At 44.7% G+C, this 51,307-nt stretch overlaps 1 protein-coding gene across 1 annotated transcript; it reads left to right on the top strand.

Annotated features, from left to right (window-relative positions):
- Positions 1–3,746: 3,746 nt before the first annotated feature.
- LOC115189757 (alpha-actinin-1) lies at positions 3,747–51,175 on the top strand (the record flags this gene model as incomplete). Its single annotated transcript, XM_029748280.1, has 10 exons — positions 3,747–3,882; positions 6,042–6,161; positions 29,047–29,133; positions 33,873–33,960; positions 34,960–35,038; positions 36,029–36,110; positions 39,111–39,196; positions 49,718–49,810; positions 50,654–50,779; positions 50,983–51,175. Coding segments are annotated over exons 1-10 (979 nt in total), but the record flags the coding sequence as incomplete, so codon positions are not given.
- Between the last annotated feature and the right edge of the window lie 132 nt (positions 51,176–51,307).

Here is a 51,307-nt window from a genome sequence, read left to right as displayed (position 1 = left end):
AGATGGGGAGGGAGAGAGAGATGGGGAGGGAGAGAGAGATGGGGAGGGAGAGAGAGAAGGATGGCGAGAGGGAGAAGGGAGAAGAAGGGAGGGAGAGAGAGAGAGAAGGAGGGCGAGAGGGACGAGAGGGAGAAGGAGAAGGAGAGAGAGTGGGAGGGAGGGAGGCAGGGGGAGGGAGAGAGAGAAGGAGGGCGAAGGAAGGAGAAGGAGAGAGAGTGGGAGACAGGGGGAGGGAGAGCCCAGATGTTTCCTATCATCAGGTGGTTATGTTAGTAACATGCCAGCCATGGCTGACAATCCTCTGGATCTGCTGCTGCCACTAGAACACACAGACACTCTGTCCTACTGTGTTCTATTTAAGGGATAACGCCCTCTAAGCCGGTGTTAGGCGGATACGACTGTTGTTAGGAGGATACGACTGTTGTTAGGAGGATACGACTGTTGTTGTTAGGAGGATACGACTGTTGTTGTTAGGAGGATACGACTGTTGTTGTTAGGAGGATACGACTGTTGTTAGGAGGATACGACTGTTGTTAGGAGGATACGACTGTTGTTAGGAGGATACGACTGTTGTTAGGAGGATACGACTGTTGTTAGGAGGATACGACTGTTGTTAGGAGGATACGACTGTTGTTGTTAGGAGGATACGACTGTTGTTGTTAGGAGGATACGACTGTTGTTGTTAGGAGGATACGACTGTTGTTGTTAGGAGGATACGACTGTTGTTGTTAGGAGGATACGACTGTTGTTGTTAGGAGGATACGACTGTTGTTGTTAGGCGGATACGACTGTTGTTGTTAGGCGGATACGACTGTTGTTGTTAGGCGGATACGACTGTTAGGCGGATACGACTGTTGTTAGGAGGATACGACTGTTGTTAGGAGGATACGACTGTTGTTAGGCGGATACGACTGTTGTTAGGCGGATACAACTGTTAGGTGGATACGACTGTTGTTGTTGTTAGGAGGATACGAGTGTTGTTGTTAGGAGGATACGAGTGTTGTTGTTAGGAGGATACGAGTGTTGTTAGGAGGATACGACTGTTGTTGTTAGGAGGATACGACTGTTGTTGTTAGGAGGATACGAGTGTTGTTAGGAGGATACGAGTGTTGTTGTTGTTAGGAGGATACGACTGTTGTTAGGAGGATACGAGTGTTGTTAGGCCCGAGACAAAGTCAATATGTCCTCCAAACAACGGATTCGAGGACATTTTCAGATTTATACAACGGGTTACCAACATATTAAAATAATGATTGACATATTTTCATAAAAAATATTATTTTGATTAATTTATTCATACTATTTCATCCTTCCACAAGATATCGTCCAAATCTAGGATTGCTAGAGACGTGACCCTTGTTTTTTTGTTCTGTTCGTTCTAAATGTTCCATTGGCTGGCAACGTTCACATCCCTTCCTCGCTAGCTAGCCAACTACAGCTAACTTACAGTCACGTCAAAAAGTGCAGCCAGAATAACAAAATGTAACAAAGTAGCTGCATTTGCATTAGTTTAAACTGTTTTCTAGTGACATTTATTTGGATACATCCATAACAATGAGCTAATGAGGTGTGATTTCACCTGGCATAGAAAATGTGCTCTCTCTCATCAGGACACTGTTGTTCAGAGGAGCTAGTCAACAACACAGCTAAACACAATCACTTCAAACTGAAGCTGGAGACACTGCAAACTAGCTGCACTTCATTTTACATTTTTTTTAAATTAATTTTGTTTTGTATATATCCATAAAAATGATGCCAGCTGATTCCTGATTTTGACTGGCTGAGAAACGCTGCCTGTCTTGTCTCGCCCAGACTCCCGCCACGTTCATTACAATGGGACAGCTGGAGATGAATTTCACTATGGAAACAATATTGAAAATGTCAGAGAGACAGACAGGAAGGTTTATACAAATCTCCGCTGTTGAAAACAAAATGTTAGTCTAAAAGACGTGAGATAATATCTAGATGCTTTTTATAGTGGATATCAAGTTTATAACTTCCCTGGCAGGGCTGATGAGACAGTGGACTGCACAATCAGAGGGAACAGAGTAAATATTTTTAACTTCATAGATTTAGCCGGTGGTAATTTGTGGAATAGACACCGGCTGGAATGCGGTTTTAACTAATCAGCGTTCAGGATTACACCCACTTGTTGTATAATCTGTTTGATTATCCTCTACTGTATTAAATTCTATTGTTCTCTATTGTGTTCTATTGTTCTCTACTGTGTTCTATTCTAGTGTTCTCTACTGTGTTCTATTCTAGTGTTCTCTACTGTGTTCTATTGTTCTCTACTGTGTTCTATTCTAGTGTTCTCTACTGTGTTCTATTCTAGTGTTCTCTACTGTGTTCTAGTGTTCTCTACTGTGTTCTATTCTAGTGTTCTCTACTGTGTTCTATTCTAGTGTTCTCTACTGTGTTCTATTGTTCTCTACTGTGTTCTATTCTAGTGTTCTCTACTGTATTATATTCTAGTGTTCTCTACTGTGTTCTAGTGTTCTCTACTGTGTTCTATTCTATTGTTCTCTACTGTATTATATTATATTGTTCTCTACTGTGTTCTATTGTTCTCTACTGTGTTCTATTCTATTGTTCTCTACTGTATTATATTCTATTGTTCTCTACTGTGTTATATTCTATTGTTCTCTACTGTGTTCTATTGTTCTCTACTGTGTTCTATTCTATTGTTCTTTACTGTATTATATTCTATTGTTCTCTACTGTGTTCTATTGTTCTCTACTATGTTCTATTCTATTGTTCTCTACTGTGTTCTAGTGTTCTCTACTGTGTTCTATTCTATTGTTCTCTACTGTGTTCTATTGTTCTCTACTGTGTTCTATTCTAGTGTTCTCTACTGTGTTCTATTCTAGTGTTCTCTACTGTGTTCTATTGTTCTCTACTGTGTTCTATTCTAGTGTTCTCTACTGTGTTCTATTCTAGTGTTCTCTACTGTGTTCTATTCTAGTGTTCTCTACTGTGTTCTATTCTAGTGTTCTCTACTGTGTTCTATTCTAGTGTTCTCTACTGTGTTCTATTCTAGTGTTCTCTACTGTGTTCTATTGTTCTCTACTGTGTTCTATTGTTCTCTACTGTGTTCTATTCTAGTGTTCTCTACTGTGTTCTATTCTAGTGTTTTCTACTGTGTTCTATTCTAGTGTTCTCTACTGTGTTCTATTGTTCTCTACTGTGTTCTATTCTATTGTTCTCTACTGTGTTCTATTCTAGTGTTCTCTACTGTGTTCTATTCTATTGTTCTCTACTGTGTTCTATTCTAGTGTTCTCTACTGTGTTCTGTTGTTCTCTACCGTGTTCTATCTGTTGTTCTCTACCGTGTTATATTATATTGTTCTCTACTGTGTTCTATTGTTCTCTACTGTGTTCTATTCTAGTGTTCTCTACTGTGTTCTATTGTTCTCTACTGTGTTCTATTCTAGTGTTTTCTACTGTGTTCTATTCTAGTGTTCTCTACTGTGTTCTATTGTTCTCTACTGTGTTCTATTCTATTGTTCTCTACTGTGTTCTATTCTAGTGTTCTCTACTGTGTTCTATTCTATTGTTCTCTACCGTGTTATATTATATTGTTATTTAATGTTATATTCTATTGTTCACTACTGTGTTCTATTGTTCTCTACCGTGTTCTATTCCATAGTCTCATCTTCACTATGCCTGCACCATAGTAACAAACACCATAGTAACTTCGCCATCCATGGTAACTACCATCCTGCTCCTTTCTTACTAACTGATGTGGTGTCCTCTCTCTTCACCAGACGTTCACGGCCTGGTGTAACTCCCACCTGAGGAAAGCAGGAACGCAGATCGAGAACATCGAGGAGGACTTCAGAGACGGACTGAAACTCATGCTGCTGTTGGAGGTCATATCAGGTGAGGAGGAAAGGCCTGGTGCCCACGTGTCTGTAATGGTGCCCACGTGTCTGTAATGGTGCCCACGTGTGTCTGTAATGGTGCCCACATGTGTCTGTAATGGTGCCCACATGTGTCTGTAATGGTGCCCACATGTACAGTGCCATGAAAAAGTATTTGCCCTTTTTCTAATTGTATCTACCTTTGGCATATTTTTTTTATCCTGAATGTTATCAGATCTTCAACCAAAACCTGATATTAGGTAAAGGGAACCTGATATTAGGTGAAAGGGAACCTGATATTAGGTAAAGGGAACCTGATATTAGGTGAAAGGGAACCTGATATTAGGTGAAAGGGAACCTGATATTAGGTAAAAGGGAACCTGATATTAGGTGAAAGGGAACCTGATATTAGGTAAAAGGGAACCTGATATTAGGTAAAAGGGAACCTGATATTAGGTAAAAGGGAACCTGATATGAGGCAAAGGGAACCTGATATGAGGCAAAGGGAACCTGATATGAGGCAAAGGGAACCTGATATTAGATCCAAGGAACCTGATATTGGGTAAAGGGAACCTGATATTAGGTAAAGGGAACCTGATATTAGATCCAAGGAACCTGATATTAGGTAATATTAGGTAAAGGGAACCTGATATTAGGTAAATGGGAACCTGATATTAGGTAAAGGGAACCTGATATGAGGTAAATGGGAACCTGATATTAGGTAAAAGGAACCTGATATTAGGTAAAGGGAACCTGATATTAGGTAAAGGGAACCTGATATTAGGTGAAAGGAACCTGATATTAGGTAAAGGGAACCTGATATTAGGTAAAGGGAACCTGATATTAGATCAGAGGAACCTGATATTAGATAAAGGGAACCTGATATTAGGTAAAGGGAACCTGATATTAGGTAAAGGGAACCTGATATTAGATAAAGGGAACCTGATATTAGGTAAAGGGAACCTGATATTAGGTAAAAGGGAACCTGATATTAGGTAAAAGGAACCTGATATTAGGTAAAGGGAACCTGAAAAAAGTGAAAAAAGTAATTTTCCCCCTTTACACTCTAACTGGTTGTACCATCTTTAGCTGCAATGACTACAACCAAACACTTCCTGTAGTTGTTGATTAGTCTCTCACAGTGCTGAGGAGACATTTTGGCCCACTCTTACATGCAGAACTGCTGTATCTCAGCAACGTTTTGTGGGTTTTCCACATGCCAAAACTCTGGTCTTTATCATCCTATAGCTCGTTCTCCATTTTCCTTTTAAATCTTTTAAATGGTGAGCCAACATGTTTTACCGCCAAAACTCATTTTCTCATGGCTTTCTCTTGTCCCTCTGCAGCATGTAGTGAGTAATATGTTTGGACATATAGAGTCATAATATATATCGAATCATGAGGTCCCTGGCTATTCAATACATATCATGAGGTCCCTGGCTATTCAATATATATCGTATCATGAGGTCCCTGGCTATTCAATACATATCATATCATGAGGTCCCTGGCTATTCAATACATATCATGAGGTCCCTGGCTATTCAATACATATGGTATCATGAGGTCCCTGGTTATTCAATACATATCATATCATGAGGTCCCTGGCTATTCAATACATATGGTATCATGAGGTCCCTGGTTATTCAATACATATCATGAGGTCCCTGGCTATTCAATACATATCGTATCATGAGGTCCCTGGCTATTCAATACATATGGTATCATGAGGTCCCTGGTTATTCAATACATATCATGAGGTCCCTGGCTATTCAATACATATCGTATCATGAGGTCCCTGGCTATTCAATACGTATCATGAGGTCCCTGGCTATTCAATACATATCATGAGGTCCCTGGCTATTCAATACATATCATATCATGAGGTCCCTGGCTATTCAATACATATCATATCATGAGGTCCCTGGCTATTCAATACATATCGTATCGTGAGGTCCCTGACTATTCAATACATATCATGAGGTCCCTGGCTATTCAATACATATCATGAGGTCCCTGGCTATTCAATACATATCATGAGGTCCCTGGCTATTCAATACATATCATGAGGTCCCTGGCTATTCAATACATATCGTATAATGAGGTCTCTGGCTATTCCCAGCCCTAGTATCTGTAGTTTCCTGTTCCTCTAACACCTGACTGTTTGTGTTTCCTGTCCAGGAGAGCGCTTGGCCAAACCAGAGAGAGGGAAGATGAGAGTCCACAAGATCTCCAACGTCAACAAAGCTCTCCACTACATAACCAGTAAAGGAGTCAAGCTGGTGTCCATTGGAGCTGAGGGTGGGTTCAACAATACCCTGGTCACTATTGACACTGACTGGACTGTAGTACACTAGGCTGTAGTACTATGTAGTACACTAGGCTGTAGTACTATGTAGTACACTAGGCTGTAGTACTATGTAGTACACTAGGCTGTAGTACACTAGGCTGTAGTACACTAGACTGTAGTACTATGTAGTACACTAGGCTGTAGTACTATGTAGTACACTAGACTGTAGTACACTAGGCTGTAGTACACTAGGCTGTAGTACTATGTAGCACACTAGGCTGTAGTACTATGTAGTACACTAGGCTGTAGTACTATGTAATACACTAGACTGTAGTACACTAGGCTGTAGTACACTAGGCTGTAGTACACTAGACTGTAGTACTATGTAGTACACTAGACTGTAGTACACTAGACTGTAGTACACTAGACTGTAGTACACTAGGCTGTAGTACTATGTAGCACACTAGGCTGTAGTACTATGTAGTACACTAGACTGTAGTACTATGTAATACACTAGACTGTAGTACTATGTAGTACACTAGGCTGTAGTACTATGTAGTACACTAGGCTGTAGTACTATGTAGTACACTAGGCTGTAGTACTATGTAATACACTAGACTGTAGTACACTAGGCTGTAGTACTATGTAGTACACTAGGCTGTAGTACTATGTAATACACTAGACTGTAGTACTATGTAATACACTAGGCTGTAGTACTATGTAGTACACTAGACTGTAGTACACTAGGCTGTAGTACACTAGGCTGTAGTACTATGTAGTACACTAGACTGTAGTACTATGTAGTACACTAGGCTGTAGTACTATGTAGTACACTAGGCTGTAGTACTATGTAGTACACTAGGCTGTAGTACTATGTAATACACTAGACTGTAGTACTATGTAATACACTAGGCTGTAGTACTATGTAGTACACTAGACTGTAGTACACTAGGCTGTAGTACACTAGGCTGTAGTACTATGTAGTACACTAGACTGTAGTACTATGTAGTACACTAGGCTGTAGTACTATGTAGTACACTAGGCTGTAGTACTATGTAATACACTAGACTGTAGTACTATGTAATACACTAGACTGTAGTACTATGTAGTACACTAGGCTGTAGTACTATGTAGTACACTAGACTGTAGTACACTAGGCTGTAGTACACTAGGCTGTAGTACTATGTAGTACACTAGACTGTAGTACACTAGGCTGTAGTACTATGTAGTACACTAGGCTGTAGTACACTAGGCTGTAGTACACTAGGCTGTAGTACTATGTAGTGCACTAGACTGTAGTACTATGTAGTACACTAGGCTGTAGTACTATGTAGTACACTAGGCTGTAGTACTATGTAGTACACTAGGCTGTAGTACTATGTAGTACACTAGGCTGTAGTACTATGTTGTACACTAGACTGTAGTACTATGTAGTACACTAGGCTGTAGTACTATGTAGTACACTAGGCTGTAGTACTATGTAGTACACTAGGCTGTAGTACTATGTAGTACACTAGGCTGTAGTACTATGTAGTACACTAGGCTGTAGTACTATGTAGTACACTAGGCTGTAGTACTATGTAGTACACTAGGCTGTAGTACTATGTAGTACACTAGACTGTAGTACTATGTAGTACACTAGACTGTAGTACTATGTAGTACACTAGACTGTAGTACTATGTAGTACACTAGGCTGTAGTACACTAGACTGTAGTACTATGTAGTACACTAGACTGTAGTACTATGTAGTACACTAGACTGTAGTACTATGTAGTACACTAGACTGTAGTACTATGTAGTACACTAGACTGTAGTACTATGTAGTACACTAGACTGTAGTACTATGTAGTACACTAGGCTGTAGTACACTAGGCTGTAGTACTATGTAGTACACTAGGCTGTAGTACTATGTAGTACACTAGGCTGTAGTACACTAGGCTGTAGTACACTAGGCTGTAGTACTATGTAGTACACTAGACTGTAGTACTATGTAGTACACTAAGCTGTAGTACACTAGGCTGTAGTACTATGTAGTACACTAGACTGTAGTACTATGTAGTACACTAGACTGTAGTACTATGTAGTACACTAGACTGTAGTACTATGTAGTACACTAGGCTGTAGTACTATGTAGTACACTAGACTGTAGTACTATGTAGTACACTAGGCTGTAGTACTATGTAGTACACTAGGCTGTAGTACACTAGGCTGTAGTACACTAGGCTGTAGTACACTAGGCTGTAGTACTATGTAGTACACTAGGCTGTAGTACACTAGGCTGTAGTACACTAGGCTGTAGTACTATGTAGTACACTAGGCTGTAGTACACTAGGCTGTAGTACACTAGACTGTAGTACTATGTAGTACACTAGACTGTAGTACTATGTAGTACACTAGACTGTAGTACTATGTAGTACACTAGACTGTAGTACTATGTAGTACACTAGACTGTAGTACTATGTAGTACACTAGACTGTAGTACTATTTAGTACACTAGACTGTAGTACTATTTAGTACACTAGACTGTAGTACTATTTAGTACACTAGACCGTAGTACTATGTAGTACACTAGACTGTAGTACTATGTAGTACACTAGGCTGTAGTACACTAGGCTGTAGTACACTAGGCTGTAGTACACTAGACTGTAGTACTATGTAGTACACTAGACTGTAGTACACTAGGCTGTAGTACACTAGACTGTAGTACTATGTAGTACACTAGACTGTAGTACTATGTAGTACACTAGGCTGTAGTACACTAGGCTGTAGTACTATGTAGTACACTAGACTGTAGTACTATGTAGTACACTAGACTGTAGTACACTAGACTGTAGTACACTAGACTGTAGTACACTAGGCTGTAGTACACTAGACTGTAGTACTATGTAGTACACTAGGCTGTAGTACACTAGACTGTAGTACTATGTAGTACACTAGGCTGTAGCACTATGTAGTACACTAGACTGTAGTACTATGTAGTACACTAGACTGTAGTACTATGTAGTACACTAGGCTGTAGTACACTAGGCTGTAGTACTATGTAGTACACTAGACTGTAGTACTATGTAGTACACTAGACTGTAGTACACTAGACTGTAGTACACTAGACTGTAGTACACTAGGCTGTAGTACACTAGGCTGTAGTACTATGTAGTACACTAGGCTGTAGTACACTAGACTGTAGTACTATGTAGTACACTAGGCTGTAGTACACTAGGCTGTAGTACTATCATTTTACATTTCCATTTATGTCGTTTAGCAGACGCTCTTATCCAGAGCGACTTACAAATTGGTGCATTCACCTTATGATATCCTATGAAGTACACTAGGCTGTAGTACACTAGGCTGTAGTACACTAGGCTGTAGTAATATGTAGTACACTAGGCTGTAGTACTATGTAGTACACTAGGCTGTAGTACACTAGGCTGTAGTACACTAGGCTGTAGTACTATGTAGTACACTAGGCGTAGTACACTAGACTGTAGTACTATGTAGTACACTAGACTGTAGTACTATGTAGTACACTAGACTGTAGTACTATGTAGTACACTAGACTGTAGTACTATGTAGTACACTAGGCTGTAGTACTATGTAGTACACTAGGCTGTAGTACACTAGACTGTAGTACTATGTAGTACACTAGGCTGTAGTACACTAGACTGTAGTACTATGTAGTACACTAGACTGTAGTACTATGTAGTACACTAGACTGTAGTACTATGTAGTACACTAGGCTGTAGTACACTAGGCTGTAGTACACTAGACTGTAGTACTATGTAGTACACTAGACTGTAGTACTATGTAGTACACTAGGCTGTAGTACTATGTAGTACACTAGGCTGTAGTACACTAGACTGTAGTACTATGTAGTACACTAGGCTGTAGTACACTAGGCTGTAGTACACTAGGCTGTAGTACTATGTAGTACACTAGACTGTAGTACACTAGGCTGTAGTACACTAGACTGTAGTACTATGTAGTACACTAGACTGTAGTACTATTTAGTACACTAGGCTGTAGTACTATGTAGTACACTAGGCTGTAGTACACTAGACTGTAGTACTATGTAGTACACTAGGCTGTAGTACACTAGACTGTAGTACTATGTAGTACACTAGACTGTAGTACACTAGGCTGTAGTACACTAGACTGTAGTACTATGTAGTACACTAGACTGTAGTACTATGTAGTACACTAGACTGTAGTACTATGTAGTACACTAGGCTGTAGTACTATGTAGTACACTAGGCTGTAGTACTATGTAGTACACTAGGCTGTAGTACTATGTAGTACACTAGGCTGTAGTACACTAGGCTGTAGTACACTAGGCTGTAGTACTATGTAGTACACTAGACTGTAGTACTATGTAGTACACTAGACTGTAGTACTATGTAGTACACTAGGCTGTAGTACTATGTAGTACACTAGGCTGTAGTACTATGTAGTACACTAGGCTGTAGTACTATGTAGTACACTAGGCTGTAGTACACTAGGCTGTAGTACTATGTAGTACACTAGGCTGTAGTACTATGTAGTACACTAGGCTGTAGTACACTAGGCTGTAGTACAATAGGCTGTAGTACTATCATTTTACATTTCCATTTATGTCATTTAGCAGACGCTCTTATCCAGAGCGACTTACAAATTGGTGCATTCACCTTATGATATCCTATGAAGTACACTAGGCTGTAGTACACTAGGCTGTAGTACACTAGGCTGTAGTACACTAGGCTGTAGTACACTAGGCTGTAGTACACTAGGCTGAAGTACACTAGGCTGAAGTACACTAGGCTGTAGTACACTAGGCTGTAGTACACTAGGCTGTAGTACACTAGGCTGTAGTTCAGCGGTGAGTCTGTACAAAAGGTGGACCCATTCCTTACGGGTCCTGGTCAACAGTAGTGCCATTCCTTACGGGTCCTGGTCAAAAGTAGTGTTATTTGGGACATATCCATGGCACCCTATTCCCTACATACTGCTGTACTCTTTTTTTCTCACTTCTCACATATATTTTGGGCTTTATTCGATAGGACAAAAGGAGAAAGGAACGATACACTGAGTGTACAAAACATTAGGAACATCCCCTTTTACCCTCAGAACAGCCTCAATTCGTCAGGGCATGAACTCTACAACACAGGAGGTTGGTGGCACCTTAATTGGGGAGGACGGGCTCGTGGTAATGGCTGGACCTGAGTGAGTGGAATGGTATGAAATACATCAAACTTGGTTTAATTCCATTAGCTCTGTTCCAGACATTATTATGAGCCGTTCTCCCCTGAGCAGGTGTCCAAAGTGTTCCACAGGGGCGCTGGTCCATGTTGACTTCAATGCTTCCCACAGTTGTGTCAAATTGGCTGGATGTCCTTTGGGTGGGTGGACCATTCTTGATACACACAGGAAACTGTTGAGTGTGGAAAACCCAGCAGCGTTGCAGTTCTTGACACAAACCGGTGCGCCTGGCATCCACTACCAAACCCCGTTCAAAGGCACTTAAATATTGTCTTGTCCATTCACCCTCTGAATGGCACACATACACAATCCATGTCTCAATTGTCTCAAGGCTTAAAAGTCCTTCTTTAACCCGTCTCCTTAAGTACTACTTAAGTAATTTTTGGGGGTTATCTGTACTTTACTATTTATATTTTTGACAACTTTTACTTCACTACATTGGGTACTTTTCCCACCATCTACACTGATTTGAAGTGGATTTAACAAGTGACATCAGGAAGGGGATCATAGCTTTCACCTGGATTCACCTGGTCAGTCATGGAACGGGAACGAGCTTTCACCTGGTCAGCCATGGAACGAGCTTTCACCTGGTCAGTCATGGAAAGAGCTTTCACCTGGTCAGTCATGCAACGAGCTTTCACCTGGTCAGTCATGGAACGAGCTTTCACCTGGTCAGTCATGGAACGAGCTTTCACCTGGTCAGTCATGGAACGAGCTTTCACCTGGTCAGCCATGGAACGAGCTTTCACCTGGTCAGCCATGGAACGAGCTTTCACCTGGTCAGCCATGGAACGAGCTTTCACCTGGTCAGTCATGGAACGAGCTTTCACCTGGTCAGCCATGGAAAGAGCTTTCACCTGGTCAGTCATGGAACGAGCTTTCACCTGGTCAGTCATGGAACGAGCTTTCACCTGGTCAGTCATGGAACGAGCTTTCACCTGGTCAGCCATGGAACGAGCTTTCACCTGGTCAGCCATGGAACGGGAACGAGCTTTCACCTGGTCAGTCATGCAACGGGAACGAGCTTTCACCTGGTCAGCCATGGAACGAGCTTTCACCTGGTCAGTCATGGAACGAGCTTTCACCTGGTCAGCCATGGAAAGAGCTTTCACCTGGTCAGCCATGGAACGAGCTTTCACCTGGTCAGCCATGGAACGGGAACGAGCTTTCACCTGGTCAGTCATGCAACGGGAACGAGCTTTCACCTGGTCAGCCATGGAACGAGCTTTCACCTGGTCAGTCATGGAACGAGCTTTCACCTGGTCAGCCATGGAAAGAGCTTTCACCTGGTCAGTCATGGAACGAGCTTTCACCTGGTCAGCCATGGAAAGAGCTTTCACCTGGTCAGTCATGGAACGAGCTTTCACCTGGTCAGTCATGGAACGAGCTTTCACCTGGTCAGTCATGGAACGGGAACGAGCTTTCACCTGGTCAGTCATGGAACGAGCTTTCACCTGGTCAGTCATGGAACGAGCAGGTGTTTATGCTGCAGTGGAATATGTGATCTGGAAGCATCGGTTTAGACCACTAGACCACCCTAGGCCACGACATAACAGGGCCCTGGTCTAAAGTAGTGAACGACATAACAGAATCCCATGGGCCCTGGTCTAAAGTAGTGCACTAGATAGGGAATAGGAATAGGGTGCCATTTGGGACCTAACCATATTCTTATTAGCTGAATAAACACCCAAAACAACCTCTGTTCTCTGACACTGTCTGCAACATAACTCTCTGGCATTTCCTGTAATTGGAAGCTGGTGTGTGCGTGTGTGTGTGTGTGTGTGCGTGTGCGTGCGCGTGCGTGTGTGTGTGTGTGTGCGCGCGTGTGCGTGCGTGCGTGCGCATATGCTTGTGTTTTGTCTGTGGTGGTCACACATGACCGCATCCCTCACAAGCATTGTTGGGCCTCCTCCTCCTCCTCCCCTCCTCCCTCCCCCTCAGAACAGAAGCTGAGTTAAAGAGGTATGTGTATTAACCACAGTTGTAGTTTAACTAACTTAACACAGCGGTAAATGTAAACGCTGGCAGTAGCGCTATAGGTTCGGGGGGGGGGGGGCAGAAATATTGTTGCTATTTTCACAACCGTAATTATGGGCGCAGTTCCTGGCAGTGGTAGTGTGAAAGGGGCGGGGTTTTTGATGAATTTCAGGGGCTTGGCCCGTCACTGAGAAATCAGAACGTGCTCCATGGCTAAACATGTGGTTTCTTCAAGTGGTGTATTTTATGGTCATCAATTCCAATTTGAATGTTAGTCCGTTATAGCCTAGTTCGTTAAATAGCCTGGACCCATATTTGCTAAATATTTTGAGTCCACGTTGTTCTATTTGCCTTGCTTTCAGTATAGAAATACATTGTTAAACATCGTCTATAGCATTCTCACTGATATAGGGGCTAGGTCTACTGTAAATTACAGTCTGGACATGGGCATGCCAAACATAGTCAATAAGCAAGATAAAATTCACTAGGCTATGGATAAGGCCTTTTAAAGACGGTGTATAATTAAGCAATAAGGCCTGAGGGGGTGTGGTATATGGCCAATATACCACGGCTAAGGGCTGTTATTATTATGCACTGGTTACCAATGTAATTAGTAGTAAAACTAAATGTTTTATATATCAGACCGTATATAGCGTGCCCATGCTATACGGTCTGATATACCACGGCTTTCAGCCAATCAACAGTCAGGGCTCGAATCACCCAGTTTATAAATTGTAATCAAATTCTACTAAAAAGGAAACAGCATGTTGTTTTAATGTGTCTAAATACAGTTCCAGGTACCATCATTGGTCCCTGAGGGTGTACAGTATAATACAGGCAAGGAAACACACTATGAAGGGTTTAACTCACACCCACACTGTTCCCAGGAGCTGGATAAAGGTCCATTATAAAGAGAGAGAGGAGGGATGTTAATGTTATACTGTTCCCAGGAGCTGGATAAAGGTCCATTATAAAGAGAGAGAGGAGGGATGTTAATGTTATACTGTTCCCAGGAGCTGGATAAAGGTCCATTATAAAGAGAGAGAGGAGGGATGTTAATGTTATACTGTTCCCAGGAGCTGGATAAAGGTCCATTATAAAGAGAGAGAGGAGGGATGTTATACTGTTCCCAGGAGCTGGATAAAGGTTCATTATAAAGAGAGAGAGGAGGGATGTTAATGTTATACTGTTCCCAGGAGCTGGATAAAGGTCCATTATAAAGAGAGAGAGGAGGGATGTTATACTGTTCCCAGGAGCTGGATAAAGGTCCATTATAAAGAGAGAGAGGAGTGATGTTAATGTTATACTGTTCCCAGGAGCTGGATAAAGGTCCATTATATAGAGAGAGAGGAGGGATGTTATACTGTTCCCAGGAGCTGGATAAAGGTCCATTATAAAGAGAGAGAGGAGGGATGTTATACTGTTCCCAGGAGCTGGATAAAGGTCCATTATAAAGAGAGAGAGGAGGGATGTTATACTGTTCCCAGGAGCTGGATAAAGGTCCATTATAAAGAGAGAGGAGGGATGTTAATGTTATACTGTTCCCAGGAGCTGGATAAAGGTCCATTATAAAGAGAGAGAGGAGGGATGTTAATGTTATACTGTTCCCAGGAGCTGGATAAAGGTCCATTATAAAGAGAGAGAGGAGGGATGTTATACTGTTCCCAGGAGCTGGATAAAGGTCCATTATAAAGAGAGAGAGGAGGGATGTTATACTGTTCCCAGGAGCTGGATAAAGGTTCATTATAAAGAGAGAGAGGAGGGATGTTATACTGTTCCCAGGAGCTGGATAAAGGTCCATTATAAAGAGAGAGAGGAGGGATGTTATACTGTTCCCAGGAGCTGGATAAAGGTCCATTATAAAGAGAGAGAGGAGGGATGTTATACTGTTCCCAGGAGCTGGATAAAGGTCCATTATAAAGAGAGAGAGGAGGGATGTTAATGTTATACTGTTCCCAGGAGCTGGATAAAGGTTCATTATAAAGAGAGAGAGGAGGGATGTTAATGTTATACTGTTCCCAGGAGCTGGATAAAGGTCCATTATAAAGAGAGAGGAGGGATGTTATACTGTTCCCAGGAGCTGGATAAAGGTCCATTATAAAGAGAGAGAGGAGGGATGTTAATGTTATACTGTTCCCAGGAGCTGGATAAAGGTCCATTATAAAGAGAGAGAGGAGGGATGTTATACTGTTCCCAGGAGCTGGATAAAGGTCCATTATAAAGAGAGAGAGGAGGGATGTTAATGTTATACTGTTCCCAGGAGCTGGATAAAGGTCCATTATAAAGAGAGAGAGGAGGGATGTTAATGTTATACTGTTCCCAGGAGCTGGATAAAGGTCCATTATAAAGAGAGAGAGGAGGGATGTTAATGTTATACTGTTCCCAGGAGCTGGATAAAGGTCCATTATAAAGAGAGAGAGGAGGGATGTTATACTGTTCCCAGGAGCTGGATAAAGGTCCATTATAAAGAGAGAGAGGAGGGATGTTAATGTTATACTGTTCCCAGGAGCTGGATAAAGGTCCATTATAAAGATAGAGAGGAGGGATGTTAATGTTATACTGTTCCCAGGAGCTGGATAAAGGTTCATTATATAGAGAGAGAGGAGGGATGTTAATGTTATACTGTTCCCAGGAGCTGGATAAAGGTCCATTATAAAGAGAGAGAGGAGGGATGTTAATGTTATACTGTTCCCAGGAGCTGGATAAAGGTCCATTATATAGAGAGAGAGGAGGGATGTTATACTGTTCCCAGGAGCTGGATAAAGGTCCATTATAAAGAGAGAGAGGAGGGATGTTAATGTTATACTGTTCCCAGGAGCTGGATAAAGGTCCATTATAAAGAGAGAGAGGAGGGATGTTAATGTTATACTGTTCCCAGGAGCTGGATAAAGGTCCATTATAAAGAGAGAGAGGAGGGATGTTATACTGTTCCCAGGAGCTGGATAAAGGTCCATTATAAAGAGAGAGAGGAGGGATGTTAATGTTATACTGTTCCCAGGAGCTGGATAAAGGTCCATTATAAAGAGAGAGAGGAGGGATGTTAATGTTATACTGTTCCCAGGAGCTGGATAAAGGTCCATTATAAAGAGAGAGAGGAGGGATGTTATACTGTTCCCAGGAGCTGGATAAAGGTCCATTATAAAGAGAGAGAGGAGGGATGTTATACTGTTCCCAGGAGCTGGATAAAGGTCCATTATAAAGAGAGAGAGGAGGGATGTTAATGTTATACTGTTCCCAGGAGCTGGATAAAGGTCCATTATAAAGATAGAGAGGAGGGATGTTAATGTTATACTGTTCCCAGGAGCTGGATAAAGGTTCATTATATAGAGAGAGAGGAGGGATGTTAATGTTATACTGTTCCCAGGAGCTGGATAAAGGTCCATTATAAAGAGAGAGAGGAGGGATGTTAATGTTATACTGTTCCCAGGAGCTGGATAAAGGTCTATTATATAGAGAGAGAGGAGGGATGTTATACTGTTCCCAGGAGCTGGATAAAGGTCCATTATAAAGAGAGAGAGGAGGGATGTTAATGTTATACTGTTCCCAGGAGCTGGATAAAGGTCCATTATAAAGAGAGAGAGGAGGGATGTTAATGTTATACTGTTCCCAGGAGCTGGATAAAGGTCCATTATAAAGAGAGAGAGGAGGGATGTTATACTGTTCCCAGGAGCTGGATAAAGGTCCATTATAAAGAGAGAGAGGAGGGATGTTAATGTTATACTGTTCCCAGGAGCTGGATAAAGGTCCATTATAAAGAGAGAGAGGAGGGATGTTAATGTTATACTGTTCCCAGGAGCTGGATAAAGGTCCATTATAAAGAGAGAGAGGAGGGATGTTATACTGTTCCCAGGAGCTGGATAAAGGTCCATTATAAAGAGAGAGAGGAGGGATGTTATACTGTTCCCAGGAGCTGGATAAAGGTCCATTATAAAGAGAGAGAGGAGGGATGTTAATGTTATACTGTTCCCAGGAGCTGGATAAAGGTCCATTATAAAGAGAGAGAGGAGGGATGTTAATGTTATACTGTTCCCAGGAGCTGGATAAAGGTCCATTATAAAGATAGAGAGGAGGGATGTTAATGTTATACTGTTCCCAGGAGCTGGATAAAGGTTCATTATATAGAGAGAGAGGAGGGATGTTAATGTTATACTGTTCCCAGGAGCTGGATAAAGGTCCATTATAAAGAGAGAGAGGAGGGATGTTAATGTTATACTGTTCCCAGGAGCTGGATAAAGGTCCATTATAAAGAGAGAGAGGAGGGATGTTATACTGTTCCCAGGAGCTGGATAAAGGTTCATTATAAAGAGAGAGAGGAGGGATGTTATACTGTTCCCAGGAGCTGGATAAAGGTCCATTATAAAGAGAGAGAGGAGGGATGTTAATGTTATACTGTTCCCAGGAGCTGGATAAAGGTCCATTATAAAGAGAGAGAGGAGGGATGTTAATGTTATACTGTTCCCAGGAGCTGGATAAAGGTCCATTATAAAGAGAGAGAGGAGGGATGTTAATGTTATACTGTTCCCAGGAGCTGGATAAAGGTCCATTATAAAGAGAGAGAGGAGGGATGTTATACTGTTCCCAGGAGCTGGATAAAGGTCCATTATAAAGAGAGAGAGGAGGGATGTTATACTGTTCCCAGGAGCTGGATAAAGGTCCATTATAAAGAGAGAGAGGAGGGATGTTAATGTTATACTGTTCCCAGGAGCTGGATAAAGGTCCATTATAAAGATAGAGAGGAGGGATGTTAATGTTATACTGTTCCCAGGAGCTGGATAAAGGTTCATTATATAGAGAGAGAGGAGGGATGTTAATGTTATACTGTTCCCAGGAGCTGGATAAAGGTCCATTATAAAGAGAGAGAGGAGGGATGTTAATGTTATACTGTTCCCAGGAGCTGGATAAAGGTCCATTATAAAGAGAGAGAGGAGGGATGTTATACTGTTCCCAGGAGCTGGATAAAGGTTCATTATAAAGAGAGAGAGGAGGGATGTTAATGTTATACTGTTCCCAGGAGCTGGATAAAGGTCCATTATAAAGAGAGAGAGGAGGGATGTTATACTGTTCCCAGGAGCTGGATAAAGGTCCATTATAAAGAGAGAGAGGAGGGATGTTAATGTTATACTGTTCCCAGGAGCTGGATAAAGGTCCATTATAAAGAGAGAGAGGAGGGATGTTATACTGTTCCCAGGAGCTGGATAAAGGTCCATTATAAAGAGAGAGAGGAGGGATGTTATACTGTTCCCAGGAGCTGGATAAAGGTTCATTATAAAGAGAGAGAGGAGGGATGTTATACTGTTCCCAGGAGCTGGATAAAGGTTCATTATAAAGAGAGAGAGGAGGGATGTTAATGTTATACTTACAGATCATATTCATCAAGCGGTAAATAAGGGTGTATACTTTGAAGAATGTAAAATATCAAATATAATATATTATGATTGGTTTAACACTTTTTTGTTGTTGGTTACTACATGATTCCATATGTGTTATTTCATAGTTTTGATGTCTTCACTATTATGCTACAATGTAGAAAATAGTAAAAAAAAAATAAAAAAAAGTAGGTGTGTCCAAACTATTGACTGGTACTGTATGTAAATAAGGTATTTCTGTTTTTTATTATTAATACATTTTGCAAAAATGTCTAAAAACCTGTTTTCGCTTCGTCATTATGGGGTAGTGTGTGTAGATTAATGAGGGAAAAAAAACAATATCTATTTTAGAATAAGGCTGTAACGTAACAAAATGTGGGAAAAAGTCAAGGGGTCTGAATACTTTTAGAATGCCCTGTATATGGATATAAACAAGGAGGTCTGTTTGACTGTTTCTCTAATCGAGCCCAGGGTAGGCGGCTTTCTAAGCAATGTCTTTCTCATTGGATTGTGGAGGCTATCCAAAGTGATTTACAGTAGTGAGTGCATACATTTTCACACTTTCCCCCCCCCCGTTCGATCTCCCTGATGTATGACAGGATAGTGTGTGTGCTCACTCCCCTAGCGATGTGGCAGCGTGTTGGCCGTTGTTCAGTTTGGTGATATGTGTTGCAGTGAGTTGGGGTTCCCAACATGCCTTTCAGGTTTTATTGCTTGGACGTAACTGCTTCTAGTGTGGCTCAGCATGCTAGCGATTGTATGGCTAGGTGTCAGACAGCATGCTAGTGTTATTATGGCTAGGTGTTAGACAACATGCTAGCGTTCGTATGGCTAGATGTCAGACAGCATGCTAGTGTTATTATGGCTAGGTGTTAGACAACATGCTAGCGTTCGTATGGCTAGATGTCAGACAGCATGCTAGTGTTATTATGGCTAGGTGTTAGACAACATGCTAGCGTTCGTATGGCTAGATGTCAGACAGCATGCTAGTGTTATTATGGCTAGGTGTCAGACAGCATGCTAGCGTTATTATGGCTAGGTGTCAGACAGCATGCTAGTGTTATTATGGCTAGGTGTCAGACAGCATGCTAGCGTTATTATGGCTAGGTGTCAGACAGCATGCTAGCGTTCGTATGGCTAGGTGTCAGACAGCATGCTAGCGTTCGTATGGCTAGGTGTCAGACAGCATGCTAGCGTTCGTATGGCTAGATGTCAGACAGCATGCTAGCGTTCGTATGGCTAGGTGTCAGACAGCATGCTAGTGTTATTATGGCTAGATGTCAGACAGCATGCTAGCGTTCGTATGGCTAGGTGTCAGACAGCATGCTAGCGTTCGTATGGCTAGGTGTTAGACAACATGCTAGCGTTCGTATGGCTAGGTGTTAGACAGCATGCTAGCGTTGGTATAGCTAGTTGTTAGACAACATGCTAGTGTTCGTATGGCTAGGTGTTAGACAACATGCTAGCGTTCGTATGACTAGGTGTTAGATAACATGCTAGCGTTATTATGGCTAGGTGTCAGACAACATGCTAGCGTTCGTATGGCTAGGTGTCAGACAGCATGCTAGCGTTCGTATGGCTAGGTGTTAGACAACATGCTAGCGTTTGTATGGCTAGGTGTTAGACAACATGCTAGCGTTCGTATGGCTAGGTGTTAGATAACATGCTAGCGTTATTATGGCTAGGTGTCAGACAACATGCTAGCGTTCGTATGGCTAGGTGTCAGACAGCATGCCAGCGTTCGTATGGCTAGTTGTTAGACAACATGCTAGCGTTCGTATGGCTAGGTGTTAGACAACATGCTAGCGTTCGTATGGCTAGGTGTTAGACAACATGCTAGTTTTCGTATGGCTAGGTGTTAGACAACATGCTAGCGTTCGTATGGCTAGGTGTTAGACAGCATGCTAGCGTTCGTATGGCTAGGTGTTAGACAGCATGCTAGCGTTCGTATGGCTAGGTGTTAGACAGCATGCTAGCGTTCGTATGGCTAGATGTCAGACAACATGCTAGCGTTCGTATGGCTAGGTGTTAGACAGCATGCTAGTGTTATTATGGCTAGGTGTCAGACAGCATGCTAGTGTTCGTATGGCTAGGTGTTAGACAGCATGCTAGCGTTCGTATGGCTAGGTGTCAGACAGCATGCAGGTTGTGCATTTTATCAGTTACCACAGTTCCCCTGTTGATTAGAGCCTTGGGCCGCCATGCTGTGATTCGTCGATGAGGCGGCACGCGAATGAACATTATCAAGTCACTTGGGCCGCCGTGGTCGACGTCAGGCAGCGTTTTGTCCAGGTTACCATCGTTCCCTGTGGGTTTGAGCCGTGCCTCGTTGACTCTGGTTAATGAACCTGCTATGCAGCGTGTGTGTGTGTGCTTTACCAAGTCACGACAGATATTCTGCGGTTTTGGACTTGCAGTTCCTTGTATGAGTTTCAGGCTGCAGTGGCAGCTTGTCCAGTGTACATTGCCAAGTTGCAGCATGTTCTGATTCCCTACATGAGGCTGTGATAGTTCAGGCTTCTCGGCGGGTTAAGTATTAGAGGAAAAGGTGGCTTCTGTAACCCCTTGGAGCCAGTGGAACCTGTGTTCCCAGCTAGTTTGGTATACCTGGTGACCGACTGAAAGGGAATGTACAGTTAAATCAAATCAAATTGTATTTGTCACATGCGCCGAATACAACAGGTGTAGACCTTACAGTGAAATGCTTACTTACAAACCCTTAAACCAACAATGTAGTTTTAAGAAAATATCTAAAACAAAAAAAGGAAGAGATTAAAATAACAAATAATTAAAGAGCAGCAGTAAAATAACAATAGCGAGACTATATACAGGGTGTTACGGTACAGAGTCAATGTGGAGGCTATATACAGGGTGTTACGGTACAGAGTCAATGTGGAGGCTATATACAGGGTATTACGGTACAGAGTCAATGTGGAGGCTATATACAGGGTATTACGGTACAGAGTCAATGTGGAGGCTATATACAGGGGGGTACCGGTACAGAGTCAATGTGGAGGCTATATACAGGGGGTACCAGTACAGAGTCAATGTGGAGGCTATATACAGGGGGTACCGGTACAGAGTCAATGTGGAGGCTATATACAGGGGGTACCGGTACAGAGTCAATGTGGAGGCTATATACAGGGTGTACCGGTACAGAGTCAATGTGGAGGCTATATACAGGGTGTACCGGTACAGAGTCAATGTGGAGGCTATATACAGGGGGTACCGGTACAGAGTCAATGTGGAGGCTATATACAGGGTGTACCGGTACAGAGTCAATGTGGAGGCTATATACAGAGGGTACCGGTACAGAGTCAATGTGGAGGCTATATACAGGGGGGTACCGGTACAGAGTCAATGTGGAGGCTATATATAGGTGGTACTGGTACAGAGTCAATGTGGAGGCTATATACAGGGGGTACCGGTACAGAGTCAATGTGGAGGCTATATATAGGTGGTACTGGTACAGAGTCAATGTGGAGGCTATATACAGGGGGTACCGGTACAGAGTCAATGTGGAGGCTATATACAGGGGGGTACCGGTACAGAGTCAATGTGGAGACTATATATACAGGGGATACCGGTACAGAGTCAATGTGGAGGCTATATACAGGGGGTACCGGTACAGAGTCAATGTGGAGGCTATATACAGGGGGTACCGGTACAGAGTCAATGTGCGGGGGCACCGGTGTCGAGGTAATTGAGGTAATATGTGCATGTATGTAGAGTTATTAAAGTCACTCTTATTTTATTATTATATATATATATATTATTATTTTTATATATTATTATTATTTTTGTTAATTATGAATATAACTACTGTTCCCTGAAGGAGGGAACGAGGTATAACATATTATGGCCCCGTGCCGTCAGGGGGTTTGGACTCTCTTAAGAGCGGTGCTGAACTGAGGAAATGAATGTGGGCTTCCAAGGGCGGCCTCTGCATTCATTGGCCCTTTGGGTGTGTTTTTAGTTTCCTTCAGATGAATATACTTTGGGCTCCAGAGTGGCGCAGCGGTCTTAGGTACTGCATCTCTCCAGACACCCCGGTTCGAATCCAGGGTGTATCACAACCGGCCGTGATTGGGAGTCCCAAAGGGCGGGGCTCAATTTGGCTCAGCGTCGTCCGGGTTTTGCCGGTGTAGGCCGTCACTGTAAATAAGAATTTGTTCTTAACTGACATGCCTAGTTAAATAAAAGTTAAATGTATATATTTGATTGGTCATTGACTCCTCATAGTGTTATATCCTTCCCTCCTTCAGGGAACATTAGTTATATTCATAACTGTAAATTTCTCTCTCTCTCTCTCGCTCCCCGTGTCTGCGCCTCTTTCCTCTCCTTCTTCCTGTATCCCATTAAGCCTTATAAGGAGCTCTCTCTTCCTCTCCTCCTTCTTCCTGTATCCCATTAAGCCTTATAAGGAGCTCTCTCTTCCTCTCCTCCTTCTTCCTGTATCCCATTAAGCCTTATAAGGAGCTCTCTCTTCCTCTCCTCCTTCTTCCTGTATCCCATTAAGCCTTATAAGGAGCTCTCTCTTCCTCTCCTCCTTCTTCCTGTATCCCATTAAGCCTTATAAGGAGCTCTGTATGTGCTGGTGTATATTGTATCCTCTCTCACTTTCTTCACCTTTCATTCTCTCTGTGACAGTGCCTCTCTCTCTACTCTTCCCCTTTCGCTCTCTCTCTGTCTCGCTCTCTCTCTGTCTCGCTCTCTCTCTGTCTCGCTCTCTCTCTGTCTCGCTCTCTCTCTGTCTCGCTCTCTCTCTGTCTCGCTCTCTCTCTGTCTCGCTCTCTCTCTGTCTCGCTCTCTCTCTGTCTCGCTCTCTCTCTGTCTCGCTCTCTCTCTCTGTCTCGCTCTCTCTCTCTGTCTCGCTCTCTCTCTCTGTCTCGCTCTCTCTCTCTGTCTCGCTCTCTCTCTCTGTCTCGCTCTCTCTCTCTGTCTCGCTCTCTCTCTCTGTCTCGCTCTCTCTCTCGCTCTCGCTCTCGCTCTCTGTCTCGCTCTCGCTCTCGCTCTCTGTCTCGCTCTCGCTCTCGCTCTCTGTCTCGCTCTCTGTCTCGCTCTCTGTCTCGCTCTCTGTCTCGCTCTCTGTCTCGCTCTCTGTCTCGCTCTCTGTCTCGCTCTCTGTCTCGCTCTCTGTCTCGCTCTCTGTCTCGCTCTCTGTCTCGCTCTCTGTCTCGCTCTCTGTCTCGCTCTCTGTCTCGCTCTCTGTCTCGCTCTCTGTCTCGCTCTCTGTCTCGCTCTGTCTCTCTCTGTCTGTCTCTGTCTGTCTCTCTCGCTCTCTCTCTCGCTCTCTCTCTCGCTCTCTCTCTCGCTCTCTCTCTCTCTCTGCCTCTCTGTCTCTCTCTCTCTGTCTCTGTCTGTCTCTGTCTCTCTCTGGCTGTCTCTGTCTCTGTCTCTCCCCCCCCCCCCGGGGTTAATCCACACCGAGGCCAGAATAAAAGGACCTAAACCAGACTTGCATTCCAGACAGATTAGCCGATTGGAATCCCTTCTTGGATGTGCTTCCCTGCTGCCCAGGGACTTGTGGGCGGGAGTTCAGTAGGCGGGAGAAGTGGACCCAGTTATCTCAGCTAGAAGTGGGTGGGGGCTGGTGACAGGACAGGGGGTGGGGGTTAGGGGTTAGTGACAGGACAGGGGGTGGGGGTTAGTGACAGGACAGGGGGTGGGGGTTAGTGACAGGACAGGGGGTGGGGGTTAGGGGTTAGTGACAGGACAGGGGGTGGGGGTTAGTGACAGGACAGGGGGTGGGGGTTAGGGGTTAGTGACAGGACAGGGGGTGGGGGTTAGTGACAGGACAGGGGGTGGGGGTTAGTGACAGGAGAGGGGGTGGGGGTTAGGGGTTAGTGACAGGACAGGGGGTGGGGGTTAGTGACAGGACAGGGGGTGGGGGTTAGTGACAGGACAGGGGGTGGGGGTTAGTGACAGGACAGGGGGTGGGGGTTAGTGACAGGACAGGGGGTGGGGGTTAGTGACAGGACAGGGGGTGGGGGTTAGTGACAGGACAGAGGGTGGGGGTTAGGGGTTAGTGACAGGACAGGGGGTGGGGGTTAGGGGTTAGTGACAGGACAGGGGGTAGATTCTGATCACGTTCTGCGCATGTTATTCTACGCACATATTCGTTTTTCTAACGTAGCTGCTCCTCACACTTCCTGTCCCTTCATGTTTAACTCTTAACTCACCCTCTTCTGACCCACGATGATGTAGCATAACGTCTCTGTGTCTTATTTCTGAACAGCTGAAATAAAACACCCTGCTAGTGATTCTAATAAGGAACATTCTGGATGTAGCCTGTTATTTGTGAAGGTTACAACCTGTCTGTCTGCGCCAACGGATATTGCAGTTGCACAAGCAGCCCCTACACTTTTGGAGATAAAACTGTCAGTGTTTTGTGTGATGTAGGTTCATCTTTATAAAACGAACACCACTTTACTGCGTTGTCTGCTTCCTGCGCAGCCTAGCCAGTATTTGCAATGTTCAGTCGCTAATTAGACTGCATGTCTGTGTCTTGCTGTGTTCCATGTTCTGGGAAGCTGAGCGTGTATCCGAAGCAGTGAAAAGGTCTGACAATGGTTTGTTTTGCATCGCCCGTTGCCATAGTTATGCAGTGGTGTAAAGTACTTATTAAGTAAAAATACTTTAGTGTTTTGGGGGGTATCTGTATTTTACTATTTATATTTTTGACGACTTTTATTTTTACTTCACTACATTCCTAAAGAAAATAATGTACTTTTTACTCCGTGCATTTTCCCTGACACCCAAAAATCGCTTTACTGCCTGTTTGTGTCGTACATTTTCCCTGACACCCAAAAATCGCTTTACTGCCTGTTTGTGTCGTGCATTTTCCCTGACACCCAAAAATCGCTTTACTGCCTGTTTGTGTCGTGCATTTTCCCTGACACCCAAAAATCGCTTTACTGCCTGTTTGTGTCGTGCTTATGTTTACAATACTGACAACAAAGTTTTACGAACAAGTCGACAATGTATTTTGTGTAAAACGTAAACAGCTGCATGCAGCCTACTCCCCTCCTGAAGAAAAATAACATTAAATCACGTTTATTATGCTGACATCGAATGCAGTAGTTAGACCCAGGGGCTCAGTAGTTAGAACCAGGGGTAGTTAGAACCAGGGGTAGTTAGAACCAGGGGTAGTTAGAACCAGGGGTAGTTAGAACCAGGGGCTCGGTAGTTAGAACCAGGGGCTCGGTAGTTAGAACCAGGGGCTCGGTAGTTAGACCCAGGGGCTCGGTAGTTAGAACCAGGGGCTCGGTAGTTAGACCCAGGGGCTCGGTAGTTAGACCCAGGGGCTCGGTAGTTAGAACCAGGGGCTCGGTAGTTAGAACCAGGGGCTCGGTAGTTAGACCCAGGGGCTCGGTAGTTAGACCCAGGGGCTCGGTAGTTAGACCCAGGGGCTCGGTAGTTAGAACCAGGGGTAGTTAGAACCAGGGGCTCGGTAGTTAGAACCAGGGGTAGTTAGAACCAGGGGCTCGGTAGTTAGAACCAGGGGTAGTTAGAACCAGGGGCTCGGTAGTTAGAACCAGGGGCTCGGTAGTTAGAACCAGGGGCTCGGTAGTTAGAACCAGGGGCTCGGTAGTTAGACCCAGGGGCTCGGTAGTTAGACCCAGGGGCTCGGTAGTTAGACCCAGGGGCTCGGTAGTTAGACCCAGGGGCTCGGTAGTTAGACCCAGGGGCTCGGTAGTTAGACCCAGGGGCTCGGTAGTTAGACCCAGGGGCTCGGTAGTTAGACCCAGGGGCTCGGTAGTTAGACCCAGGGGCTCGGTAGTTAGAACCAGGGGCTCGGTAGTTAGCATTATTTCATAATTTTTTTTGCCAGATGAATAAACACTCTAAACAGCCTACCCGACTGCTGGGAGGCGTCTGCATGGTCCTAAAGCAACACCATTTTATCATATTGTATCACATTCCAATTATAAAACTGGGGGGGGACAAAAATACAATTATAGAATATGGGGGGGGGGGGCATGTCCCCAGTGAAAGTTGCACCCCTGGTTAGAACAGTGTTGTTTTTCAACATGAAGTAAGCACTCGGCACAGCAGCTACGTAGGCAGCGGAGTGGGCACTCGGCACAGCAGCTACGTAGGCAGCGGAGTGGGCACTCGGCACAGCAGGCTACGTAGGCAGCGGAGTAGGCACTTGGCACAGCAGCTACGTAGACAGCGGAGTGGGCACTCGGCACAGCAGGCTAAGTAGGCAGCGGAGTAGGCACTCGGCACAGCAGGCTACGTAGGCAGCGGAGTGGGCACTCGGCACAGCAGCTACGTAGGCAGCGGAGTGGGCACTCGGCACAGCAGCTACGTAGGCAGCGGAGTGGGCACTCGGCACAGCAGGCTAAGTAGGCAGCGGAGTAGGCACTCGGCACAGCAGGCTACGTAGGCAGCGGAGTGGGCACTCGGCACAGCAGCTACGTAGGCAGCGGAGTGGGCACTCGGCACAGTAGCTACGTAGGCAGCGGAGTGGGCACTCGGCACAGCAGCTACGTAGGCAGCGGAGTGGGCACTCGGCACAGCAGCTACGTAGGTAGCGGAGTGGGCACTCGGCACAGCAGCTACGTAGGTAGCGGAGTGGGCACTCGGCTACGTTAAAAATAAATAATGCACATGAGCAGAAATATCCATGTTTTTTTGCCTGGGAAAATTGGGATACAGAAACTCTGAATCTGTATCCACTTTGTTAGTTTTATGCCGCCAAGCTTCATCAGAGACATGTCCATGTCCAAAGGGAACCCATATTTATCTCCATTCACTCAGTCACTATTCCCCTATAAAGTCAGTCTAAACTTGCATTATATTTCTATGTGACACAGGAGTACTGTAGTACATGTGGGAGTACTGTAGTACATGTGGGAGTACTGTAGTACATGTGGGAGTACTGTAGTACATGTGGGAGTATTGTAGTACATGTAGGAGTACTGTAACGCATGTGGGAGTACTGTAGTGCATGTGGGAGTACTGTAGTACATGTAGGAGTACTGTAGTACATGTAGGAGTACTGTCGTACATGTAGGAGTACTGTAGTACATGTAGGAGTACTGTAACGCATGTGGTAGTACTGTAGTACATGTAGGAGTACTGTAGTACATGTAGGAGTACTGTAGTACATGTAGGAGTACTGTAACGCATGTGGGAGTACTGTAGTACATGTAGGAGTACTGTAGTACATGTAGGAGTACTGTAACGCATGTGGGAGTACTGTAGTGCATGTGGGAGTACTGTAGTACATGTGGGAGTACTGTAGTACATGTGGGAGTACTGTAGTACATGTGGGAGTACTGTAGTACATGTAGGAGTACTGTAGTACATGTAGGAGTACTGTAGTACATGTAGGAGTACTGTAACGCATGTGGGAGTACTGTAACGCATGTGGGAGTACTGTAACGCATGTGGGAGTACTGTAGTACATGTAGGAGTACTGTAGTACATGTAGGAGTACTGTAGTACATGTAGGAGTACTGTAGTACATGTAGGAGTACTGTAGTACATGTGGGAGTACTGTAGTGCATGTGGGAGTACTGTAGTGCATGTGGGAGTACTGTAGTGCATGTAGGAGTACTGTAGTGCATGTAGGAGTACTGTAGTGCATGTGGGAGTACTGTAGTGCATGTGGGAGTACTGTAGTGCATGTGGGAGTACTGTAGTGCATGTGGGAGTACTGTAGTGCATGTGGGAGTACTGTAACGCATGTGGGAGTACTGTAACGCATGTGGGAGTACTGTAGTACATGTAGGAGTACTGTAGTGCATGTGGGAGTACTATAGTGCACGTGGGAGTACTGTAACGCACGTAGGAGTACTGTAACGCACGTGGGAGTACTGTAACGCACGTAGGAGTACTGTAACGTATGTAGGAGTACTGTAACGTATGTAGGAGTACTGTAACGTATGTGGGAGTACTGTAGTACATGTGGGAGTACTGTAGTACATGTAGGAGTACTGTAACGCATGTAGGAGTACTGTAACGCATGTAGGAGTACTGTAGTACATGTAGGAGTACTGTAGTACATGTGGGAGTACTGTAGTACATGTAGGAGTACTGTAGTACATGTGGGAGTACTGTAGTACATGTAGGAGTACTGTAGTGTGGGAGTGCTGTAATGCATGTGAAGTCAGATCAACATTATTTCACCAGCAATGAAATCAATAACCTGATATATATCAAATGGCACAGTGAAACTGTAACTAGCACTGTAACTAGCACTATAACTAGCACTGTAACTAGCACTGTAACTAGCACTATAACTAGCACTGTAACTAGCACTGTCAATGTGACCTCAAGCTAACCTCTCCTCTCCTCTCTTCTCCTGCAGAGATTGTCGACGGCAATGCTAAAATGACCCTGGGAATGATCTGGACCATAATCCTTCGCTTCGCCATCCAGGACATCTCTGTGGAAGGTACCAGGATGTAGACGTCCTCCTCTGAATTCCTCTTGTTTATAACACATTATAAAGGCTTATTCATGCTTACAACATGTTATAAAGCATTATATCCACACGGGTACTATCCACAGGTGTACTTGGCCTATCCACAGGGGTACTTGGCCTATCCACAGGGGTACTTGGCCTGTCCACAGGGGTACTTGGCCTGTCCACAGGGGTACTTGGCCTGTCCACAGGGGTACTTGGCCTGTCCACAGGGGTACTTGGCCTGTCCACAGGGGTACTTGGCCTGTCCACAGGGGTACTTGGCCTGTCCACCGGGGTACTTGGCCTGTCCACCGGGGTACTTGGCCTGTCCGCAGGGGTACTTGGCCTGTCCGCAGGGGTACTTGGCCTGTCCGCAGGGGTACTTGGCCTATCCACAAGGGTACTTGGCCTGTCCACAGGGGTACTTGGCCTTTTTCATAGGGGTACTTGAGAAGACTCATGAGGCAATAGGCCTACAGTGAGGGGAAAAAGTATTTGATCCCCTGCTGATTTTGTACGTTTGCCCACTGACAAAGAAATGATCAGTCTATAATTTTAATGGTAGGTTTATTTGAACAGTGAGAGACAGAATAACAACAAAGAAATCCAGAAAAACGCATGTCAAAAATGTTATAAATTGATTTGCATTTTAATGAGGGAAATAAGTATTTGACCCCCTCTCAATCAGAAAGATTTCTGGCTCCCAGGTGTCTTTTATACAGGTAACGAGCTGAGATTAGGAGCAAACTCTTAAAGGGAGTGCTCCTAATCTCAGTTTGTTACCTGTATAAAAGACACCTGTCCACAGAAGCAATCAATCAATCAGATTCCAAACTCTCCACCATGGCCAAGACCAAAGAGCTCTCCAAGGATGTCAGGGACAAGATTGTAGACCTACACAAGGCTGGAATGGGCTACAAGACCATCGCCAAGCAGCTTGGTGAGAAGGTGGCAACAGTTGGTGCGATTATTCACAAATGGAAGAAACACAAAAGATCTCACCTCGTGGAGTTGCAATGATCATGAGAACGGTGAGGAATCAGCCCAGAACTAGATGGGAGGATCTTGTCAATGATCTCAAGGCAGCTGGGACCATTGTCAACAAGAAAACAATTGGTAACACACTACGCCGTGGAGGACTGAAATCCTGCAGCGCCCGCAAGGTCCCCCTACTCAAGAAAGCACATATCCATGCCCGTCTGAAGTTTGCCAATGAACATCTGAATGATTCAGAGGACAACTGGGTGAAAGTGTTGTGGTCAGATGAGACCAAAATGGAGCTCTTTGGCATCAACTCAACTCGCCGTGTTTGGAGGAGGAGGAATGCTGCCTATGACCCCAAGAACACCATCCCCACCGTCAAACATGGAGGTGGAAACATGCTTTGGGGGTGTTTTTCTGCTAAGGGGACAGGACGACTTCACCACATCAAAGGGACGATGGACGGGCCTATGTACCGTCAAATCTTGGGTGAGAACCTCCTTCCCTCAGCCAGGGCATTGAAAATGGGTCGTGGATGGGTATTCCAGCATGACAATGACCCAAAACACACAGCCAAGGCAACAAAGGAGTGGCTCAAGAAGAAGCACATTAAGGTCCTGGAGTGGCCTAGCCAGCCTCCAGACCTTAATCCCATAGAAAATCTGTGGAGGGAGCTGAAGGTTCGAGTTGCCAAACGTCAGCCTCAACCTTAATGACTTGGAGAAGATCTGCAAAGAGGAGTGGGACAAAATCCCTCCTGAGATGTGTGCAAACCTGGTGGCCAACTACAAGAAACGTCTGACCTCTGTGATTGCCAACAAGGGTTTTTGCCACCAAGTACTAAGTCATGTTTTGCAGAGGGGTCAAATACTTATTGCCCTCATTAAAATGCAAATCATTTTATAACATTTTTTGACGTGCGTTTTTCTGGATTTTGTTGTTGTTATTCAGTCTCTCATTGTTCAAATAAACCTACCATAAAAATTATAGACTGATCATTTCTTTGTCAGTGGGCAAACGTACAAAATCAGCAGGGGATCAAATACCTTTTTCTCTCACTGTACTGGTAAAATGCATAAGAGTGGGTACTTCGGTGGTACTCTGGGCAGAGCAAAATGGGATTGGGGTTACAGTAGGCAGCTCAATTTTACATTCAAATTGAATTAGTAAGTATCAGATGAATTTTGTATTGTTGGCTTTAAATGTATACTAAAACAACAGGTTATATACAAGTAATAGAATATAACATTATAGATGAATATATGTCATAATATATACGTATAGAATATACCATATAACATTATAGATGAATATATGTCATAATATATACGTATAGAATATACCATATAACATTATAGATGACTATATAATGTTATAATATATAAGTATAGAATATACCGTATAACATTATAGATGACTATATAATGTTATAATATATACGTATAGAATATACCATATAACATTATAGATGAATATATATAATAATATATACGTATAGAATATACCGTATTACATTATAGATGAATATATGTCATAATATATACCGTATAAATATACCATATAACATTATAGATGAATATATATCATAATATATACCGTATAAATATACCATATAACATTATAGATGAATATATATCATAATATATACCGTATAAATATACCATATAACATGAGGACATTATAACATTCTTCCTGCTGATGTTTTGATTGAATTAACCCATTGTCACGACTTCCGCCGAAGTCGGCTCCTCTCCTTGTTCGTTCGGCGATCGACGTCGCCGGCTTTCTAGCCATCGCTGCTCCATTTTTTCATATTTCCATTTGTTTTGTCTTGTTCCATACACACCTGGTTTTCATTCCCTAATCACACTGCATGTATTTAGTCCTCTGTTCCCCTCCATGTCTTTGTGTGAAATTGTTGTATGTTTTGTGGGAATTTACCACGTGCCTGTATTTTGATTCATGTTCCGTGTTTTGACACGTTTATATTATTCTGCGCTGTCGTTTGTTGGAACGGAATGAAGCGCTCCTGTTTCCACACGCTACTCTCCTGCACCTGACTTCACCTCCGTTACACACCCTTAACACCCATCTAATAAGTCTTCCTTAGTATTATTCATATTATTAGTAGTAGTAGAGTTATTATTATTATTTATTATTATTATTCCTTTATATGGAGACGTGAGAACTATATTAGAGATGAATGATTCCCACTCTCCTTTTAAAACCCCCTGCAGCCTCTCCCTTTAAAACCCCCTGCAGCCTCTCCTTTAAAACCCCCTGCAGCCTCTCCTATAAAACCCCTACAGCCTCTCCTTTTAAAACCCCCTACAGCCTCTCCTATAAAACCCCTACAGCCTCTCATTTAAAACCCCTACAGCCTCTCCTTTAAAACCCCTGCAGCCTCTCATTTTAAAACCCCCTACAGCCTCTCCTTTTAAACCCCCTACAGCCTCTCCTTTTAAAACCCCCTACAGCCTCTCCTTTTAAACCCCCTACAGCCTCTCCTTTAAAACCCCCTACAGCCTCTCCTATAAAACCCCCTACAGCCTCTCCTTTAAAACCCCTGCAGCCTCTCCTATAAAACCCCCTACAGCCTCTCCTTTAAAACCCCCTACAGCCTCTCATTTAAAACCCCTACAGCCTCTCCTTTTAAAACCCCCTACAGCCTCTCATTTAAAACCCCTACAGCCTCTCCTTTAAAACCCCCTACAGCCTCTCCTTTTAAATCCCCCTACAGCCTCTCCTTTAAAACCCCCCTACAGCCTCTCCTTTAAAACCCCTACAGCCTCTCCTTTAAAACCCCCTACAGCCTCTCCTTTAAAACCCCCTACAGTCTCTCCTTTTAAAAACCCCTGCAGCCTCTCCTTTAAAACCCCTACAGCCTCTCCTTTAAAACCCCTACAGCCTCTCATTTTAAAACCCCCTGCAGCCTCTCCTTTAAAACCCCTACAGCCTCTCCTTTAAAACCCCTACAGCCTCTCATTTTAAAACCCCCTACAGCCTCTCCTTTTAAAACCCCCTACAGCCTCTCCTTTAAAACCCCCTACAGCCTCTCATTTTAAAACCCCCTACAGCCTCTCCTATAAAACCCCCTACAGCCTCTCCTATAAAACCCCCTACAGCCTCTCCTTTAAAACCCCCTACAGCCTCTCATTTTAAAACCCCCTACAGCCTCTCCTATAAAACCCCCTACAGCCTCTCCTTTAAAACCCCCTACAGCCTCTCCTTTAAAACCCCTACAGCCTCTCATTTTAAAACCCCCTGCAGCCTCTCCTTTAAAACCCCTACAGCCTCTCCTTTAAAACCCCTACAGCCTCTCCTTTTAAAACCCCCTACAGCCTCTCCTTTAAAACCCCTACAGCCTCTCCTATAAAACCCCCTACAGCCTCTCCTTTAAAACCCCCTACAGCCACAATGGGATTAGTTTGAACTGGCTAACAGAAACAGTCCAGGTTGAGGATATGTGTCAAATTGGATGCCGTTTGGAACCAATCCTATGTCACAGCACGATTTTAACTAACTCATTTCTCATTGATTGTTTTTCCGCCTAAATCCTCCCCTCCCCTCTCCTCTCCTCTCCTCCCTTCTGCTCCTTCCCTCCCTTCTCCTCTCCTTCCTTCTGCTCCTCCCTCCCTTCTCCCTTCTCCTCCCTTCTCCTCCCTTCTTTCCCTCCCCTCTCCTCTTCTGCTCCTCTCCTCCCTTCTCCTCCCTTCCTCTCTTCTCCCCTCCTCTCCTACCCACAGAAACATCAGCCAAAGAGGGTCTTCTTCTGTGGTGCCAGAGGAAGACTGCTCCCTACAAGAATGTCAACATTCAGAACTTTCACATTAGGTAATAGAAGAACCCTACGTCCCAAATGGCACCCTATTATAGAGCACTGGTAAAAGTAGTGCACTATATAAGGAATAGGGCTGCCATAGGGCCTTAGTTAAAAGTAGTGCACTATATAGGGAATACGGTGCAATTTGGGACGCACACAAGGCCTCTGCTAGAGGTTTTACAGGCAGTGTGATTCAGTGGCGTTTGATGTCGTTTAAGGTGAAGCAGGACAATCATTTAACAGAGGAGGGGGGAGGGGAGAAGAGAGGAGGAGAGAGGAGGGGAGAAAAGAAGAGGATGGAGGGGGAGGAGAGGATGGAGGAGAGGAGGGGAGAGGGAGGGAGAGGAGAGGAGAGGATGGAGGAGGTGGTTATTCCAGCGGAAGCTGGTCAGACCTGGCTCTATGGACACCAGCCCTGACTCAGAGACTGGTCAGACCTGGCTCTATGGACACCGGCCCTGACTCAGAGACTGGTCAGACCTGGCTCTATGGACACCGGCCCTGACTCAGAGACTGGTCAGACCTGGCTCTATGGACACCGGCCCTGACTCAGAGACTGGTCAGACCTGGCTCTATGGACACCGGCCCTGACTCAGAGACTGGTCAGACCTGGCTCTATGGACACCGGCCCTGACTCAGAGACTGGTCAGACCTGGCTCTATGGACACCGGCCCTGACTCAGAGACTGGTCAGACCTGGCTCTATGGACACTGGCCCTGACTCAGAGACTGGTCAGACCTGGCTCTATGGACACCGGCCCTGACTCAGAGACTGGTCAGACCACCATTGTGTTCTGTGATGTGCATCAGAGTGTTAGAGCTCGTTGTTTAATGAGGACCTGATGGCACATGAATGTAGCTCATCTATCAGTCCATATAGGGTAGATTCTCTGCCATGGCAATGCCTTCTGGAAGGATGGACAGGAAGAGAAGGTCAAAGTGATTTTAAATAGTTGGTGTGTTTTGATTCATGTTCTCTTATATTTATCTCTCTCTCTCTCTCTCTCTCAGCTGGAAAGATGGGTTGGGATTCTGTGCTCTCATTCACAGACACCGTCCTGAGCTCATTGACTATGGCAAGCTGCGCAAGGTGAGGCTACTGCTACTGCTTTACCTTAGCAGTCTTTCCAACACTAATGCAATCACATCTAACCGGGTAGAAATTATCCTCTGTTTTTCCTCTCGCCTAATAACATGTCTATCAGGTCACAAGGCCCAGACCCAGATGCAGACACAAGAGGCAGATGGTTGGAGTCTTAGATGTTTAATAAATCCAAAAGGGAGTAGGCAAGAGAATGGTCGTCGACAGGCAAAAGGTCAAAACCAGTTCAGAGTTCAGGAGGTACTGAAGGGCAGGCAGGCTCGAGGTCAGGGCAGGCAGACTGGTCAGCCAGGTGGGTATAGAGTCCAGAAACAGGCAAGGGTCAAAACCAGGAGGACTAGCAAAAGAGAGAATAGAAAAAGCTCCTGCTTTTACGGGGGGAAAACACGCTGGTTGACTTGAACATACAAGACAAACTGGCACAGAGAGGCAGGAAACACAGGGATAAATACACCGGGGAAAATAAGCGACACCTGGAGGGGGGTGGAGACAATAACAAGGACAGGTGAACCAGATCAGGATCTGTCTACCTCTAGCTGTCTCTGTCTGTCTATTCCACCTCCTCTCTCCTGTAGGATGATCTCTGACCTCTATCTCACTGTCTCTCTTCTCTCCTGTAGGATGACCCCTGACCTCTATCGCTCTGTCTCATTTCTCTCCTGTAGGATGACCCCTGACCTCTCTCTCTGTCTCTCCTCTCTCCTGTAGGATGACCCCTGACCTCTATCTCACTGTCTCTCCTCTGTCCTGTAGGATGACCCCTGACCTCTATCGCTCTGTCTCGTTTCTCTCCTGTAGGATGACCCCTGACCTCTATCGCTCTGTCTCGTTTCTCTCCTGTAGGATGACCCCTGACCTCTATCTCACTGTCTCTCCTCTGTCCTGTAGGATGACCCCTGACCTCTATCTCACTGTCTCTCCTCTGTCCTGTAGAATGACCCCTGACCTCTATCGCTCTGTCTCTCCTCTGTCCTGTAGGATGACCCCATGACTAACCTGAACACAGCCTTCGACGTGGCAGAGAAGTACCTGGACATCCCCAAGATGTTGGACGCTGAGGGTAAGACCAGGAGGGTCCAGGGTCAAGGGTTAAGGAAGTGTTTCCCAAACCTGGTCCTGAAGACCTAACCCTTTTGATTATTTGAATCGGGTGTTAGTGCTAGGGCCAAAAGGAACATGTGCAGTCCTTTGGGTCCCCCCAGAACCAGGATGAAGAAACACTGGGCTAAGCAAACAGAAGTTGAGACTGACATTCATGAAAAATGACCTTAACAGTGTTGTTTTGTGTTTAACTAGATACAAATGCAGCTGGCACCCTATTCCCTATTAAGTGCACTACTTTTGACCAGCTTTGGTGAAAAGTAGTGCACTATATAGGTAATAAGGTGCCATTAGGGATCCAGCCATTGTCTTTCAGTGGTATTTGTTTATACCAAGATATTTTGACCCCACAGAGGTTGTCTGGTCCTCTCATTTTTTTTCAGGAAGCTGAACGGAGACTTACAGTCAGATGATAGACTGCTCTCTCTATTCCGTTCCTCTTGCCCTGTCCCAGTGCCCCATTTTATGAACTGGTTATCTCTGTACATAAATATACATGTCATGGAGGGTTAGAGAGAGAGTGTGTGTGTGTGTGTGTGTGTGTGTGTGTGTGTGTGTGTGTGTGTGTGTGTGTGTGTGTGTGTTTGCGCACGTGTACGTACGTGCGAGTGCGTTTTCTAGAATTTTCCCTAGATTAGCACGCCGTCTGGAGTGACTCAAAGTGGCGTTTTCTCTTCCTGGATATTATTCTCCTGTTTATCAAGCTGTCATTGTGGGGTGGAGGTCTTTACCATAGAGTTGGATAGAGCAGGAGTTCTTAACGTTTTTTTGGGGGGGGACCGGCGACCCCACCTTCATAACCAAAACACAACTCCCAGACCTCCCAGGCCCATGTTGCTCAGGGTTTAACAACATACGCTGGAGATCAATAATATGACATTGTATTAAAACCTCTAAAATTATTCCGCAGATCCTTTTGACAAAATTTGTTTAATCTGTTGTTGTTAGTAATAGTAAAACAATTATCTAACAGTGTTTATTTATATATATATATATATATATATATATATATATATATATATATATATATATAGTAATCCATTTTAGAATAAGGCTGTAACGTAATAAAAATGTGTAAAAAATCAAGGGGTCTTAATACTTTCTGAAAGCACTGTATATATACTGAGCGTACAAAACATTAAGAACACCGGCTCTTTCCATGACAAGACTGACCAGGTGAATCCAGGTGAAAGCTATGATCCCTTATTGATGTCACTTGTTAAATCCACTTCAAATCAGTGTAGATGAAGGGGAGGAGACAGGTTAAAGAAGGATTTTTAAGCCTTGAGACAATTGAGACATGGATTGTGTCTGTGTGCCATTCAGAGGGTGAATGGGCAAGACAAAATATTTAAGTGCCTTTTAACGGGGTTTGGTAGTAGGTGCCAGGTGCACCGGTTTGTGACAAGAACTGCAACGCTGCTGGGTTTTTCACACTCAACAGTTTCCCGTGTGTATCAAGAATGGTCCACTACTTAAAGGACATCCAGCCAACTTGACAACTGTGGGAAGCATTGGAGTCAACATGGACCAGCATCCCTGTGGAACGCTTTAGACACCTTGTAGAGTCCATCCCCTGATCAGGGGATCAGCGTTCCACGGGGGCGCTGGTCCATGTTGACTCCTACTGATATCCTGATGAATTCATCAGGGGATGGACTCTACAAGGTGTTGAAAGCGTTCTGTTTTTATTCTGTACAGGATTCTTTGTTTTCACCCCGACAATTAGGTTAGTATTGTGGAGTAACTACAATATTGTTGATCCATCCTCAGTTTTCTCCTATCACAGCCATTAAACTCTAACTGTTATAAAGTCACCTCATGGTGAAATCCATGAGAGGTTTCCTTCCTCTCCGCCAACTGAGTTAGGAAGGACACCTGTATCTTTGTAGTGACTGGGTGTATTGATACACCATCCAAAGTGTAATTAATAACTTCACCGTGCTCAAAGGGATATTCAATGTCTGCTGTTTTATTTTACCCATCTACCAATAGGTGCCCTCCCTCAGCGAGGCGTTGAAAAACCTCCCTGGTCTTTGTGGTTGAATCTGTGTTTGAAATTCACTGCTCGACTGAGGGATCTTACAGATAATTTATATGTGTAAGGTACAGAGATGAGGTAGTCATTCAAAAATCATGTTAAACACTATTATTTCACACAGTGAATCCATGGGCTCCCGAGTGGCGCAGCGGTCTAAGTCACTGCATCTCAGTGCTAGAGGCGTCACTACAGACACACACTGGTTCGAATCCAGGCTGTATCACAAACGGCCGTGATTGGGAGTCCCATAGGGCGGCGCACAATTGGCCCATCGTCGTCCGGGTTTGGCCGGTGTCGGCCGTCATTGTAAATAATAATTTGTTCTTAACTGACTTGCCTAGTTATATAAAGGTTAAATGTTAAATAAAGGTTAAATGTAAAAATTATTTTTTAAATACATTTTTACTCCTGGATTTAGGCTTGACATTACAAAGGGGTTGAATACTTATTGACAGAAGACATTTCAGCTTTTATTTTTTTATTAATTTGTAAAAAATTCTAAAAACATCATTCCACTTTGACATTACGTGGTATTGTGTGTGTGTGTGTGTAGACCAATGACACAAAATCTAAACTTAAAACATTTTAAATTCAGGCTGTAAAGTACAGGTGGTGTGAATACTTTCTGAAGGCTCTGGATCTATCCAATGTACAGGCAATGCTGTCACTGAAGCTATTATTGCAAAGATGCAAAGATTCGCCCTCTATTTCAACTCTATGGTCTTGACTCATTTGTATGTTGTGTTTGACCTGTCCAGAAGTAGTGTACTGTATATAGAGAATAGGGTGTTTACCATTCACCCCCCAGTCTTTACGACATGTCATTTATCTGTTGTGTTTGACCTGATCATTACCATACCCCCTCCTCCCCCTCTCCTCCTTCCTCCATCCCCCCCCAACCACCCTCTCTCTCTACAGACATCGTAGGCACAGCCCGCCCGGATGAAAAGGCCATCATGACCTACGTGTCTAGCTTCTACCACGCATTCTCTGGCGCCCAGAAGGTATCCCAGGATGCAACGCTCCCCCTCCTCCTCACCTCCTCCTCCTCACCTCTCCTCCCTCCTCTTCCTCACTTCTCCCCCCTCCTACTCCTCACCTCTCTCCCCTTCTCCTCCTCACCTTTCCCCTCCTCACCTTTTCCCCTCCTCCTCCTCCTCCTCCTCCTCACCTCCTCCTGGTGGTTCGGTTCCTGCTCGTCTGTCTGTCTGTCTGTCTGTCTGTCTGTCCACTAACACTAACCATTCTCTCTCTGCAGCTGCACCGCCCCATCCCGCCTCGCCCCTGCCCAACAGGGGGGAACCGCTCACGCTCTTCTTCCTCCTCTCTCTCCGCATTGGTTCACAGTTTCACACCTCCAAATGCATGATGGGAAAATAAATAGTCCTATCTCTGTTGCTATAACAGGCACCAGTCAGACCGTCTCCAGTCAGACCAGTCTCCAGTCAGTCAGACCAGTCTCCAGTCAGTCAGACCAGTCTCCAGTCAGTCAGACCAGTCTCCAGTCAGTCAGACCAGTCTCCAGTCAGTCAGACCGTCTCCAGTCAGTCAGACCGTCTCCAGTCAGTCAGACCAGTCTCCAGTCAGTCAGACCAGTCTCCAGTCAGTCAGACCAGTCTCCAGTCAGTCAGACCAGTCTCCAGTCAGTCAGACCAGTCTCCAGCCAGTCAGACCAGTCTCCAGCCAGTCAGACCAGTCTCCAGCCAGTCAGACCAGTCTCCAGCCAGTCAGACCAGTCTCCATTCAGTCAGACCAGTCTCCATTCAGTCAGACCAGTCTCCATTCAGTCAGACCAGTCTCCAGTCAGTCAGACCAGTCTCCAGTCAGTCAGACCAGTCTCCAGTCAGTCAGACCAGTCTCCAGTCAGTCAGACCAGTCTCCAGTCAGTCAGACCAGTCTCCAGTCAGTCAGACCAGTCTCCAGTCAGTCAGACCAGTCTCCAGTCAGTCAGACCAGTCTCCAGTCAGTCAGACCAGTCTCCAGTCAGTCAGACCGTCTCCAGTCAGTCAGACCAGTCTCCAGTCAGTCAGACCAGTCTCCAGTCAGTCAGACCAGTCTCCAGTCAGTCAGACCAGTCTCCAGTCAGTCAGACCAGTCTCTAGTCAGTCAGACCAGTCTCCAGTCAGTCAGACCAGTCTACCACAACTAACTCAACTCCTAGTACATGTAATTGTTTGATTGGATTCATCACTTTATGTAGCAAGGGAGGGTGGGGACGGACTACTTAACCCCAACCACCGCCAATGCGTACTTGGTCACCTTTGAGTTGAGTGGGTCATGTTTCATTGGATCTCTCAGCACATAGATAGACGTAGTTTTATGTGGTACCATCTGGTTCTACAGGGGTCGATCTCGTATGTGGACCATCTGGTTCTACAGGGGTCGATCTCTTATGTGATACCATCTGGTTCTTCAGGGGTCGATCTCTTATGTGGAGTACCATCTGGTTCTACAGGGGTCGATCTCTTTATGGATACCATCTGGTTCTACAGGGGTCGATCTCTTATGTGAGTACCATCTGGTTCTACAGGGGTCGATCTCTTATGTGATACCATCTGGTTCTACAGGGGTCGATCTCTTATGTGATACCATCTGGTTCTACAGGGGTCGATCTCTTATGTGATACCATCTGGTTCTACAGGGGTCGATCTCTTATGTGATACCATCTGGTTCTACAGGGGTCGATGATCGTTGTTCGGGATCTCTTAGCTTTAACAGGTTTCTTTTTAAGTGTAAAATCAGGATATCAATATGTGTGATACACACATCTGTATTGAGACAGAAGAACACGTTATCCTTCAGTATGGAACGTTATTTTTCAGTATGGAACGTTATTTAAAAAAAAAAAAAATCTCCCAACTAAGAAGGAAGAGTTGTGTAGTTATATAAGGACCAGAACTACAGAAGAAGAAGAGTTGTGTAGTTATAGAAGGACCAGAACTACAGAAGAAGAAGAGTTGTGTAGTTATATAAGGACCAGAACTACAGAAGAAGAGTTGTGTAGTTATAGAAGGACCAGAACTACAGAAGAAGAAGAGTTGTGTAGTTATAGAAGGACCAGAACTACAGAAGAAGAAGAGTTGTGTAGTTATAGAAGGACCAGAACTAAAGAAGAAGAAGAGTTGTGTAGTTATAGAAGGACCAGAACTAAAGAAGAAGAGTTGTGTAGTTATATAAGGACTAATTTCACTGGAGAGGACCAGAACTAAAGATCACATTGCAGCAGCCAGGCAGCAGAGAGACCAGCTGTGTTTAAAAGACAGAGTGGAAAAAAGACTCTCTCTATTTATAATTGGAAGAGAGGATTTAGACACTGCCACCCTTTTATTATGGCATGTAGAAGAAGGAGAAGAATAGGGTCAAGAAGAAGAGAATGAGCAGTATATAGTGAACCTCATGTAGCTCAGATTACTGTATAAAGAAGGCTACATCAGACAAATTCACACTATCAACAAGTATGATGAATACAGTCAGAAACATGACTGAATGTGAAAGAGCCAACTCCTACCCACCTGTTTAGTGGTGACACCAGGAATAGTAGCCATTGGGACTATAGCAGCTAAACCGCCAATAGAATCCAAACAGACAGATAAACTAGCAAACCAACCAACAGGTCGGCCTGTTGATGTTGACTGGTGCCTGTTGTCTCCTCTCTCCCTGGTGTCTGACAACCTGGTCAGACTGGTGCCTGTCGTCTCCTCTCTCCCTGGTGTCTGACAACCTGGTCAGACTGGTGCCTGTCGTCTCCTCTCTCCCTGGTGTCTGACAACCTGGTCAGACTGGTGCCTGTCGTCTCCTCTCTCCCTGGTGTCTGACAACCTGATCAGACTGGTGCCTGTCGTCTCCTCTCTCCCTGGTGTCTGACAACCTGATCAGACTGGTGCCTGTCGTCTCCTCTCTCCCTGGTGTCTGACAACCTGATCAGACTGGTGCCTGTCGTCTCCTCTCTCCCTGGTGTCTGACAACCTGATCAGACTGGTGCCTGTCGTCTCCTCTCTCCCTGGTGTCTGACAACCTGATCAGACTGGTGCCTGTCGTCTCCTCTCTCCCTGGTGTCTGACTGTACTGCTCCACCTGCTGGAACTTTTTGTCTCTGCACACTTTTACTCTGCACTTCTCTCTCTTTTTTCCCTCTCTCCTTCCCTCTCCCCTTCCCTCTCCCCTTCCCTCTCTCCTTCCCTCTCTCCTTCCCTCTCCCCTTCCCTCTCCCCTTCCCTCTCCCTTCTCCTCCTCCCTTTGTTCCCTGGGCAGACATCGTTAGCACGTTGAGGCCGGATGAGAAGGCCATCATGACTTATGTGTCGTGTTACTACCACGCTTTCTCAGGCAAGCAGAAGGTACAGTACCACAGTGTTACTACCAGGCTTTCTCAGGCAAGCAGAAGGTACAGTACCACAGTGTTACTACCAGGCCTTCTCAGGCAAGCAGAAGGTGAGCGCCTCCCTCTAGTCTTTAGTCCTTCGAGACCATAATAGTCCTGTACCACTAGAGACCATAATAGTCCTGTACCACTAGAGACCATAATAGTCCTGTACCACTAGAGACCATAATAGTCCTGTACCACTAGAGACCATAATAGTCCTGTACCACTAGAGACCATAATAGTCCTATACCACTAGAGACCATAATAGACCTATACCACTAGAGACCATAATAGTCCTGTACCACTAGAGACCATAATAGTCCTGTACCACTAGAGACCATAATAGTCCTGTACCACTAGAGACCATAATAGTCCTGTACCACTAGAGACCATAATAGTCCTGTACCACTAGAGACCATAATAGTCCTGTACCACTAGAGACCATAATAGTACTGTACCACTACAGACCATAATAGTCCTGTACCACTAGAGACCATAATAGTCCTGTACCACTAGAGACCATAATAGTCCTGTACCACTAGAGACCATAATAGTCCTGTACCACTAGAGACCATAATAGTCGTGTACCACTAGAGACCATAATAGTCGTGTACCACTAGAGACCATAATAGTCCGTGTACCACTAGAGACCATAATAGTCGTGTACCACTAGAGACCATAATAGTCGTGTACCACTAGAGACCATAATAGTCGTGTACCACTAGAGACCATAATAGTCCGTGTACCACTAGAGACCATAATAGTCGTGTACCACTAGAGACCATAATAGTCGTGTACCACTAGAGACCATAATAGTCGTGTACCACTAGAGACCATAATAGTCGTGTACCACTAGAGACCATAATAGTCGTGTACCACTAGAGACCATAATAGTCCTGTACCACTAGAGACCATAATAGTCCTGTACCACTAGAGACCATAATAGTCCTGTACCACTAGAGACCATAATAGTCCTGTACCACTAGAGACCATAATAGTCCTGTACCACTAGAGACCATAATAGTCCTGTACCACTAGAGACCATAATAGTCCTACTATACCACTAGAGACCATAATAGTCCTACTATACCACTAGAGACCATAATAGACCTACTATACCACTAGAGACCATAATAGTCCTACTATACCACTAGAGACCATAATAGTCCTACTATACCACTAGAGACCATAATAGTCCTACTATACCACTAGAGACCATAATAGTCCTACTATACCACTAGAGACCATAATAGTCCTACTATACCACTAGAGACCATAGCTCCTACTATACCACTAGACCATAATTAGTCCTACTATACCACTAGAGACCATAATAGTCCTACTATACCACTAGAGACCATAATAGTCCTACTATACCACTAGAGACCATAATAGTCCTACTATACCACTAGAGACCATAATAGTCGTGTACCACTAGAGACCATAATAGTCGTGTACCACTAGAGACCATAATAGTCGTGTACCACTAGAGACCATAATAGTCGTGTACCACTAGAGACCATAATAGTCGTGTACCACTAGAGACCATAATAGTCCTGTACCACTAGAGACCATAAATAGTCGTGTACCACTAGAGACCATAATAGTCGTGTACCACTAGAGACCATAATAGTCGTGTACCACTAGAGACCATAATAGTCGTGTACCACTAGAGACCATAATAGTCGTGTACCACTAGAGACCATAATAGTCGTGTACCACTAGAGACCATAATAGTCGTGTACCACTAGAAGACCATAATAGTCGTGTACCACTAGAGACCATAATAGTCGTGTACCACTAGAGACCATAATAGTCGTGTACCACTAGAGACCATAATAGTCCTGTACCACTAGAGACCATAATAGTCCTGTACCACTACACCACCATACCAAAGTGATCATGCTGTTTGTATGTGGCTTCTATGGAAGTGAAATGTGTTTTGCATGTGACCAGGGGTGTGTTCATTCCGCCGATTCTGTTGAAACAATGAATCTCCATGGATCAGCATGGCGTCGGAGCCGGTGTAGTAGGATTCGATCTTAGTCCTGTATTTATGTTATTCCTGTTTGATGGTTTATTTCAAGGCATAGTATGAATTTTTATAAGCGTCTGGGTTAGAGTCCCGCTCCTTGAAAGCGGCAGCTCTACTCTTTAGCTCAGTGCGGATATTGCCGGTAATCCATGGCTTCTGGTTGGGTTATGTACGTACGGTCACTGTGGGGACAACGTCATCGAAAATAGTTGTAGATGATCCACAACATAGGGTCTGCTGCTAGTATCTACCAAGTAACAAAATGACCCATACATATAGCGTTAACGTAGTATACCATAATACGTTTATAAAACCAACAGAAATGAACAGGTTACGTGAGGAAAAAGAGATACCATATTGAATATGTGCTACGTTACCCAAAGGCCTTTGCGCATGATGTTGATGTCACGTGAGTGACAATCATTTTAGTCCAAGGATATGATCGAAACTTAAGTCTTCATATGAAGTCGTGCCGATGCTTCTCGGTGGTGCAGGATGAATGAACAAGGTCCCGACGTGTCCGTTGACATGGAGCTAAATATCTTCACCGGCATTTTACAAGGTTTTATGTGATCCAACGGAAGACAATTATCAACGTAACAAAAAATAAACTTAAACGTGAAGTCCGACGTTCAATGGACAGCTATCTCGCCTGTCATTTGGGAGAAACCCGTGCTAAGTGATGAGCACGTACAGGCTACAAATAATATAAGGAAACTTTGAGTGGGCTAGCTCGCCGTATTATTCACTCAACTGTTATGCTAGCTGCAGTACTACAGTAGCAGCTAATACATTAGCTAACGTTAGTTAGCTTGCCAAACAGTCACATAATCCAAGGTGGTTTAATTCTCCGTAGTCCAGAGTGGTGGTAAACTTCACAGCAGCAACATGACTAGGAAAAAGATTCACATTGTATGCCGCCGCGGATGAACCGCCTCGGCTTGAGAGGGAGATTCAAATCCGTGTGACCGTCCACTGTAAGTCAGCTGTAGTTTAGCTAGGAAGACTATTCCATAGGCAATGTTGAGGGATCTTAGCTGGCGTTTGACCCCATCGTAAACATTTTCTTTTTCAGTGCAGGTCCGCGGATACGTCAGGGAAGGACATGATCTCTTGGTCCCCGTACATCACCTTGCCTATAGCCCTGGCTTTCCGCCTCACTCAGACTTGTCTTAAGTCTTAAGAAACTTCATGATAAGGACTCGAGGAGAGGGGTGGTTTCTCAGGCCTGAATGGAGCTGGAAGCTGATGGGCTCTTTCAATGCGCAGATTAACCAGTCTCAAATTTGACCTCCTGTGGTGGTTCTCGAGCGAGTTTAGTTTTGAAGTAAGGTCCGCCACCTGTTTTTTTCCAAATTTTCGGTCGTTGTTTTGATGACAGTGATGACAGTATCTTCTGGCCCATTCCACTACTGTACACTCTGATGAAGAGAGAGTGTACCTCGCTAGCTGTTAGCCCATTCCACTACTGTACTCTCTGATGAAGAGAGAGTGTACCTCGCTAGCTGTTAGCCCATTCCTCTACTGTACTCTCTGATGAAGAGAGAGTGTACCTCGCTAGCTGTTAGCCCATTCCTCTACTGTACTCTCTGATGAAGAGAGAGTGTACCTCGCTAGCTGCTGGCCCATTCCACTACTGTACTCTCTGATGAAGAGAGAGTGTACCTCGCTAGCTGCTGGCCCATTCCACTACTGTACTCTCTGATGAAGAGAGAGTGTACCTCGCTAGCTGCTGGCCCATTCCACTACTGTACTCTCTGATGAAGAGAGAGTGTACCTCGCTAGCTGTTAGCCCATTCCTCTACTGTATTCTCTGATGAAGAGAGAGTGTACCTCGCTAGCTGCTGGCCCATTCCTCTACTGTACTCTCTGATGAAGAGAGAGTGTACCTCGCTAGCTGCTGGCCCATTCCACTACTGTACTCTCTGATGAAGAGAGAGTGTACCTCGCTAGCTGTTAGCCCATTCCTCTACTGTATTCTCTGATGAAGAGAGAGTGTACCTCGCTAGCTGTTAGCCCATTCCTCTACTGTATTCTCTGATGAAGAGAGAGTGTACCTCGCTAGCTGTTAGCCCATTCCACTACTGTACTCTCTGATGAAGAGAGAGTGTACCTCGCTAGCTGCTGGCCCATTCCTCTACTGTACTCTTGCTGTTAGCCCATTCCTCTACTGTATTCTCTGATGAAGAGAGAGTGTACCTCGCTAGATGCTGGCCCATTCCTCTACTGTACTCTCTGATGAAGAGAGAGTGTACCTCGCTAGATGCTGGCCCATTCCTCTACTGTACTCTTGCTGTTAGCCCATTCCTCTACTGTATTCTCCGATGAAGAGAGAGAGATATTGGTAGAAAGATGGGTAGAGAGATATCTAGATAGACTGTTAGATATCTAGGCAGAGAGGGGAGAGTTAGATATCTAGGCAGAGAGGGGGAGAGTTAGATATCTAGACAGAGAGGGGGAGAGTTAGATATCTAGACAGAGAGGGGGAGAGTTAGATATCTAGACAGAGAGGGGGAGAGTTAGATATCTAGACAGAGAGGGGGAGAGTTAGATATCTAGAGCAAGAGAGGGGGAGAGTTAGATATCATATCTAGACAGAGAGGGGGAGGAGTTAGATATCTAGACAGAGTAGGGGGGAGAGTTAGATATCTAGACAGAGAAGGGGGAGAGTTATGATTCTAGACAGAGAGGGGGAGAGTTAGATATCTAGACAGAGAGGGGGAGAGTTAGATATCTAGACAGAGAGGGGGAGAGTTAGATATCTAGACAGAGAGGGGGAGAGTTAGATATCTAGACAGAGAGGGGGAGAGTTAGATATCTCGGCAGAGAGGGGGAGAGTTAGATATCTCGGCAGAGAGGGGGAGAGTTAGATATCTCGGCAGAGAGGGGGAGAGTTAGATATCTCGGCAGAGAGGGGGAGAGTTAGATATCTAGACAGAGAGGGGGAGAGTTAGTATCGAGAGTGGGAGAGAGAGTTAGTATCGAGAGTGGGAGAGAGAGTTAGTGTCGAGAGTGGGAGAGGGAGTTAGTGTCTAGAGTGGGAGAGGGAGTTAGTGTCTAGAGTGGGAGAGGGAGTTAGTGTCTAGAGTGGGAGAGGGAGTTAGTGTCTAGAGTGGGAGAGGGAGTTAGTGTCTAGAGTGGGAGAGGGAGTTAGTGTCTAGAGTGGGAGAGGGAGTTAGATATCTAGAGTGGGAGAGGGAGTTAGATATCTAGAGTGGGAGAGGGAGTTAGTGTCTAGAGTGGGAGAGGGAGTTAGTGTCTAGAGTGGGAGAGGGAGTTAGTGTCTAAAGTGGGAGAGGGAGTTAGTGTCTAGAGTGGGAGAGGGAGTTAGTGTCTAGAGTGGGAGAGGGAGTTAGTGTCTAGAGTGGGAGAGGGAGTTAGTGTCTAGAGTGGGAGAGGGAGTTAGTGTCTAGAGTGGGAGAGGGAGTTAGATATCTAGAGTGGGAGAGGGAGTTAGATATCTAGAGTGGGAGAGCGAGTTAGTATCTAGACTGGGAGAGGGAGTTAGTATCTAGACTGGGAGAGGGAGTTAGTATCTAGAGTGGGAGAGGGAGTTAGTATCTAGAGTGGGAGAGGGAGTTAGTATCTAGAGAGGGAGTTAGTATCTAGAGTGGGAGAGGGAGTTAGTATCTAGAGTGGGAGAGAGAGTTAGTATCTAGAGTGGGAGAGAGAGCTTAGACTATAGTGGGAGAGGGAGTTAGTATCTAGATGGGGAGAGAGAGTTAGTATCTAGAGTGGGAGAGGGAGTTAGTATCTAGAGAGTGAGTTAGATATCTAGAGTGGGAGAGAGAGTTAGTATCGAGGAGTGGGAGAGGGAGTTAGTACTAGAGTGGGAGAGGGAGTTAGTATCTAGAGAGAGAGTTAGATATCTAGAGTTGGAGAGAGAGTTAGTATCGAGAGTGGAGAGGGAGTTAGTATCTAGAGAGAGAGTAGATATCTAGAGTGGGAGAGAGAGTTAGTACTAGAGTGGGAGAGGGAGTTAGTATCTAGAGAGAGTTAGATATCTAGAGTGGGAGAGAGAGTTAGTATCTAGAGTGAGAGAGGGAGTTAGTATCTAGAGAGAGAGTTAGATATCTAGAGTGGGAGAGAGCGTTAGTGTCTAGAGTGGGAGAGAGCGTTAGTATCTAGAGTGGGAGAGAGCGTTAGTATCTAGAGTGGGAGAGAGCGTTAGTATCTAGAGTGGGAGAGAGCGTTAGTATCTAGAGTGGGAGAGAGCGTTAGTATCTAGAGTGGGAGAGAGAGTTAGTATCTAGAGTGGGAGAGAGAGTTAGTATCGAGAGAGGGAGAGAGAGTTAGTATCGAGAGAGGGAGAGAGAGTTAGTATCTAGAGTGGGAGAGAGAGTTAGTATCTAGAGTGGGAGAGGGAGTTAGTATCTAGAGTGGGAGAGAGAGTTAGTATCTAGAGAGAGAGTTAGTATCTAGAGTGGGAAAGAGAGTTAGTATCGAGAGAGAGAGTTAGTATCTAGAGTGGGAGGGAGAGTTAGTATCTAGAGAGGGAGAGGGAGTTAGTATCTAGAGTGGGAGAGAGAGTTAGTATCTAGAGTGGGAGAGAGAGTTAGTATCTAGAGTGGGAGAGAGAGTTAAAGTATCGAGAGAGAGAGTTAGTATCTAGAGTGGGAGGGAGAGTTAGTATCTAGAGTGGGAGGGAGAGTTAGTATCTAGAGTGGGAGAGAGAGTTAGATATCTAGAGAGAGAGACGGAGTTAGTATTTAGAGTGGGAGAGAGAGTTAGATATCTAGAGTGGGAGAGGGAGTTAGTATCTAGAGTGGGAGAGGGAGTTAGTATCTAGAGTGGGAGAGGGAGTTAGTATCTAGAGTGGGAGAGGGAGTTAGTATCTAGAGTGGGAGGGGGAGTTAGTATCTAGAGTGGGAGAGGGAGTTAGTATCTAGAGTGGGAGAGAGAGTTAGTATCTAGAGTGAGAGAGGGAGTTAGTATCTAGAGTGGGAGAGAGAGTTAGATATCTAGAGAGAGAGAGGGAGTTGGTATCTAGAGTGGGAGAGAGAGTTAGTATCTAGAGAGAGAGAGAGAGTTAGTATCGACCATGACGTGTTCTGACTGACTACAGTAACAGTTCCCATGGCGATGATAGAACGTATTCACCGTGTTCCTTCCTCTTTCCTCCCCCAGGCGGAGACAGCAGCCAATCGAATCTGCAAGGTGCTGGCTGTCAACCAGGAGAATGAGCAGCTGATGGAGGACTATGAGAAGCTGGCTAGTGATGTAAGCACCACACCCCTCCTCTGTCCCCCTCCCCATAATCAAAATCAAATCAATGCAAATAGTATTTGTCAGATGTGCCCGAATACAACAGGTGTAGGTAGACCTTACAGTGAAATGCTTACTTACAAACCCTTAACCAACAATGCTTTAAGAAGTTTTAAGTAAAAAAAAGTTTTAAGTAAAAAATGGATAAGTAAAACATGTACAGTGGGGGAAAAAGTATTTGATCCCCTGCTGATTTTGTACGTTTGCCCACTGACAAAGAAATGATCAGTCTATAATTTTAATGGTAGGTTTATTTGAACAGTGAGAGACAGAATAACAACAAAAAAATCCAGAAAAAAACGCATGTCAAAAATGTTATAAATTGATTTGCATTTTAATGAGGGAAATAAGTATTTGACCCCTCTCAATCAGAAAGATTTCTGGCTCCCAGGTGTCTTTTATACAGGTAACGAGCTGAGATAAGGGGCACACTCTTAAAGGGAGTGCTCCTAATCTCAGTTTGTTACCTGTATAAAAGACACCTGTCCACAGAAGCAATCAATCAATCAGATTCCAAACTCTCCACCATGGCCAAGACCAAAGAGCTCTCCATTACATTCACACTGCTACATGTAATTAGTTATTCACTATTAGTACAAAAGTCTCTCTCTCATCGCTCTGTCCATTCCTTATTGTCATTGTGTTAACCTCACCTGCTCTACCACTCCTTTGCTGTCTCTCTATACCTGCCCTGTCTGTCCCCTCACCTCCTACCATCTACTCTCTCCTCCTGTTCCTCTCCCTCTCCTTCTGTTCCTCTATGCCTCTCCTCTTCCACACCTACTCCCCCCCCCATAGCTCCTAGAGTGGATCCGTCGCACCATCCCGTGGCTGGAGAACCGTGCCCCAGAGAACACCATGCAGGCGATGCAGCAGAAGCTGGAGGACTTCAGAGACTATCGCCGGCAGCACAAGCCCCCCAAGGTTCCACACCCGCTTGGATTGTTATAATGATTGTCACTAATTCCTTTTATGAATCAGGGCTCCCTTGTAAAAGAGACATCGGTCTCAATGGGACTTCCCATTGAATAGGTTTAATAATAATACGAACAATGTATGCATGTGTGACTAAGTCATTTTGGATTGAAACGTCTGCTAAGTGGCCAATATAATTGTGATATTTAAAGGTCCAGGAGAAGTGCCAGCTGGAGATCAACTTCAACACCCTGCAGACCAAGCTGAGACTCAGCAACAGACCTGCCTTCATGCCTTCTGAGGGGAAGATGGTCTCGGTAGGTAACTTACAGTATGAAGTACACTACACACACCGCTCTCTCTCTCTGCCTCTCTCTGCCTCTCTCTGCCTCTCTCTGCCTCTCTCTCTCTGTCTCTGTCTCTGTCTCTGTCTCTGTCTCTGTCTCTCTCTCTCTCTCTCTCTCTGTCTCTCTCTCTGCCTTTCTCTCTCTCTCTCTCTCTCTCTCTCTCTCTCTCTTTGTCTCTCTCTCCCTCTCT

This window comes from Salmo trutta, unplaced genomic scaffold (assembly GCF_901001165.1).
Source record: "Salmo trutta unplaced genomic scaffold, fSalTru1.1, whole genome shotgun sequence".
NCBI classification, from domain to species: domain Eukaryota; kingdom Metazoa; phylum Chordata; class Actinopteri; order Salmoniformes; family Salmonidae; genus Salmo; species Salmo trutta.
The sequence above is the reverse complement of the archived record's forward strand: the minus strand, read 5'-3'. Positions and strand labels throughout refer to the sequence as shown.